Consider the following 64779-nt stretch of genomic DNA (forward strand, 5'->3'; position numbering starts at 1 on the left):
GATGTGGTTTCCGGGCAATTCGAACATTCACCTAAGTGGCAAGAAGTTGTAGCATTAGGGCACATAGTCAATTTAAGGCAATGGTGTAAATCTTCTGATGAATCATCTTTTAAGTAATTTAAGTTGATTTCCTTCAACATCAATTTAACATTTTCATGGTAAATACAAACACATACTGTGTGAGTTCCGCTGCTTCCTGCCAAAACGCAATGTTTTGGCCTCAGTTGTGTAAATTTTGTGAATCCAATTTTGACATCCTCGTATTCAGATTGAAATGTTGCGAATAATTCATTCAGGTTACAGAGAACCATTCTCTTCTGCATTTGAACTTTCTTGCCATCGATTCGTACAGACATCCAGTCTTTCATCCCTGGCATCAGGCGACTCATACCATCTCGCTGATAAAACTGAGTTATTAGAGATTTAGTATCGCACTCCAAAGTTTTTCCCTTCTTTTTGTTTGGGAGTGTGAGAATCCCATGCTCAGCAACCAATTGTTTAGCAATTCTTGCTTTTCGTTGAGACGTTCCAAACTCAGTCATTGTTTTTGCAGAACTCCATGTTCTTGGAGCAAGCGTGAGAAGTTGAATTCTTTCAGCTTCACTCTGTGACGTTTTGTATTTCTCTTTTATTTGTTCAAGAACTTCTACTGCATCCTTATGGTATTCACTCATTCGTTGAATTTGAAAAGTTAGAATAACCATCATCATCAACAGTTCTGTCTTCATTCTCGGAATTACTTTTGTCTTCATCTGGAATAACTTCAACGCAAGGCTCATTACTATTCAAATTCGGTAATTCGTTCAACTTTCCGAGCTCTTTCCTGCATGATCCACAAATTTTCAATCGTTTTGACAGCGTAGGGGATTTTTTTAATAAGCCGTCGGAAATATTTCGCATATCTGATGATCTGTGCTTCATTTTGTTAAAGGGATTAAAACAAAAAGACGAATAAATTTCATTTTCAACCTTAGCCTTTTTAGAAGTCGTAGACATTTAGAATTTTGTAAGTATTTATGTAAATAACACACGTCTTAACTTTAACGCTGTTTCTAAAAAACTGATTTCCGTATGTCTTCAGAATGACAATAAATAGTTTTTTAAGATCATATAGGTGTACGTTTTAATGAATGAGTCTAAAATCTTTTATTAGGGTCAAGAAGGGCTTACATACTAAAGTACCTAGTTTAACCAAATGTTACAAATAATAATAAAAATAAACCACCATATAAATAACCTACCTGACAACTTCTACCTCTCCACCCACTTCTTAAAGTCAAATGTCATAAAATAATAATTAAACTGGTACTTCGGAGAAGGGCCATAAAATATTTCCACTTGATTCCAAAAATTTGTTTCTGGGGCACCTGATATTTTAACAATGAAAATCACGTGCGCTGAAAACTACCTCTAGGATTGACTAAAAAAGCCGCAAGATACAAAACTCAGACAAATTTTGGGGGTGGAAAATTAATAGCGGTGGGCCTCATATTGCACCCCTCCAGTGGCTATTATCGGTCAGTTGTTGTGGTTTTTATTTTTAAGGTTTTAGAAACACTTACACACAAATATGAAAAAAATCAATTTAAAAACATTTGTCTTGAGTTACAAAACATTTATTTTGATAGATATCCCACTCGCATCCCACTAAGCGACCAAAATGGTTTTAAAGGAAAAGCCCTAAGGTTTCTTTTGAGAAAAAAAAAATAATAAAAAAAGAGTCCATTTTGGAAAAAAAAAGTCAAAAAGGTTTTTGATTTTTCAAAAAAAAGTAAAAAATTGTATGTCTTGAGTTACAAAACATTTTTTTTATAGATATCCCACTCGCATCCCACTACGCGACAAAAAGGGTGTTAAAGGAAAACACATAAGCTTTCTTCCGAGCAAAAAAAAAATTAAAAAATGGGTCCATTTTTTTAAAAAAAGTCAACAAAGTTTTTGATTTTGCAAAAAAATTCAAAAATTTTAAATCTTGAGTTACAAAATATTTTTTTTGATAGATATCCCACTCGCATCCCACTAAGCGACCATATAGGTCGCTTAGGAAAAGACCTAAGCTTTCTTAAAAAAAATAAAAAGGGCCCATTTTGAAAAAAAAAGTCAAAAATATTTTTGATTTAAAAAAAAAATCAAAAATATTTTATTAAATTTTTTTTTCGAAAGATTGCATAAATAGCTATCTAAACTATTTGGGACACATTTTGCTAAGAACAATAGGTAATAAGTTATATGGATAAAAAAAAACACCTGTTTGGCCAAAATGTCAAATTTTGACCTCCTATAACTCAGAGAGTTCTTGACCGATCTTGTTGAAAAATGGTGTCCGAATTACTATCCAATAGAACTAACATCGCGATCGGAAGACATCGATTTCAAAAGTTGGTTCACTTGACGTGAAATGCCCCATATGTATGTGAAACACATTACATTTTTAATTCCATGAAAATTATTGGCATTTTATGGCTTATATTCCACGTATTCCTTTTTAATAACAGGTAATATTACTAAATATTGTAAAATTTTCCAAAACAACACTGAAAAACCCATTGGTGTACTTTCGTATTTTTATTTTGACCTACTATATAATATAAATATAAATTTCAGTTGTATTTTTATAGTCAACTAGCTTGACTCGGTGCGCTTCGCTACCACTGTCGTAGTAGAAAAATATATAGCCTATTGACGCTTCCCAGTAAGGATCTATCTACGTTCCAAATTTCAATAAAATCGGTTCAGCCGTTTAGGCGTGATGCTCAAACAAATAAACAAACTTACAAAGACATTTATATATGGGGCATTTCACGTCAAGTGAACCAACTTTTGAAATCGATGTCTTCCGATCGCGATGAAATTTGCCCCAGGAATCAAGTGGAAATATTTTATGGCCCTTCTCCGAAGTACCAGTTTATTTATTATTTTATGACATTTGACTTTAAGAAGTGGGTGGAGAGGTAGAAGTTGACAGGTAGGTTATTTTTATGGTGGTTTATTTTTATTATTATTTGTAACATTTGGTTAAACTAGGTACTTTAGTATGTAAGCCCTTCTTGACCCTAATAAACGATTTTAGACTCATTCATTAAAACGTACTACCTATATGATCTTAAAAAACTATTTATTGTCATTCTGAAGACATACGGAAATCAGTTTTTTAGAAACAGCGTTAAAGTTAAGTCGTGTGTTATTTACATAAATACTTACAAAATTCAAAATGTCTACGACTTCTAAAAAGGCTAAGGTTGAAAATGAAATTTATTCGTCTTTTTGTTTTAATCCCTTTAACAAAATGAAGCACAGATCATCAGATATGCGAAATATTTCCGACGGCTTATTAAAAAAATTCCCTACGCTGTCAAAACGATTGAAAATTTGTGGATCATGCAGGAAAGAGCTCGGAAAGTTGAACGAATTACCGAATTTGAATAGTAATGAGCCTTGCGTTGAAGTTATTCCAGATGAAGACAAAAGTAATTCCGAGAATGAAGACAGAACTGTTGATGATGATGGTTATTCTAACTTTTCAAATTCAACGAATGAGTGTCGAAACCAATACCATAAGGATGCAGTAGAAGTTCTTGAACAAATAAAAGAGAAATACAAAACGTCACAGAGTGAAGCTGAAAGAATTCAACTTCTCACGCTTGCTCCAAGAACATGGAGTTCTGCAAAAACAATGACTGAGTTTGGAACGTCTCAACGAAAAGCATGAATTGCTAAGCAATTGGTTGCTGAGCATGGGATTATCACACTCCCAAACAAAAAGAAGGGAAAAACTTTGGAGTGCGATACTAAATCTCTAATAACTCAGTTTTATCAGCGAGATGATATGAGTCGCCTGATGCCAGGGATGAAAGACTGGATGTCTGTACGAATCGATGGCAAGAAAGTTCAAATGCAGAAGAGAATGGTTCTCTGTAACCTGAATGAATTATTCGCAACATTTCAATCTGAATACGAGGATGTCAAAATTGGATTCACAAAATTTACACAACTGAGGCCAAAACATTGCGTTTTGGCAGGAAGCAGCGGAACTCACACAGTATGTGTGATTGCCTTAAATTGACTATGTGCCCTAATGCTACAACTTCTTGCCACTTAGGTGAATGTTCGAATTGCCCGGAAACCACATCCATCAAAGAAAATTTAATCAACTCTTTTGATCGAGAATGTATTGAGGAGTTAAAATTTGAATCTTGGCTTCAGACTGAAAGATGCACACTGAAAACCATAATTTTAAATGTGGATGATTTTGTGGAAGAACTGTGTAGAGGATTGCTAAATTTGAGAACCCATGACTTTTTAGTCAAAGAGCAGTCGTCATTCTTCAAGGACTTGAAAACACATTTGAAGTCTGGTGAATTCATTATTTCATTTGATTTCGCAGAGAACTATAAATATGTTCTTCAGGATTCCATACAAGCATTCCACTTCAATAACGACCAAGCAACTATATTCACAGTAGTTATTTACTACATGAAAGAAGAAAACCTGGAACACAAAAGTATGGCAATCATATCCGACGATTTAAAACATGACACCGTTGCAGTTTATGAGTACCAGAAGATAATACTAAATTATCTAAAATCAAAATTTACAGTAGAAAAGGTATACTACGTTTCGGACGGAGCTCGTCAACATTTTAAAAACAAAAGTAGCTTCGCAAATCTTACAGCTCATGAAAAAGATTTTGGAATGCCAGCTGAGTGGCATTTTCATCCTACTGCTAATGGTAAAGGAGCATGTGATGGTATTGGAGCAAACCTCTAAAGAAATGCAGCGAAGTATAGCCTCCAGTGCTCTCATCAAGATCGCATCTTAGATGCGACTGCTTTATTCCATTGGGCAAAGAATTATTGTAAAGAAACTAAAATAGTTTTTAGTAGCAAAGAGGATCATGAGGAAACATTGAAAACACTAAAGAGCAGATTCGATGCTGCGGTATGCTTTCATACCGCTTGTCGATGGAAGACTCAAATTAAAAAAGTTTTCTGCATCTACTCAATGCGATTTCTTTCCAAAGCCAAAAAAGAAGCCAGCAGCGAAATCAGTAGCTGAATCTAATAACGCCAAGAAAGGATTGACAAAAAAAAGCAGCTAATAAAGGTGACAAATAAGGAGGATAAAAGTATGGATATTTGAAAATTTAAAAACTTCATAAATTAAGTGTAAAAATAGTTATTATATAAATTGATCTATTGTGATTAAGATCAAATTTTACTAAATTATTCATCTTTTTATTATTATTATATATTAAATTAATTATTATTACAAATAAATAACAAAATTAAATTATTCAACATTTCCATAGAAAAAAAGTGATTTTTATTCCTGAGGTTAACATATTATGGGTATTACAGTATCGAGGCTATGAAATTTTAGTTGGGTATATTACATACCATCGGAAAGGCTAATGTGTCTAGTTTCTCTGCGTAAGTTTAATTTTTAAGGTTTACACACAAATATGAAAAAAATTAAAATAGTGCAAATTTAAAAACCTTTGTCTTGAGTTACAAAACATTTATTTTGATAGATATCCCACTCGCATCCCACTAAGCGACCAAAAAGGTTTTAAAGGAAAAGACCTAAGCTTTCTTTTGAGAAAAAAAAAATTAATAAAAAAAGAGTCCATTTTGGAAAAAAAAAGTCAAAAAGGTTTTTGATTTTTCAAAAAAAAGTAAAAAATTGTATGTCTTGAGTTACAAAACATTTTTTTTATAGATATGCCTCTCGCATCCCACTAAGCGACAAAAAGGGTGTTAAAGGAAAACACATAAGCTTTCTTCTGAGCAAAAAAAAAAATGGGTCCATTTTTTTAAAAAAAGTCAACAAATTTTTTGATTTTGCAAAAAAATTAAAAAATTTTAAATCTTGAGTTACAAAATATTTTTTTTGATAGATATCCCACTCGCATCCCACTAAGCGACCATATAGGTCGCTTAGGAAAAGACCTCAGCTTTCTTAAAAAAAATAAAAAAAAAAAAAAATAAAAAGGGCCCATTTTGAAAAAAAAAGTCAAAAATATTTTTGATTTAAAAAAAAAAATCAAAAATATTCTATTAAATTTTTTTAATTTTTTTTTTCGAAAGATTGCATAAATAGCTATCTAAACTATTTGGGACACATTTTGCTAAGAACAATAGGTAATAAGTTATATGGATAAAAAAAAAACACCTGTTTGGCCAAAATGTCAAATTTTGACCTCCTATAACTCAGAGAGTTCTTCACCGATCTTGTTTGAAAATGGTGTCCGAATTACTATCCAATAGAACTAACATTGGTGAAAATTTCATCGCGATCGGAAGACATCGATTTCAAAAGTTGGTTCACTTGACGTGAAATGCCCCATATAATAAAGGGTATTAGTGATGCAAATAAATGGTTTAAGAACCAAAATATAAAAGACAGTGTAATTGTGTTTGCGAATTTGAGTTGATGCAGATGAATATATAGGCAGAGAAGACCACCAAAGCCAGTGACGACATACAACTCCAAATGGAGTTATATGTATTGTATTAAAAATAATGTAAAAAATAAAGAAATTGTTATTTATATTAATTACCAAAAAAATAATGGAAAAATTGTCAGATGTCAAATCGTACACGAACGGTATCAAGTCGATAACTTTTGGTGTCAAATTGACAACGGCCTGGTACACAAACGGTGACAAATTGTCACCGGTCTGTTATAAAATCGTACACGAACGTTGTCAAATCGACAACGGATGGTGTCAATTCGGCTACGGAATGGAGTCATTTTTTCGTTGTCAAATTGACACCGTTCGTTTACAATTTGTACACATACGGGGTTGATACACTATTGACACCGAATGGTGTCAAATTGTACACGGATGTGTTCATTTTTTCGCTGGGTGTATGTGTCATTTGCGGGGAGTTGCATAACACATAGCAATGTAACAAATCCAAAGATGATCCTAAAATAAAAAAATGCAGCAATTGCGGAGGTAATCACACAGCAAACTGCAGGGGTTGTCCTGTCTACTCAATTGTTAAAAAATCACAAAGCCAGAAACCAAAGATTTTCCCCGCTCAGCCATTAAATAACAATTTTAACTATCCCCCGTTGCAACAGACATATGACAACAAAGTAACATATGCAAATGTACTTAGAAACAACCAAACTCAGACGCAAGTCCGTCAACTCCAAAACGAAAATGTGAACCCAGAGGTAAGAGAGCAAACGCCAATTTTCAATTTTACCCGACTAGAATCTACAATATAAACTCTTGTGCAATCGGTAAATAACTTTACAAACTCAATGAGTAACATGATGCAAGAAATGCTTAAGATGCAATCAATGTTATTGCAGGCTGTGCTTAACAGACCATGAACTGCCTAAGAATATGTTTTTGGAATGCAAACGGCATACGCCAACACAAAAACGAATATTTTTTAAGAAACCAACAAGTTGATGTAATGCTGGTTTCTGAAACTCATTTGACGTCCAGAAGTTCATTTCGAATAAATGGATATGTAATATATGACACCAAAGAACCCAGAGGTAGAGCATGCGGAGGCTCGGCAATTTTAATAAAAACTCGAATCAAACACTACTTAATGTGTGATTTTTGCGAAGATTATCTTCAAGCTACTACAATCTGTCTTGAAGATTTTCATCGAAACTTAGTGATTTCATCGATATACTCACCCCCTAGATTTTCAATTACAGAAAGTCAATATAATAGATTTTATAAATCACTAGGCCCCCGTTTCCTGGCTGCTGGCGATTGTAATGCTAAACATACATTCTGGGGTTCACGACTGATTACCACTAAAGGTCGTGTTTTGTTCGATACAATTTCTAAAATGGATTTGAATGTGCTTTCGAGCGGCCAACCTACTTACTGGCCTACTGACCCACGAAAAATATCGGATGTTATAGATTTTAGCGTGATGTAAAATATCCCTAGAGAAATGATTCAAATTGAATCCTCGCTGGAACTATCTTCAGATCACTCTCCCACTTTTGTTACTTTATTGAGCCACCTAGAAATTGTATCCCTGACTGGTAATTTAGCGATGGCAGGCTCAAGAATAAATTGGCTCAAATATAAAAAATACCTCAGTACTCATTGCTCGGAAAACATACCGCTAAGAACACCAGAAAACATCGATCACTCTCTTATCAATTTCCATAAAAATCTCAAACTGGATGCTCAACATGCTACCCAAACCCCCCGACAAATCAGATATAATAGAATTAATTCTGCTGATGTCGAACGGCTCTTAAATGAAAAAAGAAGAGTTCGAAGAGAGTGGCAATTGCACAGATCCCCCCAACTAAAATCGAAGCTTAAAGATTGTATAAAAAGACTTAAAATGCTCTTGGAATTTCGAAAAATGGAATCATTGAATAAATATTTAGAAAGCCTGGACGCAACCCCGCAATCGGATTACTCATTATGGCGAGCAACAAAAAGTCTTAAAAGACCCGTTATATGTAAGTCCCCCTTGCGAAATTCAAGTGGTGGTTGGGCAAGAAATGATACTGAAAAAGGGAATCTGTTTGTTAATCATTTAAAAAAAGTATTTACACCGAACACATCAAACGAAGCAATTGAGTTGCCACCTGTTGCACCCCATTTTGGAGCAGCCGTACCCCTACGTTTTGAGATTCGAGAGATCGAAAATGCTATTGCTGATTTAAATCCCAAGAAAGCGCCTGGTATGGAGAAGATCAGCAACAAGATGCTTATGGAGCTACCCCAAATAGCAATAAAAATAATTCTTTTTATTTTTAATGCTATATTACGACTTGAATATTATCCTCCAGAATGGAAGGTTTCACTGGTTACCATGATACCCAAGCCGGGAAAAGATCACACAAAAGTAGAATCATACAGACCCATCAGGCTATTGTCTAATATATCAAAGCTATTTGAGAAGATACTTATGAACAAGTTGTACCCGATGTTAACTGAAAACAATTGTATTCCGAATCATCAATTTGGATTTACAAGAAAACACAGTACTATCGAACAAACCCATAGACTCGTAAATATGGTGAGAAAAGCGTTTGAAGAAAAGAAATACTGTTCCGCACTCTTCATCGACATCTCTCAAGCGTTTGATAAGGTATGGCATGCTGGATTAATATACAAACTGAGTCAAAATTTACCCGCAAACACACATAAGCTGTTAGAAAGCTATTTAACTGGTCGAACTTTTAAGGTTAAAGAGGGAAACTTTTTAAGTACTGCACAACCCATTGAAGCTGGAGTTCCCCAAGGCAGTATCCTGGGACCTTTTTTATATTTGATGTATTCGTCTGATATGACAACTAACAATGGCACTCATACATCAACATTTGCTGATGATACTGCTATTCTAATCATTCATGAAAACCTTGAACAAGCGTCTCGTACTTACAAAACCACATATTTGAATTAGAAAAATGGTTAAAACAATGGAAAATTAAAGTCAACGAGCAAAAATGTACACACATAACATTTACATTGCGTAGAGAATCATGCGCCCCTATTCATATCAATAACCAAACAATAATTCAACAATCGGAAGTGAAATACCTCGGAATACATCTCGATCGTGGCATTACATGGAAAAGTCATATAGATGTAAAGTTGACTCAAATGAAATTGAAATCAATTCAAATTAATTGGCTTATTGGCAGAAACTCTACGTGATCATAAAACCGATATGGTGTTATGGCATACAGTTATGGGGCACGGCCTCAGCGTCAAATGTAGAAAAGATTCAGAGACGCCAAAACAAGTTTCTAAGAATGATTACAGTTGCCCCCTGGTATATCAAAAACGCGAATATACACAAAGATCTAAACGTGCCCATTGTAAAAACTGAAATCTCGAAAAATGTACAAAAATATTTAAAAAAACTTGAAGTTCACCCAAACCCGCTGGCCCGCAACATATTAGATAACCGTGGCCACACTCGATTATGAAGGAGAGACACAGCAGACCTAATCTAGAAGGAAGAATGCCAATTTAACCAAAACAACCATGAATACAAAATTTTTTCGTCTGGCACTGGCTGGACTAATTAAATAATAATTATTAGATATAAGATTTGAACCACTTATTGTTAGTTCATTAAATAATGAAGATACAATAAATAAATGATGATAAAAAAAAACTCAGAACCAGAGCTTGAGACGTACTGGGTATCTCATCATCATGACCAACGGGCGAACGAGGCCATCTGGCGGAGTTATCGGACGAACTAGATCCTTTATTTTCATGTCGGTTGGACGAACTAGGTCCTTTATTTTGATTAGACTTGCCACCTTTTGAAATTTCCAAAACGGGACACCACTAAATGATCAGAGAACGATGGAAAAAAAAAACATGGAAAATGACCTAGTGTGGGTTGTAGGACTTGCTGAGTACATTACAAATTGTGTCAAAAAATTTCAGAAACACATTCAAATTCAGCAGTTATTCTGAAAAAACCGTTTACAGCATAGGTGGCCAAACATGCCCTTGAGGGCATTGTGTTATTCTCACTAATACACACGCAATACGAATGTTCTCAGCAAAAACTCAAAATAAACACAAAACAAAAACAATTTAATTTAATTTTCGGTGCAAAGTACACATATATTCATTTGTGTTCTCTTTTATATTTTACACTACACCATATGGTTTACAGTGATGTTTTTCAACTTATCGATCTGTAACTTAGTCAGTTTTTGTTCAATTTTTATTTTTTTTAACGTGTTGGTAAAGAAAACTTATTACGCTTCAAAATGACATGCATTTATTGATACATTTGTAAGTTATAAGTATTGTTTTTGTTACGATCTTTTTTGATTTGAGTCGCTTTTCATTGCTTATTTTGATATGAAAGCTTATAAAAATTTATATCAGTGTATAAAGAAAAGTTCTTAATAAAACATGGTTTTAATTTTTCAAATCGGATGAAAACTGTAAAAGTTATTCAACTTTTCATTAATACCTTTTTGAGTATTTTCTCCCCCAGCGCATATAAATGTAAAAAAAAACAGGGTAAATATTTTCGAACTTTTCTCGAAAATGTTTAATAACTTTTGCAAATATAAACCGATTTTTTGCAAATATAAAACTTTTTGTCTATATAAAATTGTCTTTAAAGCTCTGTGCAAAAAAAAAATTGGTTTTCATAGAAAAAAATTAAAATAACTATTGTTGAATTTGAAAAATTACGAATAGGAATACAACCTCCATTAGGACGCTTTTCAAGTTCAGACAAAAAGTGTTATTTTGAAGCAGTGTTATCCTATTTTATTTATTAAAATCAACAATAACACATTAATTTTAATTGTGTAAAATCTGGAGAGCTATTACTGTGAAAGTCTTCGAACTTTATACAGGAGTATATAGTTATTTTCGAATATCTGGAGAACTATAATTGTGGAAGTCTTAAAATTTTGCCCTAATATCACCCTTACTATTCTACATTTTTTGGGTGAAAATGTTATTGTGTTAGTGGGCGTGACATCTCTCATACAAAGTAAATAGTTAATTTAGAATATCTGGAGTACTATAATTGTAAAGTATTTAAACTTTGTATGAATCAAATTCTTGTTACTATACGGAGATTGGCTGAAAATGGGCGAGACTGAATTTTTTAAAGTAAATAGTTATTTTCAAATATCTGGAGTACTATAATTGTGAAATTCTTCAAACTTTATATGAATCAATTTCATATCACGACATGAAGTTTAACCAAATTGGGAAGAATCGGAACAAGGTTTAAGTCACCTACCACACAAAGGAAAATAAATATTTTCAGAACTATAATTGCGAGATTCCTCAAACTTGTCCGATAGCTCACTTATCATTTTACATAGTTTGGCTGTAAAATGGTCGGGATTGGATTAGTGGGAGTGACACCTCCCATACAAAGTATATAGTTAATTTCGAATATCTGGAGTAATTGTAATGTATTTAAACTTTGTATGAATCAAATTCTTATCACTGTACAGAGTTTAGCTAAAATGGTCCATTCAAAGTACATAGTAAATTTTGAATATCTGGATAATTAAAATTCCGAGATTCTTCAAACTTTGTCTGAAAATCTATTTTTTATAATTTTACCTAATTTATTTCACCTCATTAAAAAAATAGTTTATAAAATCTTTAAAATTTTTTTATTTTACTACGTAGGAGTAACGAAGCGCAGCGGGTTATTTAATAAAGTTTACCTATTTCAGTCCATAATTTAAAATTTAAATTTTTAATCGCTTTTATCAGCTTTTTTATTATTATTTGAAGTAATAAATTCGACAAACTCAGCCCATTTCAATGGACCAACAACTCACCTTGAACTACAGTAGAAGCATCCTAGATCGAGTATCGTGCCATTTATTTTTCATGAAAGTTAAATAATGTTTACTAATGAGTTTATTGAAACTCATAGAAGTTAATGCACTAAGTACCTATGTATATTGTTAAATAGTGATATTCAGTTTTTAGAAAATACTATATTTCAGAAAATAAAGCATCCTTATTTATCGGTATTTCCAATTTTTGATTTTTTTATATTTTTTGTGGTAATTAATGAAAAAGTTTATTTTTTTTAAACGGGACAAATGGCGTCCCGTTCAGAGTATCGCCGGGACACGGGACATTCGACTCTAAAACTGGTCAGTCCCGTCGAAAACGGGACGGTTGGCAAGTCTAATTTTCATGTCGGTGGGATGAACTAGGTCCACGACGTAAACTTTTAGTAATCTCTCGGCCCGACGTACTAGGTCTTTTACCCTTGTGCAATAATGTATGATGTATATCACCACAATGTTTACATTTTCCAGTACTCTCGCAAGTACGCCAGGTATGGTCGTGACTTAAACAGCCCGCACAATATCGATAGATCGATACCAGCCGCATTCTCTCCTCATATACAACTTGCAAGAACTTCCGGCAGAAACGTAAAGAATGATCTTTCAAGCAGACTCGGCAAACCATTTTCTTTGTCGTACGACGACCTTCAGCATATTTACTAGGCTTGACCATGTTCCTAAAATAAATATAAAATTAAAGCGCTAATAAGTTGGAAGAACTACGAGCTTCACAACTGGTCTTATTATTGAGCCTCGTGCTGTTTTTAGCCCTACAACTCTAACGTGGCCATCCTTACCCATATGTAATTTTTCCACCCGACCTAAACGCCATTCATTAGTCGGCATGTTATCTTCCTTAATAACTACCATATCACCGACTTGCAGATCTTTCAGGGCAAATTTCCACTTATTGCGTTTTTGGAGATCTTTCAGATACTCATCCTTCCATCTAGAACATAATCGTTGATTTAACGCTTTTACTCTCTGCCAGCGATTTATAACCGAAATTGGACTTTCCAAAACTTCAACTTCTGGGGGAGCAAGTAGTGGTCCACCAGTAAGAAAATGGCCTGGGGTTAAACAATCTAAACATTCAAAACTGTCGGATAATGGACACAAGGGTCTCGAATTAAGACAAGATTCAATTCGAGCTAGTAACGTAGAGAATTCCTCAAAGGTATATTTTAAACCCCCAGCAATCCTTCGAAAATGGTGATTAAAGCTTTTAACACCTGATTCCCATAATCCTCCCATATGGGGAGCGCAAGCAGTGTTAAAATGCCATTTAATACCTTGGTGTACATAACTAGCATTTACTTCGGAACCTACATCACGAAGAAAACAACGAAATTCAGTTTGTAGTACTCTAGATGCTCCAACAAAATTAGTCCCATTATCTGAATACATACAACCACGACGGGAAATAAATCTAGAAAATGCTCCTAAGAACGCTGGAGTTGACTGCTTCTAAATGGATTGCTTTTGTAGCGAAGCAAATAAAAACACAAACATATCCTTTTGCTATTAAACAGGCTCGGCCAGTATAATTCTTAATTTCGAAAGGTCCAATAAAGTCCAGGTATGAAAAATTGTGTATGAAAATTTGTGTCCTTAATACTCTTAACATTAGCTGATTACCACCATGTAAAGTAATTTCGTGAACAAATTTCACAAGAACTTTAGCAAAATGACAGCTGCTTGGTAATAAAATGGGAAATTTTTCATTGTATTGCAAATTTGGAGCATTTGCCAAACGACCTCCTACCCTCATTAAACACTTTTCGTCCAAAAAAGGATTTAAATTTAGTACTTTACTTTTAGTTAAAGATCTTCTACATGATCTATATATATAAAAGAGTAACGTTACTGACTGACTGACTGACTGACTGATTCATCATCGCACAGCCCAAACGGCTGAAGCTAGAATCACGAAATTTTAACTGTGGGTTCCTCCCTCCCCAAAACGATCCGATAAGAAGGGATTTTTGGAAATTCGAACGTTTAGGGGGTAAAAAAGGGTAAAAACGGGTAAATTCGGTAACCTTATATCTTCAAAACTAATAAAGATACAAAAAAACTTAAAATAGCATGTTACTCCATTTAAAAAATAAGCTGACAGGTGTGTCGTACTTTTTAGAAATTCGAAACTTTTAGGGGAGAAAACGGGTAAAAACTGTATTTTGGTACTTTTTTTGCACCCTATGTATCTTTTAAACCAATAAACATAGAAACAAATTTTAAATCGTATTCTTTAATTAACAAAAAATAAAAAATATAAGTTTGGTACTTTTTGGAAATTCGAACCTTTAAGGGATAAAAATTGTGTTAATTTTTGGTACTTTTTCATAAAATATGTTTTTCTATAATTTGACATAGACATACGAATATTTTATTATGAGCTCCCACCACGTTACAGAAATTTATTTGAATAAAATTGTACCACCTCAATGGGGATGAAAAAGGTACCAAAAAGGGGATAAAATCGGAAAAATACATTATATTTGAAATTATTAAGCCAATTTTGATAATTTTTTTTAACGTTGGTTCCTGGATTCATACAAAAATTAACTAACAGGGTGTTATTTGGAACTCGAGTACCAAGGTGTATATTGGGCCAAATCCGGGTGAACAGTTTGGTACTTTTTTAAAATATATTAATTCTTGGGCACATTAACACAGATTTTAATATTTTTATACATGCCTGTAGCATAAACAATTTTGGCAAAATGGAATATTTTTAAATTTCAAATTGTTTAAGTAAGAAAAGGGAAATTGGTACTTTTCTCCTAATGGTACTTTTTTAAAATTTTAAATTATTTCAGTTATCGACATTAAAGTTAGCTGATATGTATTTGAGTGAAGTTAGTGTTAGGAATAGGGGATAATATTTAGGTACCAAAATGTGTGAACTGTACTGTAGGTACTTTTTTGTTCATCTAATGGTACTTTTTTAAAATTTCTATAATAATGGACTTAGAAACATGAAATTAAGCATATATGGACCTAAGTGAGTGAGAATTCTAGGGGGAGACTTTTTGGTACTTTTTCTTTATTGGAATGGTACTTTTTGTAATTTCTTCACCAATGAACCTAGAAACATGAAATAAAGCTTATATGGAACCGAGTGAGTGGGAAACCACAAGTGTGGATTTTTTGGTACTTTTTCTATATTCTAATGGTACTTTTTTGAATTTTCTATAACTATGGACTTAGAAACATGAAATTAAGCATATATGGTCATAAGTGAGTGAGAATTCTAGGGGGAGACTTTTTGGTACTTTTTCTTTATTCTAATGGTACTTTTTGAATTTTCTATAACTATGGACTTAGAAACATGAAATTAAGCATATATGGTCCTAAGTAAGTGATAATTCTAGGGGGAGACTTTTTGGTACTTTTTCTTTATTCGATTGGTACTTTTTGTAATTTCTTCACCAATGAACCTATAAACATGAAATAAAGCTTATATGGAACCGAGTGAGTGGGAAACCACAAGTGTGGGCTTTTTGGTCCTTTTTCTATATTCTAATGGTACTTTTTTGAATTTTCTTTAACAATGGACTTAGAGACATGAAATTAAGCATATATGGTCCTAAGTGAGTGAGAATTCTAGGGGGAGACTTTTTGGTACTTTTTCTTTATTCGAATGGTACTTTTTGTAATTTCTTCACCAATGAACCTAAAAACATGAAATTAAGACCGGAGTGAGTGGGAATCTACAAGTGACTGCTTTTTGGTACTTTTTCTATATTCGAATGGTACTTTTTGAATTTTCTGTAATAATGGACATAGAAATATGAAGTTAAGCATATATGGTCCTAAGTGAGTGAGAATTCTAGGGGGAGACTTTTTGGTACTTTTTGTTTATTCTAATAGTACTTTTTTGAATTTTCTATAACAATGAACTTAGAAACATGAAATTAAGCATATATGGTCCTAAGTAAGTGAGAATTCTATGGGGCGACTTTGTGGTACTTTTTCTTTATTCGATTGGTACTTTTTGTAATTTCTTCACCAATGAACCTAGAAACATGAAATAAAGCTTATATGGAACCGAGTGAGTGGGAAACTACAAGTGGGTGTTTTTTGGTACTTTTTCTATATTCTAATGGTACTTTTTGAATTTTCTATAATATAATGGACCTAGAAATATGAAATTAAGCGTATATGGTCCTAAGTAAGTGAGAATTCTATGGGGCGACTTTGTGGTACTTTTTCTTTATTCGATTGGTACTTTTTGTAATTTCTTCACCAATGAACCTTGAAATATGAAATAAAGGTTATATGGACCAGAGTGAGTGGGAATCCGCAAGTGGCTCCTTTTTGGTACTTTTTCTATATTCTAATGGTACTTTTTTGAATTTTCTATAACAATGGACTTAGAAACACGAAATTAAACATATATGGTCCTAAGTGAGTGAGAAGTCTAGGGGGAGACTTTTTGGTACTTATTCTTTATTCAAATGGTACTTTTTGTAATTTCTTCACGGACCCGAGTGGGTGAGCAACTACAAGTGGGTGCTTTTTGGTACTTTTTCTATATTCTAATAGTACTATTTGAATTTTCTATAACATAATGGACCTAGAAATATGAAATTAAGCGTATATGGTCCTAAGTGATTGAAAATTCAAGCGGATACCTCATGGTACCTTTTGTTTATTCTAATGGTACTTTTTTTTAATTTTCTATAGCAATGGACTTAAAAACATGAAATTAAGCATACATGGTCCTAAGTTAGTTAGAATTCTAGGGGAGACTTTTTGGTACTTTTTCTTTATTCGAATGGTACTTTTTGTAATTTCTACACCAATGAACCTAAAGCCATGAAATTAAGCTTATATGGACCCGAGTGAGTAGGAAACCACAAGTGGGGGATTTTTGGTACTTTTTATATATTCTAATGGTACTTTTTTGAATTTCCTATAATAATAAACCTAGAGTTTCCAAAAAATCGAAGAATTTCAAAACCGCGGTTTCGGTTTTAAAAAATCAAAAACCGATCGGTTTCGGTTTTGTGATAATTTATTAAATCTTAAGTATTATAGAAACAAAATTAGTTGATAATATAGGAAATGATATACAAATCTAAAATTCAAACTTGACGGGTTATGGTTTAGTGAATGCGAATTTAAAAGTGATAATCAATGTTACTATTTCCTTATTGCATTGGTACTTTTTGAATATTTTATAATAATAAACCTAAAAATTTAAAATTAGGAACACATTTTGCATTTTCTATAATAACGGACCCAGAAATATGAAATTAGATTCACAAAGTGAGACTTGATAGTACTATTTCTTTCTTCTAATTGGGGTGGCGAAGCGCACCGGGTCAGCTAGTAGTTCATAATATTCATGGGCAAACTCATGTTTTTGTGCGATTATAATTAATTTCTCTTTTACTAAATTCAATTCCTCAGATGATACCTCTAAAGTAGTAATCCAATCTTTATTCACTTTTAATATTCTATGAATAAGTCTATATACGTAAACCATTACTCTAAGAGCTCTTGCATATGATGAAAAATGTTCCAAAAGATCCGTATACGATTCAAAATTTGAGAAAAATACTTTATGTGCTCTCTGCTCTTCACTTGTACCAAAATCTCTTGATGATGGAGATAGCCAAAAATTCTGGGGAGAACAAAGCCATGATGGACCATTCCACCAAAGAGAGTTGTTAGCTAAAGGTAGGGTCAGACTACGCAAATTATTTGACACAAGATGTTTCATGTGTTTGATCAAAACTACATCAAATAATTCATGGGTTGATTTTGTGTTCACACTGTACACATTTATTTGCCATATTTGTTTAATCAAACTACACCGAAATACTATCAAACACACAAAGGGGAAAATATATTTGACTTGTGGTCACATTTATGGTAATATTTGTTCTAAATAATTATCAAATAAAGCTGCAAAACAACTTTAATTTCTTTCATCAATAAAAAAGACATTTCTAGAAAGTAAAATATTACCAGATTTTGCTTTACATTTGAAAGAATTATGAAATTTCAGTACTTTTATTTAAGCGTCAAATATTTTATGTTTCTAGTTTGAACACAATATATTTTTGCACTGCAAACAAGAAAACAGCTGAATTTGGTCAAACAAATTTATTTGCCAATATGAAAACATTCTTGTAATGTGACCAATGTGTGACCACTAAACAGCAAATATTTTCCTGCATTTTGGGTATTTTTTTATTTGATCTTGCAATTCATTTGCAAGATCAAACAGTGTCAAATAACAGCTGTTGCATCATGTGTTATCGCAAAAGTAGTGTTGCTATATCTTAAATTAAAAATCGCTAAATAATGAAAACAAATCGCGAAAAGAACACAAGCTTGAACAATTTAATAATATAATTATTAAATGTTTATTTATTAAATTATATTACTATCACAATTCATAATTGAAATTGAATGGAAATGTAATCATGTTTTATACTTGAAAAATATTTGAAATATTAAATATTTTTCAAACAAAAAACATATGGCTTGAATTTATGTTTCCTTTTTACTGGAGAATGCTATTGAAATAAAGTGTAATACAACTGTAATTCAATTGCTTGACTATAACTCAAGGCTTGAATTACACTTGCTATCAACTTGAATTCCAGTAAAAATGCTTATTGGTTTTTTAATACATATTATTAATCGAACACGACTTTTTCCAAACTTTTTTCATTCAGAATAAGAACATGTTCACAAATATTGTTAAATTTTATGGAAATGTTTACCTTTTTTACATAAATTTTTAATTAATTCCAATTCAATCGCATTATCTAAAAATTTATAATAAAAATTTTTGTATGATACTAAAATCAGAAAATTGAAAAATGCTATTAGACATATTCTTCTTCTGCAGTAAAAAAAAAAATTAAACAGATCATACTGTTTAAGAATTATTTTTTAATTACAATCAATTCATACTATTTATGTAAAATTTTCTTTGATTTTAAATTCAATCTGTATAAAATTTCAGTTAATATTCCATATGTACATATGAGCAATTTTAAATTTTGAAAATAGACAATCTCCATGTATAAATAAAAAATAATCAAACATCAGACTATGTTAAACGTATAAAAATATAAATCGCATAAAATTGCAAAAATCGCAACATAGACTTCATGTCTTCAATTAGTTTTTCTCCCAGTATGTCATCCTAGGCTGAATGACTTTTATGTGAAGAAGAAGACTTCATTTATTGATGCAATTATTTAGTGAAAATAATTTAAATAACAAATATTCAAGAAATATTGAATATGTATTTATGTTTAAAAAAAAAATAGTGAATTTGTGTCTTTAATTTAGTACGAAAAATATTTAAATAATCTCCTCTTATTTTTCCGCCATGCTGAGCAAATAATTTTCTGTTTTTTTCTATTTGATCAAACAATTATTTTATGAAAGTGTTTGATATAGTGTGACCACACGGCAAATATATTTACTGATTCTTTTTCGCAGCAGTTTGGTCAAACAAAAAGTGAAAAATTAAATTCAATATATGATAACAAAATTCAATAAATCTCTAATAAAATGATTACTTTACAATTCGAAATAAGTGCTTTAACCTTAAAAATATTTGCAAGATCAAATTATATATTTTTTAGGTATTTATGTAGCTAGTGGTCACACTTTGTTCACATTAAGAAAATATTTTGTTTGCCGACAAATAATTTTGTTTGACTAAAATCATCTGTTTTGTTGTTTGATCTAAATTTTATTTGTGGTCAGATTCAGGCAATGAAATATTTGACGATAAACGTCAAATATTAGCTGTGTGTGACCGTACCTTTAGTTATCATAATATGTAATTATTATTATATGTATTTCTAACTTTAAAATAGGTTTCTTCAATAACACAAGAATTGGGAAATAAAAGTTTGCAAAAAGGAATTTGTAATATTATTTCCAGGGCAACCAAAATTATGCAATATCATATTTTTTGCTGTGCGTCGTATAAACGTATGAGTTAGTTATTTATCCGTTTCAGACAATTTTAAGAATTTTGCCATCGATTTGTTAGTGCATATTTTTGCATATTTTGCTCTTTACAGCATATTTTATCATATTTTGCTTTTTATAGCATATTTTGGCATATTTAGCTCTTAACTGCATATTTTTGTTGCATATTTTCTTTTTTTAATTATTTTGTTTTCTTAATATAATTTTATTGTTTGCATTGTAATTTTTCATTTCTATATTTTACTATTTTTCAGGGTCCAATGATAATTGGCCTAAGTTACTTAAAGAAAAAATTAGAATACCCATAATCGCCTTATCTTCATTGAATTTTGGTGGATTTAAGGGAGCTTAATTTCCGTATATTTGAATTAAATTAAAAAAATACAAACACAAATATCAACATTTAACAAATAATAAAAAATACGTAAAAAATGTACCCAGTAAGCACCAAAGTCCCAAAAATTCAAGCACTTGAACATTTTGTTATAATTTGACTTGAATGTAAAAATAATTATGTTTTAAACTTGAAAAATATTTGAAAAATATAATTAAAGGCTTGAATTACACTTGCATTCAACTTGAATTCCAGCAAAAATGCTTATTGGGTAAATAAAATTTCAAAATTTTATGTATTATGGACAATTTCTTAACAAAATTTTGGATACATTTTCAAAATACAAAAAAAAACTTAAGTTTGCTTTAGACAGTTATGGTTAGGCATTGACAGTTTACCATTAATATAAAATTATTAAACAAATGTTCAGAATATTAAGATCTATTGAAAACCTCGCATTCATTGTTCGTTGATAGATTTACACAAATTCTAACGAAGATATTAGATAGATAGAGGAAACAATGCTAAGCGTTTTGCTTGTCTGCTGATACAGCCGGAGTCTCTGACAGGAATCGAACTCGCAACTCTCAGATTGATAGTCCAGCACACTATCTTCTAGTACATCGGGTCACCCATTTTGAGTCCCAATGATAATCACCGCAGTCTTAAATAAAAAATATCATTCAACAATTGTAAGGCTTTTTGATAATTCTATTTAAATTTTTGAAGCCGAATTTATTTAGATGTTAACCTAAATACATGATGAATGCTCCAAAATCCATTTAAATTTTTTCACCAAAAAATTAAACACCCAACGAGTTTTTTTTTAAATATAATTTAAATGATAAAAAGGTGGTTTTTAAATCTACATGTAGAATAGAAACATGTAGAGAAATTTATGCAGAACATCCTCTCCCTACTAATCCTATACATATTGGGGCACATGAATTCAGAAAGTCAAATATTATCCTAATAATTACTAAACAAATTTGAAGTATTAGACAGTTTAAAATTGAATTGATCAATTGATTAAGATTGTCTAAGAAACTCTACGGAAATTTAAAACAAAGAGTTTGAAAACTTAAGTAAATACATAGTAATTTATTGCAATAATAAAATGAATTGAATCAGACTATTTTCATGTATAATTACCAAATTTAATTTATGAGCTCAATATTTTTTTTACTTTCTACTTATTTGTTTAATAAAACTTTGAAATTCAACAAAAACCAACTATTTTTAAGTGCATATTTTTTATATTTTAAGAGCATATTTTTCGTTTTTAAGTGCATATTTTATGCGCATAAAACACTTTTTTTAGAGCATATTTTTGGTTGCCCTGATTATTTCAAATGAATTATTATTGGAATATAATATACGAGGTATTCAAGGCAAAAAACGCTTAATGGATTATAAAGCAACAATGAATGTTATATTTTGTAAGTAGATTTTCAGCAAACAAAAACATTTGTTTTTTGTAACTGATAATAAGTATGTATTGTTTTTTTCATTTCTAGTGGCAAGATCTTCTCATATAGATACGGAGCTTGAATTTGTAGGAGAAATGCGGAAAGCCATCAAGTGTGCAAAAAATAAACATTTTAAAAAAATTTGTTTAAAACGTAAAAAAGATAATTTAAACGAATCAGAAAGTTCTGATTAAACAAATAATATATATTTTTTTGTAAAGTCTTAATTTATCTTAATTTTATATTTGTTTATATACTTTTAAAGTACAAATGAAAAATACTTAATGAAATACACACAGTTACTAAAGTATACGTACGATTTACTTTTTGGGCCTTTTTTTAAAAGTCTATATATTTAAAAATACAAGGCCTGGCTCATTCATTCACTCACTCACTCATTCACTGACTCATCAGTCATGAGTGAGTGAGTGAATGAATGAGACAGGCCTTGTATTTTTAAATATATATTTTTTTAAAAAAAGTCCCAAAAAGTAAATCGTACGTAAAATTTAGTAACTGTGTGTATGTACTATTTTTGTGTTAATGTAAGTTTTTATATTTTTATATAAGATTAATACTTTAAATGTGAAATTGTGATAGTATTTAATTAATAACATAAATATGATTCTATGTAATGAGAATTACATACATTATAATAAATAAAAGTAAGATAAAAATTGTAAATAATTTGAAAGTAAATTTTTAATTAGGCTTAAGTTCATTTTTAATACAATTTATTTGTAATAATTCAAAGAATATCACTGAATACTAAAATTTTAGACAATTGGCAAATTGGAATGCATTTTCTACCCTGCCAAGGGCGTCATCAACAATCTTCATTGTCAAGGTCTATTTGTAAATATCATCTATTTAACATACTATTATTAGGAATTAGAATATGGGAAGCCTAATTCATATTTATATTATTTGTAAATTAGACGAAATTTCAAATATTTTTATTACATTTTAACAATTTTATGTTTTTCTATAAAGCTTCTTTGCGGAGAACATTTTGGTATAAAAAACATGTCCTATTTTTCGAACATGTCGGCCCTACGCCCTTTGGAAATTGACCTATTTTTTATCAAAATTTCAACTTTGGGCCATATGTTCTAAAATCCCAAAGCTGGGATCAGAAAACGGATAGCAGTTTTGGAGCGCTTTCCAAAAATATAAAATTCTTTGAAATCGGATGGGAAACAAAAAAATGGCACGTGTTTAAAAATTTTACATGTCGAAGGTACCCTACTTTGAGCCCCCATAGCGCCGCCACTGGATTATTTGTAGGGCCCATTTTAATAACTTAAACTCAAATACTCCTTGGCTACGCCCAATTCACCCATTTAGAAATGCCAGATTTATTTCCAAAAAATTTCGATTCTACCCCACAGTGCATTGGCGAAAAACGTATGCTTTTTAGTGTGGTTTATGAACATGCGTCTACATTAGGGTTAATTTTACCAGGGTTTTAAAAGAAGTATAAAATAACTGGCCCATAATCATAGTCAGAAATAAAGAATACTTTAAGAGAATTAAACTCGACTTTACTTAATAGCGGACTTTAGGTCTATCATAGACAAGTTAAAGTATACTTCTGACGCTGAAGTCGACTCTAAATATAAAACTAGCTGAAGTTGTTTTTAACTCGTTTAACAACAGCATCTGCTGTTCTTCGCCGAGTAAAAAAGTTCGTCACAAAGTAAAAAATGTTTAAGTTACAAGATATTGGTAGAGATTTTGCAATTATTGAACAGTTATCAATAAAATTAGTACCAAAATATCCTAAATATGATATTAATCTTATATATTTAATTTTTCCACAACAAAAAACTTTTTTTCTTTAGTTGTCCCGGTTACTTTTATTGTTTACATTTTTGTTTTTTTTTAATTTTGTATGTAAGTTGTTTGGCGTTGCCACTTGTCTGTATTTTGTTGTATATTGTATGAAAACATTTTCTACATTTGCGGTGGCACCCAATTAAATTCGGTTCAATTTAAAACATACTTCAATTTTGACTATGGTTGCAAAATAATTAAAAGCAGGTTTTTATTTTAAAGTTGTTTCTAAAAAGAACCGACTTTAGTGTTTGACTATGATTATGGGCCACTGTATTTGGTTGGCCTTTATAAGGGTTTTTTTTTTAATAGTGGCATTTGATTTGTATTGTCACAGTCGTAGTTTTACTCAGTATGAAATCAATAAATTCATTGTTTAATTAAAAAACTTAAGAATTTCGACCATGTTAAATCTACAAAACATGCGTAGTTAGAGAAATTTTTCAAATCTGATTGTAGATAAACAAATTTGAACCACTATTATTGTTATTATTTTCTCTAAATATGAATAATGATCAATGAATATCCCTAAAAGATGTAATGTTAGGCATCTTAATAATTCGTGTAAGAGCATAAACTTTAAATTTGATTCATTCTTAATAACCAAATGTTTCTTCTGTGGCTTGAGTTGAGTTAAAAAATTCGGTTATTGCAATAGTAATACTTCTTTGCTAACTGACTATGTATTTTTAAAACCGAAAAAATCTAAGGATATAATAGAATAATTCAATTAGCAACAAATTTGGCCATCGAATCGTATCTGAATATAGTAACTTTTAGAAGAAAACTTATGAAGAAATTCCCGAAAATTCTCGACAAATATTTCCCTAGTCTACATATATTTTTGTCATCAAAAGCAGAATCAACTTATGTACGTTATTGCAATGATAACGGTTTTTTTGAACATATCATGGATAGTAGCCTTTGCAGCTCTTTCACTTATTTTTTGATGAATAAATTATGGAACTTATACTGATGAATACGAATGAGTAAGCAAAACAAACTAACGGTTTGGACAGTATGTGCACAGTTGAATAGTTGCGACGTTTCATTGAATTTTTGATATTTAAAACTATTGGAGTTAGTAGCTAAATCTAGGTGTTCCAATAGTGCCAAAAACCTTGACAATTTTTTTTTTCATATTTTATTTATTGTACAAAGAAAAAATTATATATATTTTAGTTATTTCATAATTGAATCAAGTATTCATGTGCTCAAAAATAAAATTTTCTGATATTTTCTATTGAATTTTGAGTTTTGAATTTGATAATTGAATATACAATTTTCGTTATTGGTTGAACTTTAAATACAAAAATTATTGAATAGATAATTTTCGTAATTGAAAACACAAAAAATAACAAAAATGTGTTTTCAATTACGAAAATTATCTATTCAATAATTTTTGTATTTAAATTTCAACCAATAACGAAAATTGTATATTCAATTGTAAAAATTATCAAATTCAAAACTCAAAATTCAAAAGAAAATATCAGAAAATTTTGTTTTTAAGCACATGAATACTTGATTCAATTATGAAATAACTAAAACCAGTTCAATATGTGATATATATTTGAATTGAAAAGGTTTAAGAAATAGTTTTTTCTGTGTATCTTCACAAAATAATGTGAACTATCAATAATTTGTTCAATTCTTAAATCTAAACATTAATTTTTATTTACGTCCCACCACAGTTTATAGATCCTATCATCAGCGCTGGCCTGTTGGATTCCTTCTTCTTAGTCGGATGTAGCCATTACTTCCCATTAATGTTCGTGCAAGTGGGTTTTTCAAATATTACTCCGCTTGTTTTTTTATTTCATTTTTCACCATGGAGACACCTAGGTCCTAGGTATTAGAAGCTGAGGCCGTGCCCCATAATTGAATTCCATAGCACCATATGGGTTTTATTATTGCAATCTAAACTCAATCTCGAGTTTTTACTAATTAACCAGTAAATTTGTAGTAATGTTAACTTCATTTGAGTCAATTTCGTATCTATATGCTTTTTCCAGGTAAGACGTCGGTCTAGATGCAGACCTTGATATTTAACTTCAGTTTGTTGAGGTATTATATGATTATTTATTAGGATTGGAGGGCACGATTCTCTACGCAATGTGAAAGTGAGATGTATAAATTGTTGCTCGTTTACTTTTATTCTCCATTGTTTTAACCACCTTTCTATGTCGAGTATATGGTCTTGTAAAAGTACAGATGCTTCTTGGGGGTTTTCGAGAATGGCTAGTATAGCTGTGTCATCAGCAAAAGTTGATATGTGGGTTCGACTGTTTGTAGGCATATCACAAGTATATAGCAAATATAGGAAGGGATTTTTGAATTTCGGTGGATGAAAATTTTCTGCATATCAATACTAATAATAGGTTAGACTAAAATTATTGCTTTGCCAAAATAAGACCACTTAGGAGTTTTTAGTGAGCATTTGTCAATTGACGAATAAATGGTGCCATATTTTGGAAGGCATTCTAGCAAAATGAATATTAGAACTAAGCCCAATTGTTTCGGCTTAAAATTGTGGGGTTCTGCCTTCATTAGATGGATATATGTTTTGTTGCATGCCTTATTCTGGTTCTCAGAAACTGTATGGCATAGAAATTGGAATTGAAGCTCGCGTGATCCTGAGTTTTCTGGAAATTGTGAAGCTTCAAAAATTATATTTTGCGTATTTTGACAATGTAATATCCAACTACTTGCTGGCCTCTTTTCCTAATGCTGTATACTCAGCTGTTGGAATTGTCTGGAAGTTGCACAGTCCTTTGTGCAGAATTGGAAAAGTTAGAGGGAAATCGAAACTTCTTGTTTGCGAGAATACAGACGTGCAGGAAATAAAAACAGAGGAACCAAGAAAAAACAAACGTGATACAATACGGCATTCACAGTCCATTTATGTGTAAGAAGTTCGAAATATTTTGTATACATATTCCGCCGATGGTGATTGTAATTACCACCCATTTTCTAAAAAACTGGAATAACCACTGACTTCAAAGTTTGGAATTTTTTTAATTAGCATAAAAATAGGTCCAATATAAAATATTAGGAAAATCGGTCAGCTGGAACTTGATGCGGCGAAAAGTGGGTTAATATTTTATTCAACACAAGTCATTGGTTCTGACTCAGTCACGTTAAGAAAATTTATTTTACTAACTACTAAAATTTTGTAAATGTAAAGACTTTGCATAAACCTACTTATATTCTCCACAGTATTTCTGGAATAAAGTATTTTAATATTTAGTGATGAGCGTATATTTGAGATTTTTGGGTCAAAATTGAGAGGTAATAGAAAATGAAATAGTGAGCTGCTTACACAAAACCTTAGTTCTACCGTAAAACATGGCGGTGGGTCTTTGATGGTGTGGGTGTGATGTGGGCTGTATGTATTTTTAAAAAGATTTGAAATTTTAGATGTTTTTTAAATTTTTAAATTAAACCAATATTGCATCGCTGATATAAATGTTATAGTTTGTTTTTTACAAAATCAAATTCTTAATATAAATTCGGTTTTCCGGATATCAAGAGTTGCATAAGCAACTTAAAAATTCAAAATCGCAAAGTTGAATGACAAATTATTTTGCAAGAAAAGAAGCAATTGCAGCTCTTTGATTTCGTCTTATATTCACAAGATTAATTCTAGTGATGAAAATGAGATTTTACCATATGATGACAATATGATTATATCATCTAGTGATGAAAGTGACGTTGAACCAATTCCAAAACGATGCAGACAATTATTCAGTGATTAACGTATTTTGTTTTTATTGTTTAAGTAAATTAAATAAATATATTTCTGTTGATTTTTTTTATGCGAGTTTGTTCTGATTTTTTAATTAAAATCTGAATTTATGCGATTTTTCAGAATTTTGGAACGAATCATTAGTTTTTATATGAAGCTAGAGTATCGTTTTATGGGAATTCAATTTATGCGATTTTTTTTGGAACGCATCTATCGCATAAAACGAGACCTGAGTGTATACATATATATACATATATAATTATTCAGGATAACTTATTTTAAAATCTTCAGCTCTCACGTATGTTCCAAATAATGTTGTATGTTTTCTTTTTGAAGGTGGCATAACAGGAATGTGAGTACCATCCCAAAAAAATACAATTATAGGCTTAACTCTTTGCGGTTTGGTGGTTAGTTTACTAACCACATTTTCTATATTCTTTAGAACAGAGTTTTTTTTTTTTAAAAAAAAAGAGAAGTAACACAGGCAATTAATATGAAGAATAGGTGGTGAAAGGAGAAGAAAAGCTTTTTAATTGACAACTCTGCAATTGCGCGTTATATTTGTTATTAGTGCAGGTTGCAGCGCCTGTGGTGGTGAGATGGCGCATTAGTCAAGCCAACAACCTTTATTTAATTATTTTACTTCGGTGGCGTTTTAGTGTTATACTACCGAAGGAGGGCGCTGTGATAAATATTAGTTATTAGTAAACTAATAATTATTATAAACTGATGTTGTTGATTGGCAGCGGCTGGGAATCGAACCCAGGCCACAAATACCATATCATGCTTAATGATCAAACGCGCTAACCAATTAAGCCACAGCACCCTCTTAAATCTATTGCCATTTTGCTAAACAATTATATTTTTTTAAGTCATCGTTTATGATCAAATATAACGATTTTAACGGCTGATTTAAAAGTAGCATAATGCTTTCAAATAACAGTGCTGTAAAACTGTAACATATCTGTGAGCATTATTAAATAAAAGTTTTCAGTTGATTTGATCGTAAGTTGGCAACGCTGTATTCGATTTCGAATATTCAGTTAAAGAACATTGTAGAAAGTACACCACAGATGGCGTATGTATTAGAAACCTCTAGACAGTTAAATAGCTTTCTAGATGCTAATGCAGTGTTATAAATGGTGGCAGAGGTTGCAGTCGTGAGTGAGTTTATCAGAGACGCTTTTCGAATAAACATCATCTAAGTGCCTTAACGTGTGTTGTGTTTTTCAAGTAAATTCGTGTACATTATAAATTGTGTCTGTAATTCTGAGAATTTATAAACGTGTATAAAAAAACATTGAGTGACTATTTAATTCTGTTGTTGTTGTAAATTTTGAATAAATAAAGAGTTGTTACAATTTTTAAACTACTAAACGGCTTTTATTTGGAATCAAAAGTATCCGGTTTATTTAAAGGAAATAAACCAAACGTTTTGAAAAGGTTAAAACGTAACAATTGGTGTCAGAAGTGGGATTGCAAATTAATAAGCATGAAGTTTGAGGAACTAAAAGTTGAACAACTCAAGAAAGAACTGAGTAAGTTGGAGCTACCAACTACAGGTAACAAAGCAGAGTTGCAGAAGAGGCTCATAGATGAATTCAAGCGGCAAGATACTGACATCGGAGCCTACGAATTTGAGTATAAAGAAGAAATGGAAGTTTCTACCCGTGCAACAACAAACAGCATGGATTTATCCACAATGTTTGCTGCTATGATGGAGAAATTTAGAGAAAAAGGTGTCTGCATTAGAGAGCGACCTAGAAAAACAATACCAAGATGTTGATAATAAATTTCTCGATCTGGAAATGAAAATTAATAATATTCAATGCCAAGACGGACCGGTGCGAATTATTTCAGAAACATCGAGAAGAATAAAGGCTCCTAGTTTTGATGGCAGCACACTATTTAATGTGTTCAAGTTCCAGTTTGATACAGTTGCCGTTAGAAACATGTGGAACAATGAAGAAAAAGCTATAGAATTGATATTGGCCTTAAAAGGGAATGCAGCAGTAGTTCTTGAAAGCGTGCCAGCAAGCAACAGAAATTGTTATGATGACATAATGGAGGCGGTACAACGTAAGTACGGTGGCGAACATAAAAAAGAATTATACCGAATGGAATTGCGTGGTAGAGTGCAGAAACCCAATGAGACGCTACAAGATTTTGCGTTGGAAATCGAGCGTTTGCTACAGCTTACTTATCCAGGGAATAACAACCCATTTTTGGACCATATCAAGATAGAGGCATTCGTCAATGGCATTCGCGATCCTGAAATAAAACATGCGGTTTGTGCTACATCTAAACCATCACTTGCTGAAACAGTCTCATTTGCACTGGCGCAAGAAACGGCGAAAATAATTTCAAATCCGCAAATATGCAAGGTGCGCAATATCGAGGTTGTTGCTGAAGACGAGAGAAATATAGTCGATGAATTAAAAAAGGTCTTGGAGGCGTTTAATGATAAGCATAGAAAAGCCAGAGTAAGATGTTATAATTGCGGTAAATCTGGTCATATTCAGCGAAACTGCAAAGCACCGAGAAAACGAACCAGATCTGTTTCGCCTCCAAGAAACAACCAGCCGTCAAATCATCAATCGTGACAAGAATCACCTTTAAACTAAAACGAGCTAGCACTATGGGGCAAGAGCTAGCTCCCACATCTGAGGGCCCCACAATCTCCATATCAGTAATGCAGCTGAAAAATAGCAATCTTACGGCTAGTGGATACATCAACGGTCAGAAGCACACTTTTACTATAGACACAGGAGCGTCGCAGTCCATAGTCAAGCCCGATTTAGTCAAAAACACAATTGAACCATTACGTGGGGTAAGTCTGCGCACAGCTACTGGGGAGCCAGCCACTGTCTATGGTAAAGTAACCATTGCCAATGTTAGCGTCAATCATGTATTTATTGTTGCCGATATTGTGGACAAAGTAATCATTGGTGCTGATTTCATGATTACTCACGGCATTACTTTGGATATGGGACAAAAAGTTATGATTTGGCGAAATGTGGAAATACCCCTTGGCGTCGGATATGAAAATTGGACTGAAGTATGAAAGCTAGTTACCGTCGAGCATCAGAGACTACCACCACAGTCAGAAACTTTAGTATGGGCCTGTATGGAGGGAGATTGTGAGGACAACAGTTTGTGGGTGGTAGAACCAGCAGAAATAAATAGTGATCTTATAACAGCAAAAGCCCTCGTTAAATACTGCAACAACAAAATAGTTCCTGTAAGAGTGCTTAACCTGTCCAGCTCTGTAAAAGTCGTTAAGCCAAATTCCGAAATAGGTCGATGCACTTCAGCAGAGGCAGTAATCAATTGCGAGAAAAACCCGGAACATGTCAATAAATCCACCAAGGAACACGAGCTACTAGCGGAATATGTGGGGAAATGGATAGGAGGATTAGCGCCGCCCGATAGAAATAAGGCCAAACAGCTTCTGAAGAAACATACCTCGGTCTTCGCCTTAAAAAGTCAATGCCAAGGTAGAACGGCAATTGTAAAGCATCAAATAAATACTGGCGAAGCGAGGCTCATAAAGCAGGCGCCCAGAAGTATTCCTCTAGCAAAACGAAGTGAGGTGAAGGAGTTGGTTAACGAAATGGAGCGGGATGGAGTAATCGAACCATCTTCAAGTCCTTGGAGCTCGATTGTTGTGTTAGTTAAAAAGAAAGACGGCAGCACTAGGTTTTGCGTCGATTATAGAAAGCCGAACGACGTTACCAAAAAGACAGATACCCACTACCAAGAATTGACGACACCCTGGACACTTTAGCTGGAACAAAATGGTTCTCCACATTGGACTTGCAAAGTGGTTATTGGCAGGTAGAGATTGCAGAAAAAGACAAAGAGAAATCTGCGTTTAGTGCTAGTGATGGATTATGGCAGTTTAATGTGATGCCCTTTGGACTCTGCAATGCTCCAGCCACATTCGAGCGTTTAATGGAACATGTGTTGAAAGGACTTCACTGGAAGACATGTTTGGTGTACCTCGATGACATAATTGTCATGGGGAAGTCTTTCGATGAACACTTGAAAAACCTTGAAGAAGTCCTTAAACGAATAGCAGCGGCTGGACTAAAACTTAGCGTAAAGAAATGTGCATTGTTCCAGAAAGAAGTTAAGTATTTAGGGCATCGCGTAACAGTAGACGGTATCAACAGATGAGGATAAAATACGAGCCGTAAAGGACTGGCCTCGTCCGAGAAATCTTCACGAATTGCGCAGTTTTCTAGGCCTTTGCACGTACTACCGACGATTTGTACCGAATTTTGCCAGTGTTGCCGCAAGCCTACATGAGCTAACGCAGAAGTCGCGAGCGTTCCTGTGGAGTAAATCTCAAGAACAGGCATTCCTTCCGTTAAAGGAATTGTTGTGTACAGCACCAATTTTGGCATAACCCATCCCAGGGGCGAAGTTTGTGCTAGACAGCGATGCGAGTGGATACGGAATAGGCGGTGTGCTTTCGCAGGTGATCAACTTGACGGAAAAGGTCATAGGCTACTACTGCCGAATACTTTCCAAGCCTGAGAGAAATTACTGGAAGTATTAGAGTGTGTGAAGCATTTCCACAAGTATTTGTATGGTCAGCACTTCCAAATAAGAACCGACCATTCTGCCCTCAGGTGGTTGTTGCAATTTAAACAACCTGAAGGGCAACTGGCTCGTTGGATTGAGCGGCTTCAGAGCTATGACTTTAGCATCGAACACTGGAAGGGTTTGAAACACGGAAATGCGGACGCGCTCTCAAGACGGCCTTGCAACGTGGAATGCAAGCATTGCGCAAAATCCGAGGAAAAGGAATGTGTCATGGACGTTCGACTAATGCATATAGAGTTCAGTGCAGATTGGTCTGCATTGCAGAGAAATTACCCCATACTATCAAAAATAATATCGGCAAAAGAAGAAGGCAGAAGGCCAGCCCGCAATGAAATATCGGCCGAAAGTACGCTGATGAAATCATATTGGGCCCTATGGAATAGTCTACAATTGTTAAATGGCTGCTTATACCGCATATGGGAAAGTGCTGACGGTAAAACAATGACAAATCTAATTGTTGTACCATCCTCTAAAATAAACGAAGTAATGAAAGAGTTTCATGACGGTACCAGTGGTGGTCATCTTGGTGTGACAAAAACCTTAGATAAGCTAAAACAACGTTTTTATTGGGTGGGTTGTCAGCAAACAGTAGCCGATTGGGTAGCCAATTGTCCACAATGCATAGCAGCGAAGGGCCCAGTAAGAAGAAGTCGTGGACAACTTCAGCAGTATAACTCAGGTGCGCCATTCGAGCGGATTGCGATGGATGTAGCAGGACCTTTCCCTGTCAGTGATTCTGGAAACCGTTTCGTTCTAGTGGTTATGGATTATTTCAGCAAATGGCCAGAGGTATATGCAATACCCAATCAGGAAGCTAAAACGGTTATAAGCGTATTTGTGAACAACTGGGTGTGTCGCTATGGTGTTCCACTGGAGTTGCACTCGGATCAGGGTAAAAATTTTGAATCCGCCGTATTCAAGGAAATGTGCGATTTATACGGAACAAGAAAAACCAGAACAACGCCACTGCATCCTCAATCTGAAAGATTCAATCCCACCCTGGAGGAATATTTAAGAAAAGTGGTCAGTGCACACCAGAAGGACTGGGATGAAAACATACCAAAATTTCTATTGGCATACAGGTCAGCTGTTCATGACTCGACCTCTCGAACACCTGCAAAAATTGTCTTCGGGACAGAACTCAAGTTGCCTGGTGATTTAGAATTCGGTATTTAGCCCTCATCAAATAATGAAAACACTTCCCAAGAGCAAGATGGCCTTTACGAACTTCACGAATTCGTACGCAGACGAATAAAAATGACCAGCGACAAAATGAAAACCAGATATGATCGAGCAGCGAATTCTGAGGGATTTAATGAAGGCCAACTTGTACTGCTGTATAACCCTCATCGCAAGAAAGGGCTGTCTCCCAAACTACAAACCCATTGGGATGGACCATACAAGGTGATTAAGAAATTAAACGACGTGGTGTACAGAATACAGAAAGAAAAGAGCCCGAGATCTAAAATGAAGGTCGTAAATCTAGAAAGACTAGCCGCCTACGGGAGAAGTAAATCTATGCCTATTCGGGACGAACAGGCTTAAGCGGGGGGCAGTGTTACGAAATTGTACTTGAATTCAAATATAACGATTTTAAGGGCTGATTTAAAAGTAGCATAATGCTTTCAAATAACAGTGCTGTAATAGCATACTGTAACATATCTGTGGGCATTATTAAATAAAAGCTTTCAGTTGACCATTGATCGTAAGTTGGCAACGCTGTATATTCGAATTCGAATATTCAGTTAAAGAACATTGTAGAAAGTACACCACAGATGGCGTATGTATTAGAAACCTCTAGACAGTTAAAGAGAAATCTAGAGTGCAGATGGCAGTGTTATAAATAGTGGAAGAGGTTGCAGTCGTTAGTCAGTTTTTCAGAGACGCTATTTGAATAAACATCAACTGAGTGCCTTAAAGTGTGCTGTATTTTTCAAGTGAATTCGTTTACATTATAAAGTGTATGTATTTCTGAGAATTTATAAACGTGTATAAAAAAAACATTGAGTGACTATTTAATTCTGTTGTTGTACATTTTAAATAAATAAAGAGTTGTTACAGTTTTCAAACTACTAAACGGCTTTTGTGGGCTTGGCACTTTCCATAAAATGTAAATAGTTATTATGGAATATCTGATGAATTTGGTGGACTATAATTGTGAAAGCCACAAAACTTCGCGGAATTTTCTTTGGCACAATTGAGCGCTTATTGGCTGAAAATGGGCGTGGCACCACCCATACCAAGTAAAGAGTAATTTTCGAATATCTGCAGAACTATAATTTTGACAGTCTTCAAACTTTATACGAATCAATTTCTTATCAGTTTATGAATTCTAACCAAAAATAGAATGGATCGGAACAGGGTGTGTGGACCCTCCCATACAAAGTAAATAGTTATTTTCGAATATCTGGAGAACTATAATTGTAATAGTCTTCAAACTTTGTCCGAATAGCAGATTTCGCATTTTACATAGTTTGCCTATAAATGGACGGTATTTAATTAGTGGGCGTGGCACCTACCATACAATGCAAATGGTTTGTTTCGATTATCTGAAGAACTATAATTGCAAAAGTATTTAAACTTTGTACGCATTAATTTCTTATCACTATACATAGTTTGGCTGAATATGGGCGGAATTGTATTAGAGGGCATGGCACATATCATACAAAGTAAATAGTTATTTTCCAATATCTAGATAATTATAATTGTGAAGGTCTTCAAACTTTATATGAATCAATTTTGTATCACTGCATGAATTATAACCAAAAAATGGGAGGGATCGGAACAGGGGATGAGCCACCTCCAATACAAAGTAAACATTTATTTCTAAATATCTTGAGAAATATAATAACGATATTATTAAAATTTTGTCCGAATAGCACTCTTATTATTTTACATATTTTGGCTGAAAATGGTCGGGATTGGATTAGTGGGCGTGGCACCTCCCATACAAAATAAATAGTTAATTTGGATTATCTGGAAAACTATAGTGGTAAAAGTATTTAAACTTTGTATGAACAAATTTCTTATCTTTTTATGGAGTTTAGCTAAAAGTAGTCGGAATCGGAACAGTGGGTGAGGACCCTCCTATACAAAGCACATAGTAAATTTTGAATAACTGGATAACTAGAATTCCGAGACTCTTCAAACTTTGTCAATTTTGAATATCTGGATAACTAAATTTGCGAGATTCTTCAAACTTTGTCTGAAATTTGTTTTATAATTTTACGTATGTAATTTGTCTAAGGGCCATTATTACAACTTGCCGTTATAGTTAAAGGTAACTTTAAGCAATAGAAAGAGGTACCCTTAAAGGTAACTTTAACTATATATTTAAAAAATAATATGGTTTTATATGTTTATTTTTTTTTTCACGGCTAAACGGCTGTTTTAAATGTTTACATGTTCCTGTAAGTCGTTTTGCATGAGCAATTTCATCGTTTGTATAAATATTTGAGGCAAAATATGGGAGTAGTAGCCACAGAGGGCGTGGCACTTCCCATATAAGAGATAGAGTCCATACATTTTGTACGGTTATTCTACCATCAGTAGGACAAGAATGGACGGACTATCAATAATGGGCGTGCACCCTATATGCAAATTAAATACTATAATTCATATATGTATACCTGTATAATTGTAGTATGTAAAGCCTTAACATTTTTTAGGCCAAAAATGGACAAACTAGTCCATTTCCAATAGTCCAGTAGAGGTCGTGGCACCTTCCGTAGATGTGACAAATTATATACAGTGGAAGCTATATCAGCAAACAATATTAATATTTAGGACAGAAATACGTGGACTACATACAATATTAAGTAAATTTTAACGTTTTTAAACATTTGAAAATCTTCTATATGTATATAAAAGTGAATGTGTATTTGTTTGTATGATTGTTTGCATATTTGTACTTCATATTATGCTAAACTAAGAATTACTTTAAGACACTACGACTTTGTAATGGCACTCGACTTACAGTAAAGAAATTAATGAACAATCTAATCGAGGTGATCATTATAACTGGGAAGTATAAAGGGACAGATGTTTTGCTGCCACGTGTTGCCATGATAACTTCGGAAATGCTATTTGATTTTAGTCGATTGCAGTTTCCTATTTGCTTAGCATTTGCAGTGACAATTGATAAAGCTCAACGTCAGTCTTTGCAAGTTTATGGACTAAATCTAGAAAATCCATGTTTTTCACATAGACAGCTTTCATGTGCATTTAAACTTAAAAAAAATAAAAAATCGTTTGTTCGCCATTTTTTCGAAAAAAGTACTTACATTAATTTTAACTTATACAGAAAATAAGAAAAAGATAAATAGTGTATTTATATTTTCCTGAAAGACAACACTTCGGGAAATATTATAAATGCAAAAGAATATCAAAATTCGTATTATTGCGTGGTCCAGAGCCTTCCGAAGTAGACCTATTTTTTATATAAATTTCAACTTTAGACAACTAACTTTGCAACTTTGCACTAACTCTAAAAAACTAACCTTTAAAAAAAACTTTATTTATTGGTACACTTTTAACAAACACTTCAATTACAAATATAATTTAAATTAATCACTAATTATTTAATAAAACTTTATTTATCACTATTTAATTTGAACTTAAATTAAAACACACACTTTTTATTTAACACAACCGATGATTTTAATATTCATAAATATACTGAGTATTGTCACGTTCTTCTTCTTTCTTTTAAAATGTAAACAGTAAAAAGTCGGTATTAATGTAATTTGTTATTGTAAAATTTGTCACTAACCAAAAATAATATTCTTTTGTATACTAAAATGAATCGTTTTTTTATCATAATGTACTTTTTAATATTATCTATTAAGTTAATTTTTAGGGATCTTTGTTTGTAACTAAAATGTACTTTAATAGGGTTTTTACACTAGCGCACATCTAACATCTACCATCAATTTGCAAAGATGTTAACATCTTCCCATAAGAATGGCACAGCGTTGAGTGCCAACATCTTTCTACATCTTTAAAAAATGTTCCTATCTAATTTCGTTCCACCTAACATCTTTCGATTATTTTAGTGTCACCACTAATAAAATGCCATTTATATTAAGAAAAAAATTTAAACAAATATAATATAATAATGAGGGGACATTTTATTTGTTTGAAATTTGCTTGTGAAATTATTTTCTTATTTAATTTGATAGTATAAAAAAGAAAACCAGTCTCAATTCATTTTGTTTTCATAAAAACAATAAGATTTTTAATATTTTTGCAATTTTACTGATGGTAGATGTTAGATGTTGCAAGTGTGAACAAATCTTTCAAGTTTTCAACATCTTCCATACGTTTCGCCAAAATGTACGTAAGTGTAAAAACCCTATAAGATGAGCATAATTCGATAGTACTATAATTTGTTTTTGTAAAATGTTTTTTATATGCTGAGTAATATTTTTGCGACACAAAAGAGACACATTTTAGTATACATATCGAAAATATAACTTCCAATTGCTGGCAGGGTAGTTGAGCTTGAGGTTAAATTAGGGTTACCAAAAGTCCCGATTTTTTCGGGTTTGTCCCGCTTTTAGTCATGAAATCCAGCGTCCCGCTCTTTTTGTTGGATTTTCTAAATCTAATAACTACTTATTTCATACCTAGTTTAAAAGAACAATATTATGTTGAAAATGTATAAAAAACAATTTAAACAATTAAGAGGAACTGATATGTAAGTATTTCCTTGAGCAAATATTTATTCTAAAAAGAGTTCATATACTTAACTAGTTATTTCTTAATGATCAATCGACTATGAATAATTAAAAATCATTATGCCCACCTTCTGGCTGATTGTCCGTGACTGAAATACCCAAGAATTGGAGGCGTTACTCAATAAAGATAGTTGTCAAACTCAACAAGAGCTTGCGAAATCATTTGGAACTACTCAGTCAGCAATTTCAAAATGTTTGCAGGAAGCAGGATTCATCCAAAAGCAGGGAAATACGAATTGAAGCTGAGATACGTTGAAAGACGATTTTTTTATATCTGAAATGCTGCAGTACCTGTTAAAAACCATTCAAAATAAAGTGGTTGGAAAATGTTGCTTCACCCGCTTTATAGTCCAAAACGTTTCCCCGTCCGACTTCTATTTGTTTCGATTGAAGCAGAACGTTCTCTCTGCAATACGTTCTTGGCCTCAAAAGAAGTGCAGTTATTTTGGCTCCCAATATTTTCCAATATATTTTTTAATTTTTTGTATGGAAAATTTCCAAATCAAGTTAAAGTAGCAAACCAACAAAGCATGTTACGTATTGCGTAAATTTACAATTTGGGTAAAATATTAACCTTTATGTCAACGGCAACATACCTGGGTATGTTGTGCATTTTTCTTGATATCCTAGCCAAAACTGTTTTCCGCAATTGTCCCAAGTTTGGATAGGATAGGATCACCCGTTTTGAAGATAAATCCCATTTACAAATTTGCACCCTTACGTCAACAGCATACATACCTGGGAATCCATAGTAAAACGCATGCAAATATAATGATAAAATTAAAAAGTATAGTTCAACGTTTTAACCCACCCTACTCCACATTTTTGATAACAGCTGGTCCAAATATATACCGATTTTCTCCATTTCTCTTTTATTGGACTAACAACAAATGTATATGTCAAACAAAAAAAACAGTTATTTAAAAATCGTGATGGACTCCAAAGTTATATGTATTTGAATTTTAAAAAAATTTAAAAAGGCGATTTTCTCTAGTTTTTGGGAAAAAAGTACTTTTTAATTTTTAAGTTATCTAAAAAATTTCAAAGATTATGTATTAGGAATTTATACTTTTTGAAAAGCTAACTTTACACTAAATATTTTAAATGAAAAAAAAATTAAAAATTCTTCGTACGGAGGGAACCAGGTTCATTCAAATAACGCCTATTTTTTATATAAAATTAAAATTTAGGGCAAAAATCCTCAAATCGCATATCGCTGGCTTAACATGCAAAGGATCTGAGTCCACAATTTAAAATTTTTCATATTTAAAACATTTTCCATATTTAAAACATTCAAACTTTTTTACGTAAATATTTTTGAATTCTGTAAACGTATTTTTTTTTGTTGTATTTTTCTTTGTTTTCTATGTGCATAAAAGCACATTCACCATGAGTGGCAAGGGTATATATAAGTTTGTCATTCAGTTTGTAATTTCTACATTTTTCATTTGCGACCCCACAAAATATATATTCTGGATCGTTATAGATAGCGAAGTCGATATAGCCATGTCCGTCTGACAGTCTATGTTGAAATCAACTTTCCGTAGCCTCTAAATAACTTATAAACGTGATTGATACATCAAAATCTCCGGCTCGGTTGCTATTTAAAATCGAGAAAATTGGTCCACAAATGGCCGAGATATAACCCAAAAACCCATGTATTTTGGCCGAGATATAACCCAAAAACCCATGTATTTTGTTAGTGTTTCATGAAATCATGTACATATTAAAGACGTGCATTAGTACACCACATAGTATTTGTAAAACGAATACACCATAATAGGTACCTGTTACTATAAGTATAAATGAGGGAATGAGTGTAATTGATATTGTGTGTTTTTGCTTGTGCACATCCACTCTATCCACAAAAACAATACCAGTTGCTTATGGTTTTGAGTTGAATAGTGACTTGTATTTGTTTCTTAAGGCTCCATTAGTCTTTGCGTTCTGTAACGTTTCTGTTCTGTGCCGTTCTGAATGCTGTTATATTGTAGTTAGTTTTTCCGTAAGATCGTATCAGCTGTTTTTAAAATAATAACCAAAAAACCATCTTGGTGATTTTGTTACTATTTTTAGTGTTTTTTGTATTTAGACCTTCAACATATTATTGTGAACATTTTTATAAATACATACATATATTTTTTGTTAATGATTTAATTTAAACTAATTTTTTTACATACATAGTACATACATTAAAAGAAATTTATATTTATTTTATTAAATTTCAATGTTTTTTTGAAAATATTATATTTTTTATTCTTTTGTTAATAATAAATATTTCCCTTTCAAAAATGTTAGCACCACTGCTCTCATATTGTTGGCATTTTTGTGTATATATGATATCAGCTGTTTTAGCTGTCACTTAACGTTGCGGACAAAATTCTGTTTTCAACAGATTCATCCGCAACAGAACGGCAACGTTACAGAAAAACTAACGACATACACAACTTTCCCTATGCTAAAAACAAAACAGCTGATTCGGAACGGAACGGAACGTACAAACTAACTAGGCCTTTACTCTCAAATAACTGTAGTACTACAAACATTTTTGAGTATTTGTTGTTACTTATATTAAATACTCAAACGAATGTAGATTAGTGTATCAATGTGTTTTTGTATAATACAAGCCAGTATGTACTTTGAAAGGAAATTTAAATTTGTGTTTAAAAATGAACAAACGTTTATTTTTGGAAATAATTCGGTATCTCGGGAACTATTGGAGATATTACTATGAAATTTCTCATGGTTGGAGCTGAATCCAAAAATGAAGCCAAAAATCCATTTATAAAAAAATTTAAAATATAAATAGTCCATAAAAAGATCTACATACGAAGATCTAAATACGCTTACATCTGTAGTTGAAGAGATATTTAGATTTATTGATTTATTTTTTTTAATTTTGCTCGATCTTTTTATGACGGGCCTACGGAGGGTCGAAATTTATTTTTAAATTATCACCAATATTGGCGATAAAATTCTAAATAAAATAAATGAAACTTGCTAACAGTAATCTTGTCTCTATAAAAAGTTACACGCATCCAAAGTTGGAACATGTAAAAAGTGCCGATTTTTTAAAGATTTTTCTGAAAAAAATTTCTTCGGGACTATATACAATTTTTATATTTTCCGGGAAGAAAATTTAATGCAAAAGCTTGTAAAGTAATTTTTGGCTCACTTAACACAACACTTAACGACCTAACCAAACTTGGCCAATTTTTAAAAAAAAATTTGATTTGAATAACAAATTCTAAAAAAGCAAAGCACCGATCCTCGAAAAAGCTTCATATTTGTATAGCCCTATATGCTTCATAAATACTTACAAAGTTTTTTTTACTATCACGGTAAATAACGTCACAGTATGCACTTTTCTAAAAAAACTCAGTCTCATACATACATACATACATACATACATACATACATACATACATACATACATACATACATACATACATACATACATACATACATACATACATACATACATACATACATACATACATACATACATACATACATACATACATACATACATACATACATACATACATACATACATACATACATACATACATACATACATACATACATACATACATACATACATACATACATACATACATACATACATACATACATACATACATACATACATACATACATACATACATACATACATACATACATACATACATACATACATACATACATACATACATACATACATACATACATACATACATACATACATACATACATACATACATACATACATACATACATACATACATACATACATACATACATACATACATACATACATACATACATACATACATACATACATACATACATACATACATACATACATACATACATACATACATACATACATACATACATACATACATACATACATACATACATACATACATACATACATACATACATACATACATACATACATACATACATACATACATACATACATACATACATACATACATACATACATACATACATACATACATACATACATACATACATACATACATACATACATACATACATACATACATACATACATACATACATACATACATACATACATACATACATACATACATACATACATACATACATACATACATACATACATACATACATACATACATACATACATACATACATACATACATACATACATACATACATACATACATACATACATACATACATACATACATACATACATACATACATACATACATACATACATACATACATACATACATACATACATACATACATACATACATACATACATACATACATACATACATACATACATACATACATACATACATACATACATACATACATACATACATACATACATACATACATACATACATACATACATACATACATACATACATACATACATACATACATACATACATACATACATACATACATACATACATACATACATACATACATACATACATACATACATACATACATACATACATACATACATACATACATACATACATACATACATACATACATACATACATACATACATACATACATACATACATACATACATACATACATACATACATACATACATACATACATACATACATACATACATACATACATACATACATACATACATACATACATACATACATACATACATACATACATACATACATACATACATACATACATACATACATACATACATACATACATACATACATACATACATACATACATACATACATACATACATACATACATACATACATACATACATACATACATACATACATACATACATACATACATACATACATACATACATACATACATACATACATACATACATACATACATACATACATACATACATACATACATACATACATACATACATACATACATACATACATACATACATACATACATACATACATACATACATACATACATACATACATACATACATACATACATACATACATACATACATACATACATACATACATACATACATACATACATACATACATACATACATACATACATACATACATACATACATACATACATACATACATACATACATACATACATACATACATACATACATACATACATACATACATACATACATACATACATACATACATACATACATACATACATACATACATACATACATACATACATACATACATACATACATACATACATACATACATACATACATACATACATACATACATACATACATACATACATACATACATACATACATACATACATACATACATACATACATACATACATACATACATACATACATACATACATACATACATACATACATACATACATACATACATACATACATACATACATACATACATACATACATACATACATACATACATACATACATACATACATACATACATACATACATACATACATACATACATACATACATACATACATACATACATACATACATACATACATACATACATACATACATACATACATACATACATACATACATACATACATACATACATACATACATACATACATACATACATACATACATACATACATACATACATACATACATACATACATACATACATACATACATACATACATACATACATACATACATACATACATACATACATACATACATACATACATACATACATACATACATACATACATACATACATACATACATACATACATACATACATACATACATACATACATACATACATACATACATACATACATACATACATACATACATACATACATACATACATACATACATACATACATACATACATACATACATACATACATACATACATACATACATACATACATACATACATACATACATACATACATACATACATACATACATACATACATACATACATACATACATACATACATACATACATACATACATACATACATACATACATACATACATACATACATACATACATACATACATACATACATACATACATACATACATACATACATACATACATACATACATACATACATACATACATACATACATACATACATACATACATACATACATACATACATACATACATACATACATACATACATACATACATACATACATACATACATACATACATACATACATACATACATACATACATACATACATACATACATACATACATACATACATACATACATACATACATACATACATACATACATACATACATACATACATACATACATACATACATACATACATACATACATACATACATACATACATACATACATACATACATACATACATACATACATACATACATACATACATACATACATACATACATACATACATACATACATACATACATACATACATACATACATACATACATACATACATACATACATACATACATACATACATACATACATACATACATACATACATACATACATACATACATACATACATACATACATACATACATACATACATACATACATACATACATACATACATACATACATACATACATACATACATACATACATACATACATACATACATACATACATACATACATACATACATACATACATACATACATACATACATACATACATACATACATACATACATACATACATACATACATACATACATACATACATACATACATACATACATACATACATACATACATACATACATACATACATACATACATACATACATACATACATACATACATACATACATACATACATACATACATACATACATACATACATACATACATACATACATACATACATACATACATACATACATACATACATACATACATACATACATACATACATACATACATACATACATACATACATACATACATACATACATACATACATACATACATACATACATACATACATACATACATACATACATACATACATACATACATACATACATACATACATACATACATACATACATACATACATACATACATACATACATACATACATACATACATACATACATACATACATACATACATACATACATACATACATACATACATACATACATACATACATACATACATACATACATACATACATACATACATACATACATACATACATACATACATACATACATACATACATACATACATACATACATACATACATACATACATACATACATACATACATACATACATACATACATACATACATACATACATACATACATACATACATACATACATACATACATACATACATACATACATACATACATACATACATACATACATACATACATACATACATACATACATACATACATACATACATACATACATACATACATACATACATACATACATACATACATACATACATACATACATACATACATACATACATACATACATACATACATACATACATACATACATACATACATACATACATACATACATACATACATACATACATACTAAAGACCTGCACAAGCTGCATTGTTTAACACGAAGACAATTGCCACATGATGCTTTTGTCATGTCATGTTATGTTCTTTTACCTACTTAACAGCAACACGCAAAGGCAATGTATATCAAAACAAAAAACAAACGCAGCATCATTTTAACAACATCATAACACACACAACATTAAAAAAATTAACAGATGCATGGATGACATGGAAAATAATTTCAAGTCATTTAAATCATGTATGAGGCCTTTTTTGTATGAGATGATTTCAATTCATTTGTAGTATTTATTGTGTGCAATAAGAAAAAATCTATATTAATATATAAATGTCTTTGTAAGTTTGTTGGTTTGTTTGAGCATCACGCCTAAACGGCTGAACCGATTTTATTGAAATTTGGAACGTAGATAGATCCTTACTGGGAAGCGTCAATAGGCTATATATTTTTTTACTACGACAGGGCTAGCGAAGCGCACCGAGTCAAGCTAGTTGACTATAAAAATACAACTGAAATTTATATTGTATAGTAGGTCAAAATAAAAATACGAAAGTACACCAATGGGTTTTTCAATGTTGTTTTGGAAAATTTTACAATATTTAGTAATATTACCTGTTATATTATTACTTAAAAAGGAATACGTGGAATATAAGCCATAAAATGCTAATAATTTTCATGGAATTAAAAATGTAATGTGTTTCACATACATATTTTAAATACTACCTAACTTAGGTACAACCGCTCGAATATTATTAACGGGACATTTAATAATTACATTGCTAAATAAAATAAAACTTCATGAACAAAGCCAATTGGCCTATTAGACGGTGTTTAATTAAAGAAAATTAAATTAATGTATAAATCCTTAACGGTGAAGTTTATAATATATTGAATGATATTAAAGACAAACGTGTTTATTATACTCGTTGTAAAAACGTGTTTAAATTTAATGAAGTGTCTCTGAATCGTTCGCGGCATAATTGCTACAAAAATATAAATCTACGAAAATGATCCAATGGAACAAAAGCAACTGCCCAACGATTTGAAGAAAAAGTGTAGGGCATTTATTGCGTAACTTCACAGAATTTTTTTTCCTATTTTTTGTTTTCAAATAAAATCTAGAAGGCTTGAACAAAATTATTTAAATTTTCTAGTATATATTTATGTTATTCAAAAATGTTTGAAATTTTTCTTGGAAAATATTTAATTTTTTTATGATTTTCAGCTATACAATGAGAAAATATGTATACGTTTCAGACTTTTCTATACATTTAGAAATATTGGCCAATATTGGGATATTATACAAAAATATTTGAACTACATAATGCAATTTATTATAAAATAGCAACAAATTTGTGTAAAAAATTAAAAATTTCCTTCATGTACAAATTAATAATATTTATGAACATGTTCTTATTCTGAATGAAAAAAGTTTGGAAAAAATTCATGTTCGATTAATAATATTTATTAAAAAATTCATTCCAATTATGAATTTCTTTTTCCTGTGTTACACTTTATTATTTATATTTTTTAAAAATCCTTATATTATTTGTTCTAAATATTTAAAAAAAAATATATAATGCTAAATAATAATAGTTCTCAGATTTTCACAGTTCAGCAGTTATGTACAATTTCATTCTGCTATGCAATTTTATTCTGCCTAACAATGCGACACTTGTTAACATCAATTCAATTCAAGCTACCACACATAACAACAGCATCATCAATAGTTATAGACATGACATGGCACAACACGGTTTTCGCGGCGCGATGACATGGTACAACATGGTTTTTGCGGCGCGATGACATTGAACAACACGATGTGCGCGTCGACACAACAAAACAAAGCATCAAATTTTGAAGTAAGACATTTTTCTACAAAATGTTGTCTTGTGCAGGCCTTTAATACATACATACATACATACATACATACATACATACATACATACATACATACATACATACATACATACATACATACATACATACATACATACATACATACATACATACATACATACATACATACATACATACATACATACATACATACATACATACATACATACATACATACATACATACATACATACATACATACATACATACATACATACATACATACATACATACATACATACATACATACATACATACATACATACATACATACATACATACATACATACATACATACATACATACATACATACATACATACATACATACATACATACATACATACATACATACATACATACATACATACATACATACATACATACATACATACATACATACATACATACATACATACATACATACATACATACATACATACATACATACATACATACATACATACATACATACATACATACATACATACATACATACATACATACATACATACATACATACATACATACATACATACATACATACATACATACATACATACATACATACATACATACATACATACATACATACATACATACATACATACATACATACATACATACATACATACATACATACATACATACATACATACATACATACATACATACATACATACATACATACATACATACATACATACATACATACATACATACATACATACATACATACATACATACATACATACATACATACATACATACATACATACATACATACATACATACATACATACATACATACATACATACATACATACATACATACATACATACATACATACATACATACATACATACATACATACATACATACATACATACATACATACATACATACATACATACATACATACATACATACATACATACATACATACATACATACATACATACATACATACATACATACATACATACATACATACATACATACATACATACATACATACATACATACATACATACATACATACATACATACATACATACATACATACATACATACATACATACATACATACATACATACATACATACATACATACATACATACATACATACATACATACATACATACATACATACATACATACATACATACATACATACATACATACATACATACATACATACATACATACATACATACATACATACATACATACATACATACATACATACATACATACATACATACATACATACATACATACATACATACATACATACATACATACATACATACATACATACATACATACATACATACATACATACATACATACATACATACATACATACATACATACATACATACATACATACATACATACATACATACATACATACATACATACATACATACATACATACATACATACATACATACATACATACATACATACATACATACATACATACATACATACATACATACATACATACATACATACATACATACATACATACATACATACATACATACATACATACATACATACATACATACATACATACATACATACATACATACATACATACATACATACATACATACATACATACATACATACATACATACATACATACATACATACATACATACATACATACATACATACATACATACATACATACATACATACATACATACATACATACATACATACATACATACATACATACATACATACATACATACATACATACATACATACATACATACATACATACATACATACATACATACATACATACATACATACATACATACATACATACATACATACATACATACATACATACATACATACATACATACATACATACATACATACATACATACATACATACATACATACATACATACATACATACATACATACATACATACATACATACATACATACATACATACATACATACATACATACATACATACATACATACATACATACATACATACATACATACATACATACATACATACATACATACATACATACATACATACATACATACATACATACATACATACATACATACATACATACATACATACATACATACATACATACATACATACATACATACATACATACATACATACATACATACATACATACATACATACATACATACATACATACATACATACATACATACATACATACATACATACATACATACATACATACATACATACATACATACATACATACATACATACATACATACATACATACATACATACATACATACATACATACATACATACATACATACATACATACATACATACATACATACATACATACATACATACATACATACATACATACATACATACATACATACATACATACATACATACATACATACATACATACATACATACATACATACATACATACATACATACATACATACATACATACATACATACATACATACATACATACATACATACATACATACATACATACATACATACATACATACATACATACATACATACATACATACATACATACATACATACATACATACATACATACATACATACATACATACATACATACATACATACATACATACATACATACATACATACATACATACATACATACATACATACATACATACATACATACATACATACATACATACATACATACATACATACATACATACATACATACATACATACATACATACATACATACATACATACATACATACATACATACATACATACATACATACATACATACATACATACATACATACATACATACATACATACATACATACATACATACATACATACATACATACATACATACATACATACATACATACATACATACATACATACATACATACATACATACATACATACATACATACATACATACATACATACATACATACATACATACATACATACATACATACATACATACATACATACATACATACATACATACATACATACATACATACATACATACATACATACATACATACATACATACATACATACATACATACATACATACATACATACATACATACATACATACATACATACATACATACATACATACATACATACATACATACATACATACATACATACATACATACATACATACATACATACATACATACATACATACATACATACATACATACATACATACATACATACATACATACATACATACATACATACATACATACATACATACATACATACATACATACATACATACATACATACATACATACATACATACATACATACATACATACATACATACATACATACATACATACATACATACATACATACATACATACATACATACATACATACATACATACATACATACATACATACATACATACATACATACATACATACATACATACATACATACATACATACATACATACATACATACATACATACATACATACATACATACATACATACATACATACATACATACATACATACATACATACATACATACATACATACATACATACATACATACATACATACATACATACATACATACATACATACATACATACATACATACATACATACATACATACATACATACATACATACATACATACATACATACATACATACATACATACATACATACATACATACATACATACATACATACATACATACATACATACATACATACATACATACATACATACATACATACATACATACATACATACATACATACATACATACATACATACATACATACATACATACATACATACATACATACATACATACATACATACATACATACATACATACATACATACATACATACATACATACATACATACATACATACATACATACATACATACATACATACATACATACATACATACATACATACATACATACATACATACATACATACATACATACATACATACATACATACATACATACATACATACATACATACATACATACATACATACATACATACATACATACATACATACATACATACATACATACATACATACATACATACATACATACATACATACATACATACATACATACATACATACATACATACATACATACATACATACATACATACATACATACATACATACATACATACATACATACATACATACATACATACATACATACATACATACATACATACATACATACATACATACATACATACATACATACATACATACATACATACATACATACATACATACATACATACATACATACATACATACATACATACATACATACATACATACATACATACATACATACATACATACATACATACATACATACATACATACATACATACATACATACATACATACATACATACATACATACATACATACATACATACATACATACATACATACATACATACATACATACATACATACATACATACATACATACATACATACATACATACATACATACATACATACATACATACATACATACATACATACATACATACATACATACATACATACATACATACATACATACATACATACATACATACATACATACATACATACATACATACATACATACATACATACATACATACATACATACATACATACATACATACATACATACATACATACATACATACATACATACATACATACATACATACATACATACATACATACATACATACATACATACATACATACATACATACATACATACATACATACATACATACATACATACATACATACATACATACATACATACATACATACATACATACATACATACATACATACATACATACATACATACATACATACATACATACATACATACATACATACATACATACATACATACATACATACATACATACATACATACATACATACATACATACATACATACATACATACATACATACATACATACATACATACATACATACATACATACATACATACATACATACATACATACATACATACATACATACATACATACATACATACATACATACATACATACATACATACATACATACATACATACATACATACATACATACATACATACATACATACATACATACATACATACATACATACATACATACATACATACATACATACATACATACATACATACATACATACATACATACATACATACATACATACATACATACATACATACATACATACATACATACATACATACATACATACATACATACATACATACATACATACATACATACATACATACATACATACATACATACATACATACATACATACATACATACATACATACATACATACATACATACATACATACATACATACATACATACATACATACATACATACATACATACATACATACATACATACATACATACATACATACATACATACATACATACATACATACATACATACATACATACATACATACATACATACATACATACATACATACATACATACATACATACATACATACATACATACATACATACATACATACATACATACATACATACATACATACATACATACATACATACATACATACATACATACATACATACATACATACATACATACATACATACATACATACATACATACATACATACATACATACATACATACATACATACATACATACATACATACATACATACATACATACATACATACATACATACATACATACATACATACATACATACATACATACATACATACATACATACATACATACATACATACATACATACATACATACATACATACATACATACATACATACATACATACATACATACATACATACATACATACATACATACATACATACATACATACATACATACATACATACATACATACATACATACATACATACATACATACATACATACATACATACATACATACATACATACATACATACATACATACATACATACATACATACATACATACATACATACATACATACATACATACATACATACATACATACATACATACATACATACATACATACATACATACATACATACATACATACATACATACATACATACATACATACATACATACATACATACATACATACATACATACATACATACATACATACATACATACATACATACATACATACATACATACATACATACATACATACATACATACATACATACATACATACATACATACATACATACATACATACATACATACATACATACATACATACATACATACATACATACATACATACATACATACATACATACATACATACATACATACATACATACATACATACATACATACATACATACATACATACATACATACATACATACATACATACATACATACATACATACATACATACATACATACATACATACATACATACATACATACATACATACATACATACATACATACATACATACATACATACATACATACATACATACATACATACATACATACATACATACATACATACATACATACATACATACATACATACATACATACATACATACATACATACATACATACATACATACATACATACATACATACATACATACATACATACATACATACATACATACATACATACATACATACATACATACATACATACATACATACATACATACATACATACATACATACATACATACATACATACATACATACATACATACATACATACATACATACATACATACATACATACATACATACATACATACATACATACATACATACATACATACATACATACATACATACATACATACATACATACATACATACATACATACATACATACATACATACATACATACATACATACATACATACATACATACATACATACATACATACATACATACATACATACATACATACATACATACATACATACATACATACATACATACATACATACATACATACATACATACATACATACATACATACATACATACATACATACATACATACATACATACATACATACATACATACATACATACATACATACATACATACATACATACATACATACATACATACATACATACATACATACATACATACATACATACATACATACATACATACATACATACATACATACATACATACATACATACATACATACATACATACATACATACATACATACATACATACATACATACATACATACATACATACATACATACATACATACATACATACATACATACATACATACATACATACATACATACATACATACATACATACATACATACATACATACATACATACATACATACATACATACATACATACATACATACATACATACATACATACATACATACATACATACATACATACATACATACATACATACATACATACATACATACATACATACATACATACATACATACATACATACATACATACATACATACATACATACATACATACATACATACATACATACATACATACATACATACATACATACATACATACATACATACATACATACATACATACATACATACATACATACATACATACATACATACATACATACATACATACATACATACATACATACATACATACATACATACATACATACATACATACATACATACATACATACATACATACATACATACATACATACATACATACATACATACATACATACATACATACATACATACATACATACATACATACATACATACATACATACATACATACATACATACATACATACATACATACATACATACATACATACATACATACATACATACATACATACATACATACATACATACATACATACATACATACATACATACATACATACATACATACATACATACATACATACATACATACATACATACATACATACATACATACATACATACATACATACATACATACATACATACATACATACATACATACATACATACATACATACATACATACATACATACATACATACATACATACATACATACATACATACATACATACATACATACATACATACATACATACATACATACATACATACATACATACATACATACATACATACATACATACATACATACATACATACATACATACATACATACATACATACATACATACATACATACATACATACATACATACATACATACATACATACATACATACATACATACATACATACATACATACATACATACATACATACATACATACATACATACATACATACATACATACATACATACATACATACATACATACATACATACATACATACATACATACATACATACATACATACATACATACATACATACATACATACATACATACATACATACATACATACATACATACATACATACATACATACATACATACATACATACATACATACATACATACATACATACATACATACATACATACATACATACATACATACATACATACATACATACATACATACATACATACATACATACATACATACATACATACATACATACATACATACATACATACATACATACATACATACATACATACATACATACATACATACATACATACATACATACATACATACATACATACATACATACATACATACATACATACATACATACATACATACATACATACATACATACATACATACATACATACATACATACATACATACATACATACATACATACATACATACATACATACATACATACATACATACATACATACATACATACATACATACATACATACATACATACATACATACATACATACATACATACATACATACATACATACATACATACATACATACATACATACATACATACATACATACATACATACATACATACATACATACATACATACATACATACATACATACATACAACATACATACATACATACATACATACATACATACATACATACATACATACATACATACATACATACATACATACATACATACATACATACATACATACATACATACATACATACATACATACATACATACATACATACATACATACATACATACATACATACATACATACATACATACATACATACATACATACATACATACATACATACATACATACATACATACATACATACATACATACATACATACATACATACATACATACATACATACATACATACATACATACATACATACATACATACATACATACATACATACATACATACATACATACATACATACATACATACATACATACATACATACATACATACATACATACATACATACATACATACATACATACATACATACATACATACATACATACATACATACATACATACATACATACATACATACATACATACATACATACATACATACATACATACATACATACATACATACATACATACATACATACATACATACATACATACATACATACATACATACATACATACATACATACATACATACATACATACATACATACATACATACATACATACATACATACATACATACATACATACATACATACATACATACATACATACATACATACATACATACATACATACATACATACATACATACATACATACATACATACATACATACATACATACATACATACATACATACATACATACATACATACATACATACATACATACATACATACATACATACATACATACATACATACATACATACATACATACATACATACATACATACATACATACATACATACATACATACATACATACATACATACATACATACATACATACATACATACATACATACATACATACATACATACATACATACATACATACATACATACATACATACATACATACATACATACATACCTACATACATACATACATACATACAATACATACATACATACATACATACATACATACATACATACATACATACATACATACATACATACATACATACATACATACATACATACATACATACATACATACATACATACATACATACATACATACATACATACATACATACATACATACATACATACATACATACATACATACATACATACATACATACATACATACATACATACATACTAGTCAATGTATCCCTTAAAGACAGTAATTGTCACAAATGTCTTATCACTTGGCTAACTCCAATTTATATATTTTGGTCATTTGACACGTGTGTGCACTTTGTAGTGCAGAGAGAAGACAATTGGTTTGAAATTAACCCAGATAACAAGGAGATAGCTGGAGAGTTCAATGAACTAGTTGAAAAAACCCTAGACGGGAGAGCCGAAATAAAAACTAGAATAAGCGAGACATTAATAGAGTGTAAAGATCTCGATGAAGTGACAACGGAGGCAGATATCTGTGCGGCATTCGAGGAGCAACTCAATATCACTGGACTAAACGAAAGTGTGGCTAAGAATATTCGGAAAGCATACGGAGGAACGCAAATAGCTAAAATAGGCTTACCAGATGCTATTGCCCAAAGAGCTCTGAAATTGGGAAAAATAAGAATAGGGTGGTCAATATGCCGTTTACGCGAGACAATTGTATTGAAAAGGTGCTTTAGATGTTTGGAGTTTGGACACATAGCTGCTGATTGTAAAAGCAGATTCGACAGATCAAAACTATGCCGTAAATGTGGGGAGGAAAACCATATCGCAAAGTACTGCACATCCGAACCGAGATGCATGTTTTGTGTGGCTAATAACGATATCGAAACTGGACACACCGCGGGTAGCAGCAAATGTCCCGTGTTTAAGAGGGCACTCAGCCTGCGTAAATAATGAAGATTATACAACTGAGCCTAAATCACTGTGCTGCGGCTCTTCTTAGCCAGACAATTCGGGAAATGGACGTAGATGTTGCGATGATATGTGAGCAATACAAAAACCTCTATATCGGTATATGGGAGAAAGATAGCTCAGGGAGAAAGATAGCTCAGGGAGAGCAGCAATTTGGTCATGCGGCAATCTTGCATTTCAGGATTCAATGAAACACCCTGCGGTTGGATTCACTAGGGCCATGATCGACGGAATCCATTTCTACAGCTGCTATGTCTCACCAAACGTTTCACTGAATGAGTTTGAAACTTTTATTGACAATCTTGTGGATGACGCACTAAACTACAACCCGAAGATTATAGGTGGAGATTTTAACGCCTGGGCCGTTAACTGGGGATGTCGCTCTACAAATACAAGAGGCCGTATTCTTTTGGAGGCTTTTTCAAAACTAGACCTCGTGCTTTGCAACGTTGGAGATACTCAAACGTTCAGAAGAGGAGAAACTGGGTCTGTCGTCGACATAACATTCGCGAGCCCAACCCTTATAAGGGATCTTGAATGGAGCGTCAGTGAACACTACACTCACAGTGATCATCAGGCCATAATAGTTTCGATTAGAAATGGAAAAAATTCGTCATCGAGATCAAGGAGACCACTGCAAACGAAAAGTTGGGCACAGGATAAGCTTGACCAAAGAACGTTTTTGGATGAACTTTCTACCCGTTTGACATGGGACGAGGTAAGCCCAATTACAGAAGCCCATATTACGGAGGCCCTGCAGAAAGCCTGCGATGTAGCAATGCCTAGGAGAAGACAATCGGCTAGCAGGAAACCGAACTACTGGTGGAACTCGGAAATTGCGAACCTCCGGAGCGAATGCCTGAGAGCAAGACGACTATTCCAAAGGGGAAGATCAAGACAAGACGTCGACGTAAGACTTCTGATATATCAGAACGCTAGACGAGCCCTACAACTGGCCATAAAAAGAAGCAAAAGAGAAAGTTTTAAACAATTGTGCAAGGAAGTTGATATGAACCCTTGGGGAAATGCGTATCGGATTGTAATGTCACGTCTTAAAGGCCAGCGAACTCCGCAAGTTACATGCCCTCAGCTACTTAAAAAAATCGTGGAGGTGCTTTTCCCAATTGGTCAACCATGCCAGGAAATTATGGCAATCACAAACGCGAATATAGATGAAGTATCAGTGGATGAATTGATGCAAATATGTTCGAAGATCGGAGATAAGAAAGCACCAGGCTTAGATGGTATCCCAAACAAAGCCCTGAAGTTAGCACTAAGATATAAACCGCATATATTTGTAAATGCAATGAACAATTGCCTCCGAAATGGAAAATTTCCGGAGTCCTATAAAAAACAAAGGTTGGTTTTAATACCAAAACCCAACAAACGACTCGGAGAGCCATCCTCATACAGACCGATTTGCTTGTTGGATACGCTCGGAAAGGTACTAGAGAGTGTTATATACAACAGACTACTACCCGCAGTAGAAAGATCAAACGGGCTCTCAGATAGACAGTATGGATTTAGAAAAGCCAGGTCAACGATAGATGCAATAAATAGAGTAAAGCAAATGGCGGAAACGGCTATAGAAGGTAAAGGTGCAAATAGAAAGTATTGTGCAATCATTACTTTGGACATCAAAAACGCCTTTAATAGTGCAGGCTGGAAACAAATCATGATCTCTCTCCGCAAGCTCGAAATCCCAAGCTACATCATAAGGATACTCGTGGATTATTTTACAAATAGAACCCTATGGTACGATACCGACATAGGAATGCAGCAATATAAAACTTCAGCAGGAGTACCCCAAGGATCAGTGTTAGGGCCTCTGCTTTGGAACGTAATGTACAATGAAGTACTGGAGTTAAATATTCCTGAGGAGGCTAACATCATTGGTTTCGCCGATGATATTGCTGTCGTAGTTCGCGCACAAATGATACCATCCGCATCATCAAAACGTGGTTAAAGAAAGCTGAACTGGAACTTGCAGATCACAAAACGGAAGCAGTTCTAATTAGCAGTCGAAGGAAAAAGGAGACCTTAAATATAAAAGTAGGAACAGCAAATATTAAATCATCTGCGTCTATTAAGTACCTAGGTGTGCTGATCGACGAGCGTCTCAACTTTAAGGCCCATATGGAATACTCATGCGCAAAGGCATCGGCAGTAATCAACTCCCTCTGCAGAATAATGCCAAATGTGGGAGGACCTAGACAGAATCGAAGGATCCTACTCTCAAAAGTAGCGACATCAATCCTACTATATGGTGCACCTATCTGGTCTAGAGCAATTAGGAACACATCTCGAAAAAATGTACTTTCTCTTTCTAGACAGATCTGTCTTAGAGTATGTTGCGGCTATAGAACCATATCCATGGAAGCAATATATGTTATTAGCGGATCCATTCCAATCGACTTGGCTGCAGAAGAGGTCCACAGAGTGTATACAGCAAAGGAAAGGAATACGGAAGAAAACAGACGTGAGAGGAAGATCCTCGAGAGAAGGAAAACTATAAGCAACTGGCAGAGAAGGTGGGATAACACACCCAAAGGACGTTGGACACACAGAATGATTCCATCAATTAAAAGGTGGCTGGAACGCAAGCACGGGGAGGTTAACTACTACCTCACGTAGTTTCTTTCAGGTCATGGAGGATACAGGAGTTACCTCTTTAAATTTGGTCACGATGACTCACCGCTTTGTCCAACATGCCAGGATACAGAAGATGTGGAACATGTAGTTTTCAAGTGTACTAGATTTATAGAATTAAGACAGGAGCTGGAGGCTGATGTAGGACGCACCATTACTCCCGAGAATATAATCGACGTAATGCTATGCTCAGAGGAAAATTGGCAATTAGTTTCGGAATTCATAACTAGAGTGAACCTGGTGTTAAGAAAGGAGGAAGAACATCGGAAGGTGCAAAGGGCGGTTGTAAATGCAGGAGTAGCTTAGATGCTAACCATCCCCGCGACGTAATACTTAACGGCAGTTCCGCGGGGATTGCGGTTGACGATGGGAAGGCGGTTTAGTGAGTAGGTAGCAAGCTACATTTTTCTTGTTGAATCTCACATAATGAATACTGATTCATATCTATGAAGATTCCGCACCCCATATAAAAAAAAAAAAAAAAAAAAAAAAATACATACATACATACATACATACATACATACATACATACATACATACATACATACATACATACATACATACATACATACATACATACATACATACATACATACATACATACATACATACATACATACATACATACATACATACATACATACATACATACATACATACATACATACATACATACATACATACATACATACATACATACATACATACATACATACACACATACATACATACATACATACATACATACATACATACATACATACATACATACATACATACATACATACATACATACATACATACATACATACATACATACATACATACATACATACATACATACATACATACATACATACATACATACATACATACATACATACATACATACATACATACATACATACATACATACATACATACATACATACATACATACATACATACATACATACATACATACATACATACATACATACATACATACATACATACATACATACATACATACATACATACATACATACATACATACATACATACATACATACATACATACATACATACATACATACATACATACATACATACATACATACATACATACATACATACATACATACATACATACATACATACATACATACATACATACATACATACATACATACATACATACATACATACATACATACATACATACATACATACATACATACATACATACATACATACATACATACATACATACATACATACATACATACATACATACATACATACATACATACATACATACATACATACATACATACATACATACATACATACATACATACATACATACATACATACATACATACATACATACATACATACATACATACATACATACATACATACATACATACATACATACATACATACATACATACATACATACATACATACATACATACATACATACATACATACATACATACATACATACATACATACATACATACATACATACATACATACATACATACATACATACATACATACATACATACATACATACATACATACATACATACATACATACATACATACATACATACATACATACATACATACATACATACATACATACATACATACATACATACATACATACATACATACATACATACATACATACATACATACATACATACATACATACATACATACATACATACATACATACATACATACATACATACATACATACATACATACATACATACATACATACATACATACATACATACATACATACATACATACATACATACATACATACATACATACATACATACATACATACATACATACATACATACATACATACATACATACATACATACATACATACATACATACATACATACATACATACATACATACATACATACATACATACATACATACATACATACATACATACATACATACATACATACATACATACATACATACATACATACATACATACATACATACATACATACATACATACATACATACATACATACATACATACATACATACATACATACATACATACATACATACATACATACATACATACATACATACATACATACATACATACATACATACATACCCAGCGGCGAAATTTTTGAGGCCTTCAGCTATAAGGCCTTCTGTAAGACCTTCCTGGACCTTTTTTTAGATCCAGTACTCATGCTCGCTTGCCTTCTCAGGAAGACCTTATGGAAGGCCTACCTGCTCCCTTCTTTTTGTTGCTACAAACGTAGTACAAGCAGAAAATACCGTTAAAAACTCACATTCCAAAGACAAAACTACAAATACAAAAAAATGCAAAAAGTGAAGAGAAAAAAATAAATAAACTTAAAATAGTTTTGCTTTAATTCTTGGTCAAAGCGGTTGTGAGAATTTTTTACTTGGTCATTATTGTATTTTATTATAAAAAAATTAAAATAAATAAGATATCGTTTAGGCCGGGTAAGTTATTAAATTTTAAACATAGTTTAGGCTTAATCAAAGATACAATTTATTTAACAAAATTTATTTACAAAAGGCCTGAAAACAAGCCTGTGAAGAAGGCCTGCTACCAGGCCTGTTGAAGAAGGCCTTCTATCAGGCCTGTTAAAGAAGGCCTTGGCTGGCTAGGACATCGTGTGTAAAAAATGTATGAGTATGGAATGGGTCAATAAGTCCTTGTGTCTGCTAAATAAGGCCTTCCAGAAGGCCTGCTTACTACTTCTTTTCGCCGCTGGGTACAGTCCAAAAGTGCGCCCTATATTTTTAAAAAAGCGGGCCAAGGTATGGCAAAATTTTAACGCCATAACTAGGAAATTATAAGAGATGAATAGCACACACAAGCATGTTTTTCCAAGATCTAGCCGAGCGCTAATGTTGTTGCATTATCTATCCTTTTTTAACCGCTTTAATACAACATTATTTTTTTTCTTACTAATTTTTCTGGACTCCTATTACCACCAGCATGAATGCACTTGAATTCGTATTAAAAAATCCAACAATCAATCAAAAAATTCAATAATAATATCCTCCGCTAGCTATCATTTGTCCAGAATCGTATTTAATGTATTTTCACTGCATTTCTATCTTTCACAATACATACAATTACATACCTCAAAAAATAAAACTTCTATTTTATTGCACTAAAATTCTTTATTAACACACATTTCAATACAATTTTTTATTTTGTACACCCAAATCAACTTCATAGTTTTTTTCACATTTTTCTACTCAGTGACTATATGCGGCAAAACAAAACCTATATGTGGCGGAAATATTTTAAAAATAAACATTTTCGCTTTAAACATTTTGATCTTCGCACAATTTCGTATTTTACATTTTTCAACTTCGTATGGTACTTTTAGCATCTTAGATATTTTCATTGTTTGAATTTTTCACTGCGCATATCGTTTGCAGTTTATGGGTTTCACG

The 64779-nt window shown here is 31.0% G+C and overlaps 1 protein-coding gene across 1 annotated transcript; it reads left to right on the forward strand.

The window, feature by feature from the left end:
* Positions 1–29168: 29168 nt before the first annotated feature.
* LOC135950648 (uncharacterized) lies at positions 29169–60613 on the forward strand. Its single transcript, XM_065500179.1, has 3 exons — positions 29169–29361; positions 29429–30257; positions 60394–60613. The coding sequence occupies exons 1-3, from the start codon at positions 29169–29171 to the stop codon at positions 60611–60613; spliced, it is 1242 nt and encodes a 413-aa protein (XP_065356251.1).
* Positions 60614–64779: the final 4166 nt, after the last annotated feature.

Source organism: Calliphora vicina, chromosome 2 (assembly GCF_958450345.1).
Source record: "Calliphora vicina chromosome 2, idCalVici1.1, whole genome shotgun sequence".
NCBI classification, from domain to species: domain Eukaryota; kingdom Metazoa; phylum Arthropoda; class Insecta; order Diptera; family Calliphoridae; genus Calliphora; species Calliphora vicina.

Coding starts and splice junctions, on each gene's coding strand:
- LOC135950648 (XM_065500179.1), top strand. CDS start 29,169: ATGAAGTTTGAGGAACTAAAAGTTGAACAACTCAAGAAAGAACTGAGT. Junction 29,362..29,428: donor TACCCGTGCAACAACAAACA/GCATGGATTTAT, acceptor TGTCTGCATTAG/AGAGCGACCTAGAAAAACAA. Junction 30,258..60,393: donor TCGCCTCCAAGAAACAACCA/GCCGTCAAATCA, acceptor TTTTACAAATAG/AACCCTATGGTACGATACCG.